Raw genomic sequence first — 72,089 nt, forward strand, 5'->3', positions numbered from 1 at the left:
TAAAAAAACTAAAAACTGCATAGTTTCCTAGGAACGCGAAGCGAGGCGGCCATCTCTGTCGGCACTTAGAGAGGGAATACTAACCTGGCATGCTAAAGGTGCTCCAGCAGCCACTTAGAGAGGGAATACTAACCTGGCATGCTAAAGGTGCTCCAGCAGCCACTTAGAGAGGGAATACTAACCTGGCATGCTAAAGGTGCACCAGCAGCCACTTAGAGAGGGAATATTAACCTGGCATGCTAAAGGTGCTCCAGCAGCCACTTAGAGAGGGAATACTAACCTGGCATGCTAAAGGTGCTCCAGCAGCCACTTAGAGAGGGAATACTAACCTGGCATGCTAAAGGTGCTCCAGCAGCCACTTAGAGAGGGAATACTAACCTGGCATGCTAAAGGTGCTCCAGCAGCCACTTAGAGAGGGAATACTAACCTGGCATGCTAAAGGTGCTCCAGCAGCCACTTAGAGAGGGAATACTAACCTGGCATGCTAAAGGTGCTCCAGCAGCCACTTAGAGAGGGAATACTAACCTGGCATGCTAAAGGTGCTCCAGCAGCCACTTAGAGAGGGAATACTAACCTGGCATGCTAAAGGTGCTCCAGCAGCCACTTAGAGAGGGAATACTAACCTGGCATGCTAAAGGTGCTCCAGCAGCCACTTAGAGAGGGAATACTAACATGGCATGCTAAAGCTGCTGCAGAAGTCATGTTTTCCTCCTTTCTTGGCTCCCGTCCCAGTGGTGTTCATACACCCACACACCAGCGGTGTTCCCCTACAGTAACACCATTTATTATGAATAATGAGACAGGGCCCCATGCATTAATGTAGGAGCGATGTGGCACCTAAAGGTGTGTGCGTATGTATGGCCCCAGAAGGCGCCTAAAGGAGCCTGTTAAATGTAGCAGCACTGTACCCCCAAGAGCCCCTGATGGAGCCTGTGGTCTCTGAGGTAGCAGGTGATTGTGGAACTGTCAGTAAACATGTGCCCATTGTAGCATGAGGGAACTTTTAGAATGTATTACACACAAACACGCCCCCTCCGTTTCCCCTATACACCATAGGAAATGTATGGATGAGTCCCTTCTCTCTCCCCTCATCCCTGAGCAGCATGTTAGCGTTAGAACATATTCCAGTCACACAGTGGCTTAAAATGTGGAAAAGGTCTTTGTGATGTTGGTTAAAGAACCACAATGATGTGAAAAGGACAATGAGAAAAATATATCTTCCTTTTTTGTACTGCTCATTAGGACTTTTCTGTTCAAGGGATTTGAAATATTAACTACAGTACATGATAAGATATATAACCCATAATTTTAATACAGTATGCCCATACATATCCCATACATACCTCAAATATATCCCATACATCAAAATGTATTTGTCACATTTGCAAATCCAACAGGTATAGACAAATACAACAGGGAAAAGCTTACTTATACAAGCCCTTAACCAACAATGCTTTAGAAGTTTTAAGAAACAATTGTTAAGAAAAAAAAATAGATAAGTAGAAAATAAAAGTTCCCAACAGGCCTACCTGGTTAAATACAGGTGAAATATATATTTTTTTTAATTGCCTCAGGCTGCACATGTTCTCTCATCAAGTGATCATATTTTCACCCATCAGACTTTTCTCAATTTAATCTTGACTTTACTAATATGTACAAATGTTTTTGACTTAGAAATGCCCGTTATCAAGATAAAGATAAAAAATACTTGTCATTCTTATGGAGTAGCAAATGGAGGCCACTTTCCCGCCAGCAAGTTTTCCACTCATGTCTGATAGGCTACTCCGGATATTGTGTTGCAAAACAGGTGATAATCTGCCCAAACCCTATGCCATGGGCTGTCCAACCTTGTTCCTGCAGCAACCCAGTGCTTCATTTGGGAAACCAAGTGAAATCTGTTTGGGGACATTGATAGTAACATTTCACAAGGAAACATATTTCATTAAACTGTTGATAAACCTTCTCTCTGTGCGCTGGAGAAAGAAATGAAGGCGAGAGGAGGAGATGGAAACGCATGGTGGTGAGATGTTCTGTAGCTAAAGGTACTGTGTCAGCCTATTAAGTATGAACATTTAAAAATGCCCCACTACTAGGCTATTCAAAATCAATTAGGCTACGGAATGCACTGTAATTGTAGGTTAACTCTGAATTGGTTTAATTTTGGGTAGACCATGTACTGTACCAAAGACATCTTAAATCAGTATTTTTTAAATGTTTTTTTTCTGCCATGTGTAAGATGCGGTAGGCTATGTATTGTATAACAGCACAATCATTATTTTAATTCTGTTTTTTTTTGTGCTTGGGCTCATATATAGGCCTATGCTTATGCATAAGCTCTAATATGCATATGGGTGTTTTTGAATTAATCATCACCTTAGAATGCGGTGTCCATTTCATTTAGTTGTGTTATACTATCTTGATGATAAGTGTTTGTGATTTTCCATTGTATTTGCATTGATGTCAAAGTAGTTAGAGGAACAATAGAACTATGAGTACCAGGCCATTATGACCTGATGGTAGTTAGCAAGTTGGGTACTACTAATACATGTCCAGAGTGCATAAAAGGAGATTACTGTGACTCAACAGTCACATAGAATTTTACGACGGTAATATGTCACTGCAACAGTCCTAGCCACGTTTACTACCATCATCTCTGATAAAGTCTAACTATTTAATTGCATGTCCCATTAAATTAAAGATGTACAGACAGATGGACGGAGGGACAGACAGACGGACGGAGGGCACGACAAACAGACAGATGGAAGGACAGACCCACAGACGGAGGGAGGGAGGGAGGGACACACAGATTTACAGACAGATGGATGGAGGGACAAACAGACAGATGGACAGACAGATATAGATGGATATAGATAGATATATATTAAAGTAATGAGTTGACTGAAATTAAAGCAAATAGCTTTAACCTTTCTGAAGTATTACCATGTACTGAGCCAGTGTACCCAACTTTCCAGGAGAGAACAGCATGAACCACACTGTTATTTAAATAGATGGACATTTATGACAACCTCAACACTGTAATAACAGGCAGATCAAAAGCCTCCAGAAAATCATTATGCAATTTAATATTTGTGGCTATTCAAGCTTTTATAGGCTGCGACCAACGTAAGGTAATGTTCAGGCCCATTTACAGGGGGCTGGAGACTGTTGTTCCCGAGGGGCCTTTTTGGCCAGGCTGGTTCTCTGTGATTGAGGCAGTCAAAGCTATATCCTTTCAATACATGGAGAGTTTAGAGTTGAGGTTAAGAGGGAAAGGCTTTCATGATAGCTAGATCACTCTGATTCATCACTCTATAGTTTACAACAATCAACTTTGTAAACTATATCACACAAGCACACCACCATTATGTATGGGATATACATGGGGTAGACATGGGGTACACATGGGTTATATATGGGTTATTTCTGAGGTATATATGGGGTATATGTGAGGTAGATATAGGGTAAATCAGGTACATATGAGGTATAGTATACAGTGGGGCAAAAAGTATTTAGTCAGCCACCAATTGTGCAAGTTCTCCCACTTAAAAATATGAGAGAGGCATGTAACTTTCTTCATAGGTACACTACAGGTGGGTGTTGCTATGGTGACCAGTGAGCTGAGACAAGGTGGGGCTTTACCTATCAAAGGAACAAAGCCCAAGCTTTTTTTTGCAACTTTTCAAATCATCAATATCCTATAGTTGCATCGAGCATCCCATATATCATTTGATTTCTAAAGCATTAGAAGATTTGTATCATTCACAACTAACTTTTCCAAATAACTCGAAATATAGCACATAGGAACTGTTTCATATTAGCGCTTTTACGCTCAACATAGCCACTTCATATGCACACTCTCTTCTGCCTTCTATTCTTTTGGTCAAGCGTCTTTTGATTTAGTGCCATCCAGTGTTTTGTGTAGCTGCAGCTAGCGTGTACTATGCTGTGCTACTTCGTTGTTGGTGGTAAAACAGGCAATAGAAATATATACAGTTCAGCATTATTGTTGGAAAAGAGTGACATAATACTGCTGTTTATCTTTTACCATCCTACTTGTTAAGCCTTTGTTAAGCATTGCCTGTAAGTACAAATCATTTCTAAGATGTTAATCTTTTATTATTGTAATTATTTTCTGCAGGTCATGTTTTAGTTCTGAGTTTTTAAGTAAATCGATTACATGTGTACCCTCGCTAGCCTAGCCTGCCTGTTAAGTGCTGTTTTGAAGCTAGTTTCTCTCTACATGTGATTTCTCTTCACACTTAAATTAGCTGATGTTATTTAGATACTAATCCTGTTTAGAATGGTGGTCAAGCATGTATGTTTTCTATGTACAGTGTTGGTCAAGCATGTATGTTTTCTATGTACAGTGTTGGTCAAGCATGTATGTTTTCTATGTACAGTGTTGTTCAAGCATGTATGTTTTCTATGTACAGTGTTGGTCAAGCATGTATGTTTTCTATGTACAGTGGTGTTCAAGCATGTATGTTTTCTATGTACAGTGTTGGTCAAGCATGTATGTTTTCTATGTACAGTGGTGTTCAAGCATGTATGTTTTCTATGTACAGTGTTGGTCAAGCATGTATGTTTTCTATGTACAGTGTTGGTCAAGCATGTATGTTTTCTATGTACAGTGTTGGTCAAGCATGTATGTTTTCTATGTACAGTGTTGGTCAAGCATGTATGTTTTCTATGTACAGTGTTGGTCAAGCATGTATGTTTTCTATGTACAGTGTTGGTCAAGCATGTATGTTTTCTATGTACAGTGTTGGTCAAGCATGTATGTTTTCTATGTACAGTGTTGGTCAAGCATGTATGTTTTCTATGTACAGTGGTGGTCAAGCATGTATGTTTTCTATGTACAGTGTTGGTCAAGCATGTATGTTTTTTACAGTGGTGTCAAGCATGTATGTTTTCTATGTACAGTGGTGTCAAGCATGTATGTTTTCTATGTACAGTGGTGTTCAAGCATGTATGTTTTCTATGTACAGTGGTGTTCAAGCATGTATGTTTTCTATGCATGTATGTTTTCTATGTACAGTGGTGGTCAAGCATGTATGTTTTCTATGTACAGTGGTGGTCAACAGTGGTGGTCAAGCATGTATGTTTTCTATGTACAGTGGTGGTCAAGCATGTATGTTTTCTATGTACAGTGGTGGTCAAGCATGTATGTTTTCTATGTACAGTGGTGGTCATGTATGTTTTCTATGTACAGTGTTGGTCAAGCATGTATGTTTTCTATGTACAGTGTTGGTCAAGCATGTATGTTTTCTATGTTTTCTATGTGTTTTCTAGTACAGTGTTGGTCAAGCATGTATGTTTTCTATGTACAGTGTTGGTCAAGCATGTATGTTTTCTATGTACAGTGTTGGTCAAGCATGTATGTTTTCTATGTACAGTGTTGGTCAAGCATGTATGTTTTCTATGTACAGTGTTGGTCAAGCATGTATGTTTTCTATGTACAGTGTTGGTCAAGCATGTATGTTTTCTATGTACAGTGTTGGTCAAGCATGTATGTTTTCTATGTACAGTGTTGGTCAAGCATGTATGTTTTCTATGTACAGTGTTGGTCAAGCATGTATGTTTTCTATGTACAGTGTTGGTCAAGCATGTATGTTTTCTATGTACAGTGTTGGTCAAGCATGTATGTTTTCTATGTACAGTGTTGGTCAAGCATGTATGTTTTCTATGTACAGTGTTGGTCAAGCATGTATGTTTTCTATGTACAGTGTTGGTCAAGCATGTATGTTTTCTATGTACAGTGTTGTCAAGCATGTATGTTTTCTATGTACAGTGTTGGTCAAGCATGTATGTTTTCTATGTACAGTGTTGGTCAAGCATGTATGTTTTCTATGTACAGTGTTGGTCAAGCATGTATGTTTTCTATGTACAGTGTTGGTCAAGCATGTATGTTTTCTATGTACAGTGTTGGTCAAGCATGTATGTTTTCTATGTACAGTGTTGGTCAAGCATGTATGTTTTCTATGTACAGTGTTGGTCAAGTATTGTATTGTTTACTATGTACAGTGTTGGTCAAGTATTGTATTGTTTACTATGCGACTATAAAACATTGATCAGACACTGTTGTGTATTTATATTTCCTTTTAGCTGCTCCAATAATTTCATTTTTCTGTATTGTTAGTTTTACACCATTTCAACTATAAAACTGGAGGTTTATGGAAAGCCAATCCCTGACTCTGGTTCAGTTCTTGATTGGAGTTTGGCTGGCTGTCAAATTATTGTTGCATATACCTTATAGAGGACAGTACACTCTTGCAGGTGTAGACCTTACGGTGAAATGCTTACTTACAGGCTCTAACCAATAGTGCAAAAAAGGTGTTAGGTGAACAATAGGTAAGTAAAGAAATAAAAACAACAGTGAAAGGACAGGCTAAAAAGACATTTGAAATATATATACAGACATCAGTTAGTCAGGCTGATTGAGGTAGTATGTACATGTAGTTAAAGTGACTATGCATATATGATGAACAGAGCGTAGCAGTAAAGTAAAAGAGGGGTTGGCGGGTGGTGGGTGGTGGGACACAATGCTGATAGCCCGGTTAGCCAATGTCCGGGAGCACTGGTTGGTCGGCCCAATTGAGGTAGTATGTACATGAATGTATAGTTAAAGTGACTATGCATATATGATAAACAGAGTAGCATCAGCTTTTAAAGAGGGGTGGGGGGTCACACAATGCAAATAGTCCGGGTAGCCATTTGATTACCTGTTCAGGAGTCTTATTCTTCTTCTTACTTTAACATTATATAATATAAAATAATGGCACTTATAATCCTATCTTGTCCGCTAAATGAACAAGCCTACAGCCCATGGCATGGAGCTGTCACGACTCCGACCGAAGGTGGCTCCCCTTCCCGTTCGGGTGGCGCTCGGCGGTCGTCGTCGCCGGCCTACTAGCTGCCACTGATTATTTTCTCCCCCTCCTTATGTGTTTATTGAGTACACCTGTTTTGAGTTGGTTATAATTAGTGAGGCTTTATTAGTCAGCCGGCCCGCCTGGTTCTTTGATTATTGTAACCCTGACCATAGTTTGCTTTGTATGTTTCCTGTCTTTCTGTTTGTTGCACCAGATAGGGCTGTTTCGGTTTTGCTACGTTTATTGTTTTGTATTATGTTCATGTTTAAGTTACCTTATTAAAAGAACATGAACTATAAACACGCTGCATTTTGGTCCGCCTCTCCTTCCCAGGAGGAAAGCCGGTACAGGAGCATAGCCAGTTAACATATAGTAGGCCAACTCATATTCTGTTCTTCTGAAATACATTTCTGTTCTTAAATTTCATGTTTCTTTAGACCTGCCTAAAATAAATAATGGATTATTGTAATGGTGTACATTCAATTGGAGATGCTAAACGTGTTTACGTTAATTTATTGTCAATTACCGTGAGACTGGCAGTCTTATGCATGACAATGACCGGCTGACAAGATGTAATGACAGCCACAGCCCTAAATGTGGCACATGATATTCTTTCGAAGATAGATTATAATCAGTGGTGTAGTGGAGGATAAATGCACGTAAGAGATGCTAAAGTACATTTTTTTTGTTCTGTGCCAGCATATACCCACAAAACACATTGAAAAAATGCATTGAGAATAAAGGGAGTATTACTTTATTCACCACTAATGACCATTAGCATTTACTCACCTATTTTTTTCACCACTACATCGCATATTTTTATAGTCGTGTATTTAGCTGTCTGGGTGACTAATCTAATAATCAATTTCATATCATTAAAATAAGTGCGTTTGGAGAGTGTGAATGTCACTTTTGGTGATAATGTTCATGTTTTTTCCTGATTCACGTATTCTATTCACAATTGCAGAAAATGGAAGGAAGAGTTTACAACACAAGACAGATATTATTCAAATTGGTCCCACTTTAAATGAAGTACAATTATTTGATAAATGCTTTTTATAGCATACATACATGTTTAGTAAATTAATCACAAATCAGATATATGTGTATTTCATACTCTATAAATGATGTATAAAGGGTGACACAACAATTCCCACTGAAGGGTGAATTGCCAGATTTGACAGTGCACTATGTCTGTTTAAACACCAATTATGTAGTATGTAACACACTTATGATTTGTGAAGCATTTATGTGCTTATGAAACTTTTATGTATTTGATAAAAAGCATTTATAATTGAACTTCATTCAAAGTGGGATTATTTTTTTTTGGGGGGGACTTAAAATGAATTCATAATGTGACCATTATTCATGCTGTACTGTAGGCATAATTATTAATTATATAACAGAGGAATTAAAGATTTTAAAGTTTTGTTTTTAAATAATCTCTCTCTCCCCTCTCTCTCCCTGTCCCGCTCACTCACTCACTCACACACTCAAACACACCAGTATGAAGACCAAGTCTGGGTACTTGACTCCACGATCTGAAAAATTCAGTGAACGTTGTGCCTCATCAACCAACCTCCCAGGCATTCCGTTAGCTCGGCCCCCCATGAAGAAAGACACAGAGAGAGAGAGACACCGAGAGGGAGAGAATGTCAATGTTCTCATTCCCTCAGCGCTTCCAGCTGTTTAACAACCAACACTCTACTTAACAAACGAGAGGTCTCTTTCTCTACACCTACAGCCCCAGGTAATGATCCCTACTCCCAACGGGATGTGCTTACTAAGGGGGAATGGGGAATAGATGGATGAATATGAACCTCCGGGAGACTGAAGTGATGGTGGTGGAAGAAGTAGGAGTCAGCAACATAATTCTATGTCATTAGGTTAGAAAAAAAGATATGGGGATTTTTGTGGATCTATGCACAATGAAGCGTAGAAAGGGATATCCATTGCAGAGTTAACCTTTATAGTCAGTGTATGGAGAGTGCCTAGGGACACAGGGTCATTCATGGTGTATGAGGGACTAACAATCAAGTTTGAACTTCATCATCTCCCAGAAGACGTCTTAGAGGTGCCTACATGGCTTTTTGGGTCAACTTTCCGAAGAACCTTGAGGACACCATGCAAAGTCTCATCTGAAAGACAGCACTATTTGAGGAGTGAATATACACATCCAATGATTCCACTATGCCCCACCTAGTTTGGTGCATTCAAGACAAAACATTTCATAACGGTTAAAAAGAAAAATCTAAATATATATATTATTTTTCTTTAACTGTAAGTTAGATTCAATAATACGATTCACAAAGCTTTACTGTGCTGTGCTCAGGACTATTTATTTTCTACCTCACCCTTTGACTTCAAGAGATAAATAATGCAAGATTCTCATTCTTCCTTTGTTATCCCCCACCCACCAGAGTAGCTATGTTTTTCTTATATCCTCCTTTTCCATCAGTATTTCATCTGCATAACAAAAAGAACAGTATAAGATATTCCAAATATATGTTTCCATCCATTTAGAGAGACAAGTTCATGTCATTTTGATTATGTGCTTTGAATCTATAAAGGCACCATGGCAGTGCCCATCAAACCCCATCAACCCCCACCACCCCTTCAACCCCCACCACCAATTCAAACCCCATCAACCACCCCACCCCATCAAACCCTACCACCCCTTCAAACTCCATCAAACCCCACCACCTCTTCAAACCTCATCAACCCCCACCACCCCATCAAACCACCCATTCAAACCCCACTACCGTTTCAAACTCCACCACCCCTTCAAAACACCAGCACCCCATCAAACCCCACCATCCCATCAAACCCCACCACCCCTTAGACATAGACAGTCACTGAAAGAACTGAAATAATATAAGAATCCTATCAGCTGCCTACACCCCACATGCTGTGACTGTTACATTCATAATTCACTGAGCGTAGCTCCCAGGAGCTTCCATTTCACACCAACTGTTTCATTTTTTTTCTTCCATGTGCCAAATGATATGGAAAGGCCGTCTAGGGCTAGTAGGATTGATCTGTTAGTACTGTAAGGCTGTAACCTAACGAGGTAAAGATCCCCTAATTATTACGCCCTGGGACCTTTAATTTGTGTGTGTGTTGTGTGTGTAGAGGGCTAGTTGTTTGTCTTGACTCTTGTGTGCTTGGCATTGAGCCAGAGCTCTTTAAGTAGAGGCTTGTCGAGCGGGGGGAGGGAGGGAGAGAAGGCCGAGTATTGAGGAGGAAATTATCCTGCAAGGGATTGTAGCAATTAGATTGATACATGATCAACGCTTTTAATTAGAACACTGCTACACATTCCCCTTCATTATTCAAAAGAAACAACTCATTCTGCAGCCCAGCGGCAGTGGTGAGACCAGCAACAGCTCAATAAACACATTGCTTTAGTTTGGTGAGACCAGCAACAGCTCAATAAGCACATTGCTTTAGTTTGGTGAGACCAGCAACTGCTCAATAAGCACATTGCTTTAGTTTGGAGAGACCAGCAACTGCTCAATAAGCACATTGCTTTAGTTTGGAGAGACCAGCAACTGCTCAATAAGCACATTGCTTTAGTTTGGAGAGACCAGCAACTGCTCAATAAGCACAATGCTTTAGTTTGGTGAGACCAGCAACAGCTCAATAAGCACATTGCTTTAGTTTGGTAAGACCATCAACTGCTCAATAAGCACATTGCTTTAGTTTGGAGAGACCAGCAACTGCTCAATAAGCACATTGCTTTAGTTTGGAGAGACCAGCAACTACTCAATAAGCACATTGCTTTAGTTTGGAGAGACCAGCAACTGCTCAATAAGCACATTGCTTTAGTTTGGAGAGACCCGCAACTGCTCAATAAGCACATTGCTTTAGTTTGGAGAGACCAGCTAGCAGCTCAATCAAATCAAATCAAATTGTATTTGTCACATGCGCCAAATACAACAGCTGTAGAACTTACTGTGAAATGCTTAATTACAAGCCCTTAACTAACAATGCAGTTTTAAGAAAATAGAGATAAGAAAATATTTACAAAAAAATAAATTAGTCGAGGTAATTTGTACATGTAGGTAGGGGGAAAGTGACTATGCATAGATAATGAACAATGAGTAGCAGCAGTGTAAAAACAAAGGGCGGGGGGGGGGGTCAAAGCAAATAGTCCGGGTGACCATTTGATTAATTGTTCAGCAGTCTTATGGCTTCAAGGTAGAAGTTATTAACTTCACTAGGATAGGGGGCAGCATACGGAATTTTGGATGAAAAGCGTGCCCAAATTAGACTGCCTGCTACTCAGGCCCAGAAGATAGGATATGCATATAATTAGTACACTCTAAAGTTTCCAAAACTGTTAAGATAATGTCTGAGAGTATAACAGAACTGATATGGCAGGCGAAAACCTGAGGAAAATACAACCAGGAAGTACTATTATTTTGAAAGGAAATTTTCAGACATCAGCCATGCGCCTGATCGGGAACGTGCCTTTCTTGTTTCCCCTTTCCTATTGACGAAGCTTTTGTCCGGTTGAAATATTATTATTTATGACAAAAACAACCGGAGGGTTGATTTTAAACATCGTTTGGCATGTTTCTAATAACTTTTATTGTACTTTTTAAGAACTTTTCAACTGGACTTTTTATTTATTTATTTTATTTCACCTTTATTTAACCAGGTAGGCAAGTTGAGAACAAGTTCTCATTTACAATTGCGACCTGGCCAAGATAAAGCAAAGCAGTTTGACAGGTACAACAACACAGAGTTACACATGGAGTAAAACAAACATACAGTCAATAATACAGTAGAAAAATAAGTCTATATACAATGTGAGCAAATGAGGTGAGATAAGGGAGGTAAAGGCAAAAAAGGCCATGGTGCCGAAGTAAATACAATATAGCAAGTAAAAAAATAAATAAAAAATAAACACTGGAATGGTAGATGTGCAGTGGAAGAATGTGCAAAGTAGAGATAGAAATAATGGGGGTGCAAAGGAGCAAAATAAAAAAAATAATAGAGTAGTGGAAGAGGTAGTTGTTTGGGCTAAATTATAGATGGGCTATGTACAGGTGCAGTAATCTGTGAGCTGCTCTGACAGCTGGTGCTTAAAGCTAGTGAGGGGGATAAGTGTTTCCAGTTTCAGAGATTTTGCAGTTCGTTCCAGTCATTGGCAGCAGAGAACTGGAAGGAGAGGCGGCCAAAGTAAGAATTGGTTATGGGGGTGACCAGAGAGATATACCTGCTGGAGCGCGTGCTACAGTTGGGTGCTGCTATGGTGCCCAGCGAGGTGAGATTAAGGGGGACTTTACCTAGCAGGGTCTTGTAGATGACCTGGAGCCAGTGGGTTTGGCGACGAGTATGAAGCGAGGGCCAGCCAATGAGAGCGTACAGGTCGCAGTGGTGGGTAGTATATGGGGCTTTGGTGACAAAACGGATGGCACTGTGATAGACTGCATCCAATTTATTGAGTAGGGTATTGGAGGCTATTTTGTAAATGACGTCGCCGAAGTCGAGGATCGGTAGGATGGTCAGTTTTACAAGGGTATGTTCGGCAGCATGAGTGAAGGAGGCTTTGTTTTGCGAAATAGGAAGCCAATTCTAGATTTAACTTTGGATTGGAGATGTTTGATGTGAGTCTGGAAGGAGAGTTTACAGTCTAACCAGACACCTAGTTATTTGTAGTTGTCCACATATTCTAAGTCAGAACCGTCCAGAGTAGTGATGTTGGATTGGCGGGCAGGTGCAGGCAGCGATCGGTGGAAGAGCATGCATTTAGTTTTACTTGTATTTAAGAGCAATTGGAGGCCACGAAAGGAGAGTTGTATGGCATTGAAGCTCACCTGGAACCACTTAAGCCTACCCCCTACTTTTTCGAACATTCTGTTAAAAATCGCGCAACATTTCAGCGTCCTGCTACTCATGCCAGGAATATAGTATATGCGTGTGGATAGAAAACACTCTGACGTTTCTAAAACTGGTTAAATCACGGCTGTGACTGTAACAGAACGTGTGTCTCATCGAAAAGCGTAAGAAAAACTGATCACCAAAATCTGGGAAAAATATCAATCCGCCACTTGCATGTATTGTCTATGGGAAAGCAAATTACATGGGGCTGAGATTGCAAGTCCTACAGCTTCCACACGATGTCGCCAGTCTTGTCAATTGCCTGGGCTTTGTTTCTTGGTCAAACGAGTAAGAGAGAGCCCATTCCTTCCGGTCTCCGACAGGATGTTTTGGCAGAGAAATTTCCGACCATGATTTTAAGACATGGAGCTATTGAATACACATCGCCCCGAGATCAATTTGATAGATTATTAACGTTTGCTAATACCTAAAGTTGGATTACAAAAGTATTTCGAAGTGTTTTGTGAAAGTTTATCGTCAACTTTTTTAAATAAAAAAAATCTGACTTGTTGGCTGGATTCACGAGTGTAGCTTTAATTCAGTACCCTGCATGTGTGTTTTAATGAACGTTTGAGTTTTAACGAGTTCTATTAGCATTTAGCCTAGCGCATTTGCATTTCCAGATGGCTAGATTGGACGCATGCGTGTCGGGTGGGCTTAACAGGTTAACAAAGAGTCCAAAGAAGGGACAGATGTATACAGAATGGTGTCGTCTGCGTAGAGGTGTATCAGAGACTCACCAGCAGCAAAAGCAACATTATTGATGTATACAGAGAAGAGAGTCGGCCCAAGAATTGAACCTTGTGGCACCCCCATAGAAACTGCCAGAGGCCCGGACAACAGGACCTCCGATTTGACACACTGAACTCTATCAGAGAAATAGTTGGTGAACCAGGCGAGGCAATCATTTGAGAAACCAAGGCTATCAAGTCTGCCGATGAGGATGTGGTGATTGACAGTCGAAAGCCTTGGCCAGGTCAATGAATACGGCTGCACAGTATTGTTTCTTATCGATGGCGGTTAAGATATCGTTTAGGACCTTGAGCGTGGCTGAGGTGCATCCATGACTATCTCTGAAACCAGATTGCATATTCGGAGAAGGTATGGTGGGATTCAAAATGGTCAGTAATCTGTTTGTTGACTTGGCTTTCGAAGACCTTAGAAAGGCAGGGTAGGATAGATATAGGTCTGTAGCAGTTTGGATCAAGAGTGTCCCCCCTCTTTGAAGAGGGGAATGACCGCAGCTGCTTTCCAATCTTTGTGCACGCGCCTTAAGCATTCGGATTACTGGACAAAACACGCAAACAAAAAGGAGGTTTTTGGTCATAAAGAGGTACATTGTCCAACAACACAAACATTTATTGTCTAACATGGCGACCTGGGAGTGCCACCAGATGAAGATCATCAAAGGTAAGTGATCAATTTTAATGGTATTTCTGACTTTTGTGACACTCTCCTTGGCTGGAAAATGGCTCTATGGGTTTCTATGACTAGGTGCTGACCTAACATAATCGTAAAGTGTGCTTTCTCCGTAAAGCCTTTTTGAAATCTGACACAGCGGTTGCATTAAGGAGGCATTTATCTGTATTTCTATGTTTAACACTTGTATTGTTTATCAATGTTCATGATGAGTATTTCTGTAATTTAACTTCTTGGATATAGGGGGCGCTATTTTAATTTTTGGATGAAAAACGTTCCCGTTTTAAACAAGATATTTAGTCACGAAAAGATGCTCGACTATGCATATAATTGACAGCTTTGGAAGAAAACACTGACGTTTCCAAAACTGCAAAGATATTGTCTGTGAACTGAACTGATGTTACAGAAAAAACCCAGATAAAAATTAAATCAGGAAGTGCCGCATTTTTTGAAACCACCTCATGCCAATGACTCCTTATATGGCTGTGAATGGGCCACGAATGAGCTTAGGCTTTCTGTTGTTTCCCCAAGGTGTCGACAGCATTGTGACGTATTTGTAGGCATATCATTCGAAGATTGACCATAAGAGACTACATCTACCAGGTGGTCGCTTGGTGTCCTCCGTCGCAATTATTGCGTAATCTCCCGCTGCCGTATTTTTCCGTTTGCTTCTGATGAGAAGCCAACTGCCACCACTGATAGATTATCGAATAGATATGTGAAAAACACCTTGAGGATTGATTCTAAACAACGTTTGCCATGTTTCTGTCGATATTATGGAGCTAATTTGGAAAAAAGTTCGGCATTGCAAGTGACTGCATTTTCCGGTCTTTTTCTTAGCCAAACGTGATGAACAAAACGGAGCTATTTCGTCTACACAAATAATATTTTTGGAAAAAATTAACATTTGCTATTTAACTAAGAGTCTCGTCATTGAAAACATCCGAAGTTCTTCAAAGGTAAATGATTTTATTTGAATGCTTTTCTTGTTTTTGTGAAAATGTTGCCTGCTGAATGCTAGGCTTAATGCTATGCTATGCTATCAATACTCTTACACAAATGCTTGTGTAGCTTTGGTTGAAAAGCATATATTGAAAATCTGAGAAGACAGTGTTGTTAACAAAAGGCTAAGCTTGAGTTTGAATATATTTATTTCATTTCATTTGCGATTTTCATGAATAGGAAACGTTGCGTTATGGTAATGAGCTTGAGGGTATGATTACGCTCCCGGATACGGGATTGCTCATCGCTAGAGGTTAATGTGGCTGTCTGCACTTTGACCGGATGTTTGTTTGAGACAATGCATTTCTGAACTTAATGCGCCAATGTAAACTGAGATTTTTGGATATAAATATGAACTTTATCAAATAAACATACATGTGTATTGTGAAACATGAAGTCCTATGAGTGCCATCTGATGAAGATCATCAAAGGTTAGTGATGAATTTAATCGCTATTTCTGACTTGTGAGCCCTCTCCTTGGCTGGAAAATGGCTGCATGGTTTTCTGTGACTAGGTGCTGACCTAACATAATCGCATGGTGTGCTTTCGCAGTAAAGCCTTTTTGAAATCGGACACTGTGGTTGGATTTACAAGAAGTTTATCTTTAAAATGGTGGATAATACTTGTATGTTTGAGGAATTTTAATTATGGGATTTCTGTTGTTTGAATTTGGCGCCCTGCAATTTCACTGGCTGTTGTCTTGTACCAGAGAGGTTAAGGAGCCTTTTGGTCCTAGACTTGGCGCCCTGGTACCGCTTGCCGTGCGGTAGCAGAGGGAACAGTCTATGACTAGGATGACTGGAGTCTTTGACAATTTTTTGGACCTTCCTCTGACACCACCTAGTATATAGGTCCTGGATGGCAAGAAGCTTGGCTCCAGTGATTTACTGGACCGTATGCACTACCCTCTGTTGCACCTTACGGTCGGATGCCGAGCAGTTGTCATACCAGGCGGTGACGCAACTGGTCAGGATGCTGTTGATGGTGCAGTAGTATACATTTTTGAGGATCTGGGGACCCATGCCAAATATTTTCAGTCTCCTGAGGAGGAAAAGGCATTGTCGTGCCCTCTTCAAGACTTTCTTGATGTCTTTGGACCATGATAGTTTGTTGGTGATGTGGACAACAAGGAACTTGAAACTCGCTACCCGCTCCCCTACAGCCCCGTCGATGTGATTGGGGGTGTGTTCGGCCCTCCTTTTCCTGTATTCCACAATTGTCTCCTTATTGAGGGAGAGGGCGTTGTCCTGGCATCCCACTGCCAGGTCTCTGACCTCCTCCCTATAGGCTGTCTCATCGTTGTTCAGGATCAGGCCTACTACAATTGTGTTGTCAGCAAACTTAATGATGGTGTGGGAGTCGTGCTTGGCCACGCAGTAGCAGGAGTACAGGAGAGGACTAAGCACACACCCCTGAGGGCCCCAATCAGCACATTGCTTTAGTTAGGAGAAACTATAGTGCTGCTACTGTTTAAAAGGTGGTAAGGATGAGAGATGGGACACTAGGACATTTTAGCAAAGGGAGACAGTATGAATGACTCAAAGGTAAAAAAATAAGTTCTATAGTACGTGAAATTTCAAAAATTTAGTATACTTTAATTGCTTGGATGTCATACTGATTTCGGTTTTTCATTAGTATAATTCGCTGCACACTAATGAGGAAGTGAATCGTCTTTTCATTGTGTGTTTGACAAAAGCTGATAATCAGAGTAGTTGACTTGATCTACAAAAACCTAAGAATGTCGGAAGAAGCACAATTGGGCATTTGATGACGCATTCTCAGTGTGGATAATTAATATATTGAAGAAAGCAAGAAATAAAAAAAGAAAGAAAATGCAGAAAGAAAGACAGGGACATAAAGAGTTTTGAAAAGTGTGTGGAAAAAGAGACAAACTGAAATGGATATTAGGGCCGGATACGAAACCAGTATTGCGATACTTTAAAAACATGCTGTATGTAACATATTGTGTGCTTTAGCTTGGAAAATAAATGAATGTGACTATGGATGTCAATGGCTGACTTTGACGGCTGACTTTTGCTCCTAACCAACTGTGCTATTTTGTTAGTGTTTTTACGTTGTTTGTAACTTATTTTGTGCATAATGTTGCTGCTACCGTCTCTTAAAACCAAAAATAACTTCTGGACATTTGAAGAGTAATTACTCACCACAAACTGAAAGAAGATTTTTCCTTTAAAATACACATGCAGGGTACTGAATTAAAGCTACACTCGTTGTGAATCCAGCCAACAAGTCAGATTTTTAAAATGCTTTTCGGCGAAAGCATGAGAAGCTATTATCTGATAGCATGTAACACCCCAAAAGACCCGCAGGGGACGTAAACAAAATAATTAGCATAGTCGGCGCTACACAAAACGCACAAATAAAATATAAAACATTCATTACCTTTGACAATCTTCTTTGTTGGCACTCCTAGATGTCCCATAAACATCACTATTGGGTCTTTTTTCCGTTTAAATCAGTCCATATATAGCCTAAATATCGATCTATGAAAAGTGTGTGATCCAGGAAAAAACGCTGTTTTAAAACGCAACGTCATTTTTTTAAATTAAAAAAGTCGACGATAAACTTTCACAAAACACTTCGAAATACTTTTGTAATGCAACTTTAGGTATTAGTAAACGTTAATAATCGATCAAATTGATCACGAGGCGATGTATATTCTATAGCTGTACATCTTGAAATAATGTCCGGGTAAATCTCAAACAAAATATCCGGTCGGAGACCGGAAGAAATGCGCTGCCTCGTGTCCGTTTGACCAAGAAACAAATCGTAGGCAAATGACAAGACTGTTGACATCATGTGGAAGCTGTAGGTATTGCAACCTCGGCCCCATTTATTGTGGTTCACATTCAACAATGGGTTCTAGTGGCGCATGGATATATTTTCCCATTTTCAGTGATCAGATTTTCCTACGCTTTTCGATGAAACGCACGTTCTGTTATTGTCACAGCCGTGAATTTAACCAGTTTTGTAAACGTCTGAGTGTTTTCTATCCACACATACTAATCATATGCATATACTATATTCCTAGCATGAGTAGCAGGGCGCTGAAATGTTGCGCAATTTTTAACAGAATGTTCGAAAAAGTAGGGGGTAGGAGTAACAGGTTAATTAACCAGTTGAGCCTAGGGCTGAATACTGCCCCCTTTGGAGGAAGTGCGTGCCCATAGTAAACTGAAAATATTTTTTCCCAAAATTGCTAATATATGCATATAATAATTATTATTGAATAGAAAACACTCTAAAGTTTCTAAAACCGTTTAAATTATGTCTGTATGTAAAGCAGGAGTCTCAGGGCAGCCTTTCTCCCAAACTCTCTCTTGTCAAGAGAAAAGTTGGGTCAACTTTGACGTCATCGCCCCCACCCTTCCCAGGCAGCTACCGATCTGGGAACAGTATGTATTTGTTCAGCACGATGCCTGCTTTCAAATGGCGCGTTCATTGCGAGAATCCCGCGAGCCCTCGTCCTTTGGCGGGCGAAAATGCTCGGGTCACTCTCAAATACATGCACTCTATTGCGCGCAGCCGATTTGGGGAACGTTCTTTTCCAAGATACACCGATTGAAGCCGGTTTGTCTGTTCGCACTGATCATTGATTTACATGTTAAAAACATCATAAAGCTTGATTCTGCACATAGTTTGACCAGTTTAGTCGACATATAATATGTAAATTTGAAGTTTTGATGCGCAAGAGTGCGGGACCAGAAGTCATTTTGGGTGCATTTCAGCTGAAGCTGTTAGCATATGCTAATACAGAGACACACAACGTGAAACCAAACGATGTATTGGGTAAGTATGACTCCTTCTACGTCTTCTGATCGAAGAACATCAAAGGTAAGGGAATATTTATGTGGTTATTTTGGGTTTCTGTGGACTCCAAACGTAGAGGAGACATACTGCTAATATCTGAGCGCCGTCTCATTGTATAGCCCAGTGAACGATTTCTGTAACGTTAAAAATAAATGTAATACAGCTGTTGCATTAAGAAGAAGTGTATCTTTGTAACTATATGTAGAACATGTATATTTAGTCATGTTTATTGCTTGTTATCTGACGTTATCTGTCGGAGCTATCATCATTTCTCCGGACATTTGAGTAGCATTTTTTGAAATGTCGTCATTGTAAACAGAGATTTATGGATATAAATGGCATATTATTGAAAAAAAATTAAATGTACTGTGTAACATGTTATATTACTGTCATCTGATGAAGATTTTCAAAAGGTTAGTGAATTATTTATTTTTTAATCCTACTTTTAAATTTTATATTTTCTGGGACAAAATGGCTGCCGCTTGTCTTTTGTTTCGGTGGTGATCTAATATAAATATGTGCTATGTTTTCGCCGTAAAACATTTTAGAAATCTGACTTGCTGGGTAGATGAACAAGGTGTTTATCTTTCATTTGAGCTATTGGAGTTGTTAATGTGTGGAGATTAAATATTTCTAAGAATATTTTTTTGCATTTTGCGTTATGGTAATGAGCTTGAGCCATAGTCACGATCCCGGATCCGGGATGGGTAGCATCAAGAGGTTTCAATGAACGTTTGAGTTTTAACGAGTGCAATTAGCATTTAGCGTAGCGCATTTGCATTTCCAGATGTCTAGATGGGACGCCTGCGTGTCGGGTAGGAGCAAGAGGTTAACGAGTCCGACGAGAAGGCTATACTGTTTCCCAGGAACATGCCAAAATTCATAATTTGCGTGAAGAAAATGAGGAAAAGGGGGCGCAGGTCGGGCTGCCTTCTGAGAATCCGTAGGCAACGAGTCAACTCCCACTGCCATCCGTTCTACTGGCTAACATACAATCATTGGAAAATAAAATGTATGACCTATGAATACGATTATCCTTCCAACGGGACATTAAAAACTGTTATATCTTATGTTTCACCGAGTCATGGCTGAACAGCGACACGGATAATATAGAGCTGGCGGTATTTTCCATGCACTGGCAGAACAGAGAAGAAGCTACGTCTGGTAAGATGAGGGGTGGGGGTGTGTGTCTTTTTGTCAATAACAGCTGGTGCGCAATGTCTAATATTAAAGAAGTCTTGAGGTATTGCTCGCCTGAAGTAGAGTACCTTATGATAAGCTGTAGAACACACTATCTACCAAGAGAGTACTCATCTATATTATTCGAAGCCGCCTATTTACTAACACAAACTGATGCTGGCACTAAGACACACTCAACCAACTCTATAAGGCCAAAAGCAAACATGAAAATGCTCATCCAAAAGCGGGACTTTAATGCAGGCAAATTTAAATACATTTGACCAAACTTTTACCACCATGTGTAACTTTATGTAACATGAAAAACTCTAGACCACCTTCACTCCACACACCGAGATCCATACAAAGCTTTCCACCTCCCTCCATTTGGAAAATCTGACCATAATTATATCCTTCTGACTCCTGCTTACAAGCAAAAACTAAAGCAGGAAGTACCAATAACTCGCTCAATATGGAAGCGGTCAGATGACACGGATGCTACACTACAGGACTGTTTTGAAAGCACAGACAGGAATATGTTCCGGGAATCATCCAATGGCATAGAGGACTATTCCTCCTCAGTCATCGGCATCATCAATTAGTGCATCGATGATGTCATTCCTACAGTTACCGTACGTACATAACCCAACCAGAAGCCATGGGTTGAAAGCAACATCCGCATAATGCCCTCAGACGAACCAACAAACAAGCAAAGCATCAATAGAAGATTGAATCCTACTACACTGGCTCTGATGCTCGTCAGATGTGGCAGGGCTTGAAAAAATATTATGGACTACAAAGGTAAAACAAATACAGACTAAAAAGGGAAAGCTAAATGTATTTTATGCTCGCTTCGAAGCAAGCAACACTGAACCATGCATGAGAGCACCAGCTGTTCTGCATGACTGTGTGATAACACTCTCGGGAGCTAGACCTTTTAAACAGGTCAACATTCACAAAGACTCGGGACCAGACAGATTACCAGGACGTGTACTCAAGGCATGTGCGGACCAACTGGCAAGTGTCTTCATTGAAATTTTCAACCTCTCCCTAACCGAGTCTGTAATACCTAGAGTTGAGTCGGAAGTTTACATATACTTAGGATGGAGTCATTAAAACTTTTCAACCACTCCACAAATGTATTGTAAACAAACTATAGTTTAAACAAGCCGGTTAGGACATCTACTTTGTACATGACACAAGTAATTTTTCCAACAATTGCTTACAGGCAGATTATTTCACTTATAATTCACTGTATCACAATTCCAGTGGGTCAGAAGTTTACTTACACTAAGTTGACTGTGCCTTTAAACAGCTTGGGAAATTATGTCAAGGCTTTAGAAGCTTCTGATAGGCTAATTGACATCATTTGACTCAATTGGAGGTGTACAGTTGTGGCCAAAAGTTATGAGAATGACACAAATATTAATTTTCACAAAGTCTGCTGCCTCAGTTTGTATGATGGCAATTTGCATATACTCCAGAATGTTATGAAGAGTGATCAGATTAATTGCAATTAATTGCAAAGTCCCTCTTTGCCATGCAAATGAACTGAATCACTCAAATAAATTCCAATGCATTTCAGCCCTGCCACAAAAGGACCAGCTGACGACATGTCAGTGATTCTCTCGTTAACACAGGTGTGAGTGTTGACGAGGACAAGGCTGGAGATCACTCTGTCATGCTGATTGAGTTTGAATAACAGACAGGAAGCTTGAAAATGGAGGGTGGTGCTTGAAATCATTGTTCTTCCTCTGTCAAACATGGTTACCTGCAAGGAAACACGTGCCGTCAACATTGCTTTGCACAAAACGGGCTTCACAGGCAAGGATATTGCTGCCAGTAAGACTGCACCTAAATCAACCATTTATCGGATCACCAAGAACTTCAAGGAGAGCGGTTCAATTGTTGTAAAGAAGGCTTCAGGGCACCCAAGAAAGTCCAGCAAGCGCCAGGACCGTCTCCTGAAGCTGATTCAGCTGCAGGATCGGGACACCACCAGTACAGACCTTGCTCAGGAATGGCAGCAGGCAGGTGTGAGTGCATCTGCACGCACAGTGAGGCGAAGACTTTTGGAGGATGGCCTGGTGTCAAGAAGGGCAGCAAAGAAGCCACTTCTCTCCAGGAAAAACATCAGGAACCGACTGATATTCTGCAAAAGGTACAGGGATTGGACTGCTGAGGACTGGGTTAAAGTCATTTTCTCTGATGAATCCCCTTTCCGATTGTTTGGGGCATCCGGAAAAAAGCTTGTCCGGAGAAGACCAGGTGAGCGCTACCATCAGTCCAGTGTAATGCCAACAGTAAAACATCCTGAGACCATTCATGTGTGGAGTTGCTTCTCAGCCAAGGGAGTAGGCTCAAACATTATTTTGCCTAAGAACACAGCCATGAATAAAGAATGTTACCAATACATCCTCGAGAGCAACTTCTCCCAACCATCCAGGAACAGTTTGGTGACGAACAATGTGTTTTCCAGCATGATGGAGTGCCTTGCCATAAGGCAAAAGTGATAACTAAGTGGCTCAGGGAACAAAACATTGATATTTTGGGTCCATGGCCAGGAAACTCCCCAGACCTTAATCCCATTGAGAACTTGTGGTCAATCCTCAAGAGGCAGTTGGACAAACAAAAACCCACAAATTCTGACAAACTCCAAGCATTGATTATGCAATTGTTAGAGGAAATTATAGTTTAGATGATTAATTATGTATACATTATTGATTAGAACCATTTATTCTAATACTATTATGTTATGATATGAAAAGTATGAGTTTTTGATTGAGCTGTTACTGAAAATGTAAGCAGAACGAATTAATTGTCTGTGCCTCCTGGGTAGTTTAAGGAGGAGGAATAAGATAGTTTTTCAAACAGATAAGAATGTTTTGGTTGGATTCCATTAGTGGAGAGAAGTATATCTTTTAGACAGGTTGGAATGTAGTTTATGAGGGGAGTAAAAAAATCTCTAGGACTGAATACTACGCCATTGTAAGGCTGGGAGAGGTTGTGAAACTGATGACGTCATTTTATGTTCTCTTTCTTTAAAATGTAATGTTCTTTGTATTTTGGGTTAGTACTCTCTTGTAATAAACGCTGTTACTTTTGGCTTTTAAGACTGGTCTCATTCTACTTCATGCATAATTAATGAACTTACAATTCATTAATGAATTAGAAATGAGTGCGAATTGGTTTTGGCAATTAAAGCATAAAGGAATTTAGAATTCCTCTATCAATTTGGTCCTTCGAGTGCCGGATCTAAATATCTCTACCTGTTATCTGAAGGTAATACGCTGAAAATCGTGCACGGACGAGTTTTCGACTCGTTTTACTAAAGACCTGACCTCTGAATTGAGGTTCAAATTGAAACAGGCCTGCGTATTATCACAGAGGACAGAGAGAGTGACTAGATTCAAACGAACAGTGCTTCCCAGCCGGCAGCCAGGTAAAGTAGCCTTTATTCTTGATTTTGGGGGAATTGAGTTTTTTAATTGATGTTGTGAGAATTCATCAATAGTGAGAACTTTGCTATCCCCACAAGGATGTATGATCATCATACAATGGGTTTTGTAGAACCGATATACACGGAAGCAGGTTCGAAAATAACCTGTGGTAATGTGCACTACCGTAAATAAACTAAAACTTAGTCATGAGTGGCACACCAGCCCGAGATTAAGAAGGGATATTAAATAGGTACTGGGAGATAGGACGGTGATCTTGTACAAATACTGGGCGTAGAGAGACGGCAAGAATGCGCAAGATAACTGGATGGGTCATTTAAATAGTGGCAGTATTGATCACCGTCCCGATTCAACTAATACTACGGAAAATATCCAAATGAGGAGGAGAGGGAAACTTAAATCTAAAGAAATTAGATAAAAGACATATTGTTTAGACATGACAGTTCCATGCGAGAGGGAAGTTTAACAATTAGTGGCGTGAGATAACGATTATTAGAGTTCTTTACTGACACAACCGGAAAATAAGATTTTAACTAGGGCCTTACAAACCCTGGGCTTATAGTTGTTAGGTTAGACCTAAAAATCTGATTAAAAAGTCAAAACTATTGGTAAGATTTCCATAAAAGAGCTAAACTTAATCATGAGAGATTAAGACAGAAAAGGAAGGATTGTTTAGCCGAATAAGGAGGAGAGGGTAACTTAAATCTAATGCGAGAGGGAAATCTAACAATTAGAGGCGTGAGATAACGATTATTAGAGTTCTTTACTGACACAACCGGAAAATAAGATTTTAACTAGGGCCTTACAAACCCTGGGCTTATAGTTGTTAGGTTAGACCTAAAAATCTGATTCAAAAGTCAAAACTATTGGTAAGATTTCCATAAAAGAGCTAAACTTAATCGTGAGAAACGCACCCGCCCGAGATTAAGACGGGATATTAAATAAGGTACCGGGAAATAGGACGGTAATCTTGTAAAAAAATTGATCATCGTTCCTATTGAACTAATACTACTGAAATATCCAAATAAAAATACACATAGCCAGACAGAAAAACTAAGCAATTGAGTAACGGTAAATTGTTAATTCGTAGAAAGCCACACATATATAATTTAAAAATTATATAGAAAGGCATAGATAAGTGATTAGATACCATAGCTACAAGAGAACGGCAAGGATTTAGAATGGGTGGGAAGGCTTCAAAGAAAGCCCCGGAACTAACGGGAGACGAGCGATACATGGAACAGAGAGACAGGAGAAACATCGATTTCGGTCTAAGATGGAGAAAAAAATACGATTTTGATGGCCGTCTAAATGTAGAAAAGCTGGAATCGCTTATAAAACAAATACATAAGGAATGTGGTAATAATGTGAAAAAGCAGGATAAACAAGGGTTATACACAGCCGGAGTTTGGCTTTCGGAAGCAAAAAAGAGAATGGGACGCGCCGAAAAAGACAAGGTTCGAGAGACACTACCCACCGTTCCCGCAGATAGAGAAGTTAACCAATTGGGTGGGCGTGAGGGTAACAAACTATATCTTCCTCGATTATACCAACAATGCAGAGATAATCCAGTCGACGAATTTGTGATTATAAGAATACGGCTGCTGGAGCAACCCAAGTCGAGAAAAATGAACAAGGTGAGTCAAAAGAAAAATACAAGATGTTTTAATTGTAACAAAATTGGACATTTCGCCCGGGAGTGTAACACCCCACGAAAAAATCGTCAACAGGTTGTAATTTAACTGTGGGGAATTCAGAGGTGACAATCGAGTAAAGAAAGGGAACTGAGGGATACTTTGGGCGTTTAAATTTGGGCTATTTTCTGTTGTCTAGATGTCGGAGTAACAAATACAGATAACTGTGAAAATGGGTATATTTGCGGAGAGTCTCAGTCAATTCCATTGTACTAGTAGGGGAGTGGTGAGCGCAACAGTCTCACCAACGGTAATCCACGGTTCGGTTCCCGGCCGAGGTTTTTAACTAAAATTGATTTTAGATCGTAATTGACCTATTTGCATGTTTTGCCTGAAAAATACGGTCGCCAGTGTTTGCAAAAGATATAACTGAACGGATATTATGTGTTCTAGATAAGAATTGATAAAAGAAGTCATTAAAAATAATGGCGAGACAATTTCGATGTAAAACGCTATTTCGCCCAAAATGATCTGGTGGAATAATGTATTGAGATGGGAGTCGTAATTAAATAGATGTATCATAGAAGAGAGAAAGTTACATAAAGTTAAATGGAGGGGATAACGGAGAGATACAATACAATTCCAGTCTGCCTGGACGTTATGGCTATTTATGAATCAATTGACATGAGGAGTTTAACACAAAAACATGGTACGTTTAATGTTAGGGTATAGTAAATTGAGAAGTTCGGTTGGGTTTACTCTGATGATTAGAATTTAAAACTGAACTCAATCTGAATAGGGAATATATATTTTACAAAGGCGGGCAGATTTGTGTCTATAGCCAAGCAACGGAATTGCTAGACACTCAAATGGGGCTATATAGTGTAACGCTTTGGACTATAAAATAGGTAAGAATAGTTTAATCGTAAAAAGTTGTGATTGTTTTTCCGAGTATTGATTTTTGGTTAAGGTAACGCCAGTGAATTTGAACAAAAAGTAACGTATTCTAAAAATGATCTGATTTCCGATCTCGTTGCGGGGAACAAATGAAAAGTCTTATCTTAAAGGGACAGTGCACGGTAATCACAGTGGTTTGAGTGCATGACAGTGGAAAAAATATTGTGGGACGACAATTCGAAGATGGAAAAATAAGTTACATGATACATCAAGAGATTTAAAACGAACGATGTGAGGGGATCATCAGAATTATTGGGTGTCGTTGTAGGAGTGAAATTTTGGGTTAAGGGGATTTCCCTGTTCCCAGAGACAAGGCATTTTTGAGGCGTGCACTCACTAAGGCTGGTCTGAGTTTGTAATTAGACAAGTGAATAACGTATTGGGAATAGAGTTGTAATTAAAATACTAAGTCAAAGACGAGACAGGTATTTAGAGCAAAATGGATTCTAAATGATAACAAAGAGACAATTATGATTTATGCCCATCGAAAAGCTTTTATAAAATTGGCGAATTTAGAGATGTTGATTGGGGTGGTAAATTATAATTCAGGATTTGAACAGATGTGATAAATTAGGTTTGGTTAATCGAACAAGAATTATTTACAATCCATTTGAAGTCGCTACGAATTGGCAGGTTGAGCGCTTGATGATGACGTCACTAGTGAGACACTTTTGTCACCAGGGACTGGGGATAACGGAGCAAACTGTATGGCTGTTAGTGTGTGTATCGAGGCTTCGAGTAACCTTTCAGAAGTTGAGATAAAAGTGTTTTGTTTATTTGTTTATTGGTTATAGTCAAATTTAGGGTTTGATTTAACTTAGTTGAACAGTGTGTTCTGGCGGGTTTTAGATAGAACTCTTTGTTCCGGAACGGATGAGAGTTACCCAAAATAAGTAAATTAAAGGAGCCATGAGAGAATGCGAATGCATATTTATTAAATACCGGGGATTAAATTACGGATTCCTTACACTGCGAAATGTACGACATTTGCGGCAGAGAGAAAAAGTAATGCATTGAATAATAATGTTATCGGGTTAATTGTATCTAAAGGTAGCATGGTCATTTAAACATATCCGTAGACGATGTTTAAAACTTATGATTATTGATTTGAGTCAAAGGGGAATTATCATTAGGTTTTAGAGGCACGCTCACACAGGTGACTATTTCTATTGTAAGGATAAAAGGGATCTTTATGTCTAATATGGTATGACCTTTTGACCTTATCATGACTGGCTTCTGAGGTCTGATCAGCCTCAGGGGAGAGTCATTTGTATAATGAATGGGGTCATATTGAGTTACTAGTTTTAAGGTAAATTCATTAGAAATTAAGCAGTTTTGGTTGAGAGTTTAGAATAACTGTTTGAACCGCAAATGAGAAAGTGGTTCAGGATTCCGTCTTATAACAATTAGCTGTGAAGTTTTTGAATGGGCTATTAGGGAGTTGGTATTGTAACAGAGAGAAAGTCATATTCATCATTGAGAATAAATAGGGGAAGATAACATATTTTGAGCCAACAGGGCAGGGAAGAAATTGAGGTATTTTTGTTTGATTTTAACACCCGTGTACAGGAGTGACAAAAGACGGGGGACATTACCTGTGTAATGGGGGAGGGTGTCCGTATGGGGATTACATGATAACCAACTTGGGACAGTTCTGGGACTGGAGAAGAGGATATCCTTATAGCATAGGGAATCCCACAAAGGTGGATAGGTTTTCCATGATATGGGGGAAACCTGGGAGCACTGTTGAACTTTGTAAAGGTGATGAAATCCTACTAACCATCAAAACTATTAAGCTCTCTGATGCAGGCACTTACACCCCCGGACTACAAAGGACCGGGACAGACACGGTGGGTGTGTTTTCTATTGAGGTACTGCCAAAACCAGAGGTCCCAGACGAACCAGGGCCAGACACACTCCTCTACCACCCCTGGACCGAACCTGCCACCACTGTGTTAAAAATCTCATTCAGGTAATTAATGTTAGACTATTCAGCTATTGATCAATTAGGCACGGAGACTGGTTTTGATGGTAGGGACAATTTGTGGCTGTCTTATACAGAATTGACTTGCTTAGGATATACTTCTTGCTAGTCAGGGGGGCGCCTGCAAGATGTTCGGTGAACAATGTTGCACATATATTCCTAATAACACCAGTCCAGATGGTAGTATATCTAAGGGACTTAATGGGCTTGATGCACTATCTGCTGAGATGAGGACCATGGCGGGGTGGAGGAGTCTGACTGTTCAAATGAGTTGGGAGCCTGGTTAGGTAAGTACACTGGTATGGTGGTTACTGGATTTCTGACCCTAATTCTTGTATTATTTGTTATTGATGTGATGTGCTGCTTGCATCATACCGTGTTTTAAGAAGTCTGTTACAGATGTGGTGAAGGCTTCAGGCATGATGCCTTTGCTTGAGGCTCCAGTTGGAGAGGCTGAGGTGAAGCATGCTTTCAGGGGAGGATAAGACTGACTGAGGATGACCCATGTATGTTTGTTCTCCCTGTCGTGAAGGGTGGCATGGTGCCCACCTGGTGCTGGATAAGAATAGCTGAGAGGACCAGATGGGTTATAAGAATGCTTTGTTCTGCTTTACTCTGTTTTCCAGGACCAAAGTTTTATTCCACACTTTGCAACACATTAAATCCATGTTATTGTCAGATAGAATACTGAGGGTCTCCAAGGAGAGGGCTTGTTAGTGTAGGAAGGATTTTTAATATGGTTAGCATTTATTAGATTATAACTTTTTAAATAGTATTATATTTAACAGGAATATAGGACATCTATGATGATTTAGGATTATTGTTAGGATTAAGATAGATTGATTAAGGACTTTAGAGAAAAGCCGCTCATAGACATATTCTTTCTAAAAGAAAATCCATGAGTTTAGAAAGACAAACAGTGAGGCATGTAGTTCAAATTTGGGAATGTGAAAAACAGCCACGGGCAGGCAGAAGAGCCCTCCCCCGCACTGCAGAGACCTTGAAGGTTGGAGAGCAGAGAAGTTTTAGAAGGGGGGCCAGGACGAGCAAAGATAACACAGTGTGTAGATAAGTTAAAATCTTATCTAAGTCATTGTATAAGAATAAGGCAAGGTTGTTACCTGGGCAGAGCCAGGTAACAAAAGGGGGATGGGTAAATAGTGTTCTAGAATAGGATGTGACCTACGGGATAATTAACTAATACATTTTTTTTAGCTAATTGGTTTGATGAATAAGAAACTGTTTTATTAACCAAAATTGTATGTCCAAGAGTTTATGCACTACAGGTGAACTACAGGTGAAGACACTCAATCCAGTCCCGTGGGCCACCCGGATTCATATCGCACTGCGGGGGGGTAAGATACATATTTTTCCGTCGAACAAATAAACAGTGTTCGAGAGGAGAACTGGAATTAACAGAATTCTGGGGGCCATCTCTCGAATGAAGTAACCCTCCCTGTCCTGTCACCCCTGTTTTTGTTCATAGAAGTGAAGATGTGTCTGGCTCTTGCTAAGTGATGTGTTCTCTGGGAAAGGGTGGGGTTTCACATGGAAGCTGTTCGTCTGAGCTGTCTTATCGTGGGTGACATATTCCTGATACAGCACGTCCTACTAGATATGAGGAGAGTGGTAATTTGACCCATGGTTTAGACGGTGAGGATTTTGTTCCAAAATAGAAGAGATATCAGTGCAGGTTCCCATATTGATCGTGGACACAGGTCATAGCTCACACTGAAAGGGATGGCTACGTAAACCCATACACTCAATTTGGGACCAGGTGGAGTATAGTAAGGGTTGGCGTTTTGGACTGTGTTCCCGAGCAAAGGAAGTATTGTATAAAGGTGCGAATTAACATTAAGGCGGTCAATACTCAGGACCTCGGGTTATGGTATGTGGGCTTCGACCAGTTTTCAACTGATACTATGGTACCGTTCCAGGTGGCGGAAGTTAGAGTCGATAAGGAGAATATGATTGGCCGAAGTTCAACCAATCCCTCTAAAACAACGGCTATTCCTAGTGTAATCATCCAGGGTAAAGGACCAGTACGTATAGTTCAGACCAAAGACCTTAAAGAAGTTATAGAGGTGGAGACTGGGTTTGGGGAGTCCAAATTATGGTTGGAATGGATTCAATATATGGCCAGATCTGTGGCTAAAGAAGAATGTTATGCCTGTGCGAACGCTAAACCCCAGTTAACAACTATCCTTTTCCCACTGAACGGAATTAATTCCCTTAAGGGAATGGCATGTATGGTAAAGCTGTTCATGAAAGCAGGAATGTCAGATAATGACAGTTGTATTGATTTGCACTATTTATATCCCCAGGAACCAAGTTAGTACAGAGAATATGACCACTGACGAGACCATGTCTGAATTGACAGGCTGGTTGAACTCTGGGGATTTCAATAAAATAAAATGGGCCAGTGTCACCATCTGGTGGTTGTGCGGGGGAATGAGTTTGTGGTCAGTATTGCCGACTGATTGGACTGGTTACGAATGCGTTTTACACTCATACAACACCAAGACATGAAGTTAGCCAAACGAGAGAGAAGAGATGCTCCATCTGGGTCTTTTGACGACAGAGTATATATTGATAACATTGGGGTTCCACGAGGTGTGCCGGATGAGTTCAAGGCAAGAAATCAGATCCTATCAGGATTAGAGTTAAGCATTTCCGGGGGTCTACTCTCAATAAGAGCGTGGACTGGATTAATTATAGTTATGGTAATCAACAGCGCTTTAGCAGGAATACCAAAGGTGTTATTAAAGGTTTTGTAGAACAGACTGAAGCAACCAGCTGGAAGACCTGACAGAATAGAATTGCATTAGATAAAAGGGGAAAGTGGGCGTGATAATCAGGACCATGTCTTACATCCCGGGGTAGCACAGCTCCGGACGAATCAGTGCCCGAAGCCTCAGCTGTTTTGACCACCCTGGCTCACGGGTTGGCAGAAACTCTGGGGTGGATACTTCTCTGAACTAAATTGGCTTGACAGTATTTATGGAAAAATGTGGTGTTATGGGCCACCTTAACCGGTGTGACTGTGTTAGTCTTGTACGTACGTGGTTGATTGCGTGTATGTATGAAAGTTATTGTTTCCAGGACTCTGGAGAGATCAATGACACTACAGATGGTGCGTTATGGGCCGATTCCAGGTTCTGACCCATGGAGGACTGAAGGCATGTCTACAGAGGAAGTGGACGAATCTGGATCTGTCATTTGTGGGGAATTTATGTTTGATGAGAATAGTGTTGAGATGAAGGGGAATTAGATTGTAATTTGTTTCAATGATTAAACTGTTTAAGATTGTAAAAAGAAAAAAAAATCCTGAAAGAGGAGTTATGATTCTGATGTAGGTTTAAAAACAGTTGGAGTTAAGGTTAGAATTGATTAATGAAATGTGAAGAGTTGGATAAACATTTATAATTGATTCGTTGATTATGTGTCTACTCATATGATAATCTGATAAACCTCTATAAAAAGGTTAGTTAAGTTCGTTTATACTTTCATTTTTTATGATTAAATAAAACTAGATGTAGAATTGAATGTATAATATTTGATCAAAGGGAGGATTGTTAGAGGAAATTATAGTTTAGATGATTAATTATGTATACATTATTGATTAGAACCATTTATTCTAATACTATTATGTTATGATATGAAAAGTATGAGTTTTTGGTTGAGCTGTTACTGAAAATGTAAGCAGAACAAATTAATTGTCTGTGCCTCCTGGGTAGTTTAAGGAGGAGGGCTAAGATAGTTTTTCAAACAGATAAGAATGTTTTGGTTGGATTCCATTAGTGGAGAGAAGTATATCTTTTAGACAGGTTGGAATGTAGTTTATGAGGGGAGTAAAAAAATCTCTAGGACTGAATACTACGCCATTGTAAGGCTGGGAGAGGGTGTGAAACTGATGACGTCATTTTATGTTCTCTTTCTTTAAAATGTAATGTTCTTTGTATTTTGGGTTAGTACTCTCTTGTAATAAACGCTGTTACTTTTGGCTTTTAAGACTGGTCTCGTTCTACTTCATGCATAATTAATGAACTTACAATTCATTAATGAATTAGAAATGAGTGCGAATTGGTTTTGGCAATTAAAGCATAAAGGAATTTAGAATTCCTCTATCAGCAATAAAGGCCTGCCATCAGTCAGGATTTGGCCCGGATGTTAATTGACAGGATACCACGGCGGATTGCAGAGGTCTTGAAAAAGAAGGGTCAACACTGCAAAAATTGTCTCTTTGCATCAACTTCATGTAATTGTTAATAAAAGCCTTTGACACTTATGAAATGCTTGTAATTATATTTCAGTATTCCATAATAATATCTGACAAAAATATATAAAGACACTGAAGCAGCAAACTTTGTGAAAATTAATATTTGTGTCATTCTCAAAACTTTCGGCCACGGCTGTACCTGTGGATGTATTTCAAGGCCTACCTTCAAACTCAGTGCCTCTTTGCTTGACATCATGGGAAAATCAAAAAATCAAAAACCCCCCAAAAATTGTAGACCTCACCAAGTCTGGTTTATCCTTGGGAGCAATTTCCAAACACCTGAAGGTACCACATTCATCTGTACAAACAATAGTTTGCAAGTATAAACACCATGGGGCCACACAGCCGTCATACCACTCAGCAAGGAGACGCGTTCTTTCTCCTAGAGATGAACGTACTATAGGTGTGCAAAGTGCAAATCAATCCCAGAACAACAGCAAAGGACCTTGTGAAGAAATGCTGGAGGGAACAGGTACAAAAGTATCTATATCCACAGTAAAACGATTCCTATATTGACATAACCTGAAAGGCTGCTCAGGAAGAAGCCACTGCTCCAAAACCGCCATAAAAATGCCAGACTACGGTTTGCAACTGCACATGGGGACAAAGATCGGGCTTTTTGGAGAAGGCTCCTCTGGTCTGATGAAACAAAAATATAGATATAGAGGGGTCATAATGGCCATCGTTATGCTTGGAGGAAAAAGGGGGAAGCTTGCAAGCTGAAGAACACCATCACAACCATGATGGCATAATGATGGAAATATATGGATAGCAACATCGCAAGACATCAGACATCAGGAAGTTGGTCACAAAGGGGTCTTCCAAATGAACAATGAACCCAGGCATACTTCCAAAGTTGTGGCAAAATGGCTTAAGGACAACAAAGTCAAGGTACTGGAATAGCCATCACAAAGCCCTGACCTCAATCCTATAGACAATTTGAGGGCAGAACTGAAAGAGAATGGAGGCCTGCAAACCTGACTCAGTTACACCCTATCTGTCAGGTGGAATGGGCCAAAATTCACCCAACTTATTGTGGGAGTCTTGTGGAAGTTTACCAAAAACATTTGACCCAAGTTAAACAATTTATAGGCAATGCTACTTATTGAGTGTGTGTAAACTTTTGACCCACTGGGAATGTGGTGAAAGAAATCAAATCTGAAATAAATCATTCTCTCTACTTTTATTCTGACATTTCACATTCTTAAAATAAAGTGGTGATCCTAACTTTTCTAAGACAGGTAATTTTTACTCAGACTAAATGTCAGGAATTGTGAAAAACTGAGATGAAATGTATTTGTCAAGGTTTATGTAAACTTCCGACTTCAACTGTACACGTTTCAAGCAGACCATCATAGTCCCTCTGCCCAAGGAAGAGAAGGTAGCCTGCCTAAATGATTACCGCCCGTAGCACTCACATTGGTAGCCATCAAGTGCTTTGAAGTCTTGTCATGGCTCACATCAACAGCATCCTCCCAGATATCCAAATCCACTCCAATTCGCATACCGCCATGACAGACCACAGATGAGTCAATCTCAATCGCACTCCACATTGCCCTTTCCCACCTGGACAAAAGGAACACCTACGTCAGAATGCTGTTCATTGACTACAGCTCAGTGTTCAACACCATAGTGCCCACGAAGCTCATCGCTAAGCTAAGGACCCTGGGACTAAACATCTCCCTCTACAACTGGATCCTGGATTTCCTGAAGGGCCAGTCCCAGGTGGTAAGTGTAGGCAACAACACGTCTGCCACAGTGATCCTCAACACTGGTTCAACTCAGAGGTGTGTACTTAGACCCCTCCTGTACTCCCTGTTCACCTATGACTGCGTGACCAAACACGACTCCAACACCATCATTGAGTTTGCTGAAGACACAACAGTGGTAGGCCTGATCAGCGGCAATGATGAGACAGCCTATAAGGTGGAGGTCAGAGAACTGGCAGTGTGGGTCCAGGACAACATCTGCCTCAATGTGAGCAAGAAAAAGGAGCTGATCGTGGACTACAGGAAAAGGAGGACTGAACAGGCCCCCATTAACATCGACGGGGTGTCCACATCACCAACGAACTATCATGGTCCAAACACACCAAGACAGTTGTGAAGAGGGCACAACCAAGTCTTTCCCCTCAGTATCCTGAAAAGATTTGGCATGGGTCTCCAGATCCTCAAAGTTCTACAGCTGGAACATTGAGCGCATCATGACCAGTTGCATCACCGCCTGGTATGGCAACTGCCCTGGATCGGGCCGTAAGGCACTACAGAGGTTAGTGCGTATGGCCTAGTACATCACTTGGGCCAAGCTTCTTGCCATCCAGGACCCCTACATGTATATAATAGCGGTCTCAGAGGAATGCCCATAAAATCGTAGGAGACTCCAGTCATCCAAGTCATAGACTGTTTTCTCTGCTACCACACGGCAAGCGGTACCGGAGTGCCAAGTCTAGGACCAAAAGGCTAAAAGGCTCTTTAACAGCTTCTACCCCCAAGCCATAAGGCTGCTGAACAATTAATCAGATGGCCACAGGACTATTTACATTTACACCCCCCCTCCATTTGTTTTGTACACTGCTGATTCACGCTGTTTATTATCTATGCATAGTTACTTCACTCCTACCTACATGTACAAATTACCTCAACAAACCTGTACCCCGGCACACTTATTCGGTACCGGTACCCCCTGTATATAACCTTGTTATTGTTATTTTATTGTGTTACTTTTTACAGTTTTTTACTTTAGTTTATTGGTAAATATTTTCTTAACTCTTGAACTCTTGAACTGCACTGGTTAAGGGCTTGTAAGTCAGCATTTCACGGTAAAGTCTATACTTGTTGTATTTGGCGCATGTGACAAAGTTTGATTTGATTTGAAATGCTTCGTGTACAACAGGTGTAGACTAACAATTAAATGCTTTCTTACGTGTCCTTTTACAACAATGCAGAGTTAAAGATAAAATGTTTAAAAAAATTGAAATGGTGACAGTGAATAACTAATAAAAATAATAACATTACAGATTACCAGGTAATAACCTGACTATATATAGAGATTACCAGTACTAAATTGATGTGCAGAGGTACCAGATAATAACATGACTACATACAGAGATGACCAGTACAGAGTTGATGTGCAGTGGTATATTCTAATATCCATTCATCCAGTTCAAAGTAAAATCAATCGTTTTAGGCTACTACATGATACACACATTTTCCCTATACCCATCATGAGGTTGCTACAACCTAGCCTATGAATTCAAGTTTACAACGTAGGTGCACAGGTCAAGATTTTTGTTGTTGTTGAAGTGACGGACAGTGACACATGAACAGACAGTGACACAATGACAGACATTCAATACTGCCTTGCACACTCTTGCCTGCACCTAGCTAATCTAAATCAAATCAATTTGTATTTTTCACATACACATGGTTAGCAGATGTTAACAGTCTGATGGCCTTGAGATAGAAGCTGTTTAACAGTCTGATGGCCTTGAAATAGAAGCTGTTTAACAGTCTCTCGGTCCCTGCTTGGATGCACCTGTACTGACCTCGCCTTCTGGATGATAGCGGGGTGAACAGGCAGTGGCTTGGGTGGTTGTTGTCCTTGATGATCTTTATGGCCTTCCTGTGACATCGGATGGTGTAGTTGCTATACCAGGCGGTGATACAGCCCGACAGGATGCTCTCAATTGTGCATCTGTAAAAGTTTGTGAGTGCTTTTGGTGATTACGGCGTAGTCATTAGTCCAATAGTTACAAACAAGTTTCTATTGGACGAATTCAGGTATGTTTATCCCCGTTTTGTTCCATTTGCTACCTTATAAGAAAAGTTTTTCAACAGAATCGGCGGAATGAATACACCCCTGATCAGACACACACACAGTTCACTTTCATAGCAGCCACATTGTATTCCTTATTGCATCTATGCGCTCTCCTCCTCTCACCTTTTTCCTTTGCTTGTGGACTTCAATGCACAACACATCACTTGTTCGTGACCAGGAGAAAAAAAAGTTCCAAGTCTAACCATTTCATAACTGCTACACACACAGCCTAAATCATTGTCACCATGTTAGCTAATGTAACATCATAGTCAACATAGCTAATAGAACTAATGCATTAGTAAACCCGCTACAATCATGCAATAACGTCAGTTTACCAGTTACACCAGCGGGCGAGAGTCACAATACATTTGTAAAACCAAAAGCTTACCTTGACTTGGAAGAGTTCCAGTGTTGTTTTGGAAAGTCATAGCCAGCTAGCTAACATAGCATCCCTATCTTTGAGCCAAGTATTCGAGTAGGCTACATTTGCTAGCTGCATTTGCTAGCTACAGGAAGTAACTGAAAATAAAAAAAATCACAATATGCCTCTCTATCTCTCTGTTGCATCTCCTTCATTTTAGAAGAAATACATTTGTCTTTCTCTCTTTGAGTCAACTACTCACCACATTTTATGCACTGCAGGGCTAGCTAGCTGTAGCTTATGCTTTCAGAACTTGATTAATTCTCTGATCCTATTATTGGGTGGACAATGTCAGTTCATGCTGCAAGAGCTCTGATAGGTTGGAGGAAGTTGTCATAATTACTTTGTAAGTCTTTGGAAGGGGGTGATCTAGCGTCCTAGATTTAGTATTGAAGTCGATGTACCCCGAGGAGGATAGAAGCTAGCTGTCCTTTGGCTATACCATGGTGCTACCCTACAGAGTGCTGCTGAGGTTACTGTAGACCTTCATTGCAAAACATTGTACTATTAATCAATTATTTGGTGACGGTAATATATTTAGCATAGTTTAATCCAAAAATAATAACCTTTTTAGAATAATAGGGCCGTGGGGCCAGAAGGATTACCAGGATGTGTACTCCAAGTATGCGCTGACCAACTGGCAAGTGTCTTCACTGACATTTTCAACCTCTCCCTGTCTGAGTCCTTAATGCCAACATGTTTCAAGCAGACCACCATAGTCCCTGTGCCCAAGAACACTAAGGTAAACTGCCTAAATTACTACCGACCCATAGCACTCATGCCTGTAGCCATGAAGTGCTTTGAAAGGCTGGTCATGGTTCACATCAACACCATTGTCCCATAATACCTAGACCCACTCCAATCTGCATGCCGCCCTAACATATCCACAGATGATGAATATCTTTTGCACTCCACACTGCCCTTTCCCACCTGGACAAAAAAAGTTAAAAAGTTGAGGCACACCCTGCGTGCAGCTGCAGCATTCTGTGACACGTAATTGAATTCTCATCCATTTCTTCTGTTACTACAAGTTATTGCTAGTTTGACCAAAGGACATCTTTGAGAAGCATTTAAAACCTTTTTTGTAATGACATAGTATACAGGTTTGATTTTAAGAAATTTGGCTTAATTGATTTTATTAATATTACGGTATTTGTAAATTCAGACCGTTTCGCTCTCGGAGCGCACACTGGACGTTCGGGCCGAGGAGTAGGGTTGATTTGAGCGTTCTGGCCTTACAACGGCAGTCAAGCACCAAAGCTAACATTGGCTAGTTACTTCCAGACACAAATGAGACCACTCTGACCATTTTACTCGCCCTAGCAGAGCTAGTAAGGTCGTTTGTGTTAACCAGAGCGTTGGGGACTGTAAATGTGCTGCTGGAAACAATTTAATTATGTTTTTTTCCCCGACGTTTACTGACACTGGCCATATTCAACCGGTGTTGAGCGCTCGTAAAGTAATTATTCTGACAAGAGTGCTCTGAAATCTGTGTAGATAATAGGCTGGACACACTTTTCTGTTAAAAAGTTATTCATTGCATCCGCCGTGGAGCCCACTTTCATAATAAGATCATATTTCCCAGCTACTTGCCGTTGTTTTGAAGTAATTGCGAAAAAACAGGCCTTAGTGCATTTTTCACCCTGCCAGCTCCTATTAGTTCTATTGAGCACCGTGGCACCAACTCGCCTTCCGAACGTTCTATTCCCAGCTTATTGTTCAATGTCACAATGCCTGCTTCGCTATTGTTGGCAATGAGATCTGCTGATGTTGTTTTATAATGAAAATATAAACAACAAGAATATCGGAACTCTGCATTCTTCCCATTGTTTCTTATGGGGGAAATATAGGCATGTCTGTCTATTTCGACAAATTTCTCGCAATGTGTACATTTAGATTTTTTTCATGTTGGGTCTAACCGGTGTGAAATGCCTAGCTAGTTAGCGGGTGCGCGCAAATAGCGTTTCAATTGGTGACGTCACTCGCTCTGAGATCTTGAAGAAGTTGTTCCCCTTGCTCTGCAAGGGCCGCGACTTTTGTGGAGCGATGAGTAATGATGCTTCGAGGGTGGCTGTTGTCTATGTGTGCAGAGGGTCCCTGGTTCGAGCCCTGGTAAGGGCGAGGAGAGGGATGGAAGCAAAACTGTTACACGAGCACAATTTTAATCAGGAGAATCTCCTCTTTGTAATTATGTAAGTCTGGGCAGCGAGATTGCTTGTCATCGATCGCTAGACCAGAAATATACGTTTCTACTTTTCATTACGCAGACATAGAGGTGCGGATGTTTACTTTCTACACAAGTTGTTTTTTTCCAGTTTCGTCCGACGAACAGATTGTGGTGGTCAAATAAAAAGGGATACGTTTTTTAATGGAATTCTAAGCGTCATTCCAGTCAAAACAGGCTCTGCGAACGTTCGATTCCATTAATTTGCTATGGGCTTGCGCTATTGTTCCAGTTTAGCCAACTTTCTTAAGCCGTTTTTCAGCCTTGGGTGAATTTTGACTCATTCTATTGTCCAGCCTATAGATAGCCAGAGCGAAGCACCCGAATGTCCATTGAGAATGGACAACGACTATACCATTTAGCTAAGCTAAGAATGACGAGAATAATCAAGTCACTAAAAGTTGGGTATTTAGATAGCCTATAGTTAATATACTGTCAGGTGTGATATTTAAATACTAACGTTAGGTAGCTTGCTAACATACATACTGCTGTAATGATATGCTATGTGGTTCGTAAGGACAGTATAGCTAACAAATTGTCAGCCAACATAACGTGTAAGGTAACTTATTTGAAAAGTCATTACTTTATTAGATTGAGTAGCAAGCTACCCCTTGGTCGTTAGGGCAAATCTGGTCTGTGATAGGAGGGGGGGGTTTCACACCTAGCTCGGCTATTAGACTATTCTTTAGAAAACGTTGAATAGTCTATTGTTCAGCTATTAGCCCTCCTCCCCAACTTGCAACAAATTTTTTATTTTCAATCAAAAACAATAGTTCTAAAAGCAACTTTTTTCCGACACAAAGGAAGTGAAAGCGGACACCTACAAAGAAGGCATCTCAGGGAGGCAGCACTGGTCTGTATTGACATATCCTAAAAATGACATCTGCTGCTTCAGACTGAACGGTCATATCTCAGTTATTGTTTTCATGTCTATAAAAAATAAGCTGTTTTCTGTAGATATTGCCAGATGTTCACTGTCTAAGGAACAGGCCGTGGAAGCTTTATTGCTGGCAAAAGTGTCCTTAACCAGAGGTAATTAAACTGTTCTGTGTTCTTTTCTCCATCTCTGCCTGTCTTGTTGCACATGGAACCTGTCTCACATGCATTAATAAAAAAAACTTCAAATGTCAGTTGCTAATTTCCAGATTTACACCACATAAACACAGCCATTTTCACTGGACTATTTGTTGCTATCTGTTGCTGCCAAGTCATGATTTCCCTAGGGGTTAGCCTTGTAATAACCATGTGGTGAAACACATAGTCATCTATATTTAAATGTTTCAGGTACACTCCGATAGGTACAGTATATGCGTCACATACAGTATCTTCTATTGACATTATCGTCTATTGTTTGTCCTCGTGTCTGTTTTTCAGCATAAAGTACTCTGTAGTCACTTAGTGTGGACACCAGGTGAGACCACACACACACAATAACAGTCTATCTTCTTCACTTCATCCCTCTCTCCCTTCTCCCTAAATCCTCTAAGTTATATCAGCTGTTTTGGTGAACCCATCCCACATCTGAACTGACTGACACAGAGGGCACAGCATGATCAGAGGTGAGATGTCACTTGGTCCGGTCAACAAGTATTATTAAAGATATGCTTTACATTGAAATACAGACAGAGATGTAGTAGTCCCAGTGTTAATGATCCAAGGTCAGTTTTACATTTCACCTCCTGATTTAAGACGACTGACTGTGTTAGAATGAAAAGGGAGGCATAATCATGCTCTCTCTCTCTCCATCTGTCTCTCATCTGCAGGTATGTTTTGATGTGAGAGAGGAAGCCAGTCCCGTCAGCCACCTCACCCGCTCATAAGATAACCTTCGGGCCAACTGGGGGCCCAAGGCTGGTTAGGAGGCACCGCAATTGTGATGAACTGAGAGAATATTAGGGTAGCACTGTAATTCATGAATCATATGCTGTCTGCCGCTGTTCTTACCTCTTACCCTTTCTGTCTTCTACACCTCTCTCACCACCTGGTCTTTCCTCCTCGTTTTATAATAAACCATATGTGAAGTACAGACTGAACTTATATGTTTTATTTAATATTACAATTATTATAATTATAATGCATTTATGTATTTATAACACATTGATAATGAACTTCTTTCAATAAAGCGTTTCACATTCTCCACTGGTTGAATTTAAGTATCTCATTGAAATACTATCCTGTGTCCTCAGATTAATACAGATGAAGGGAGTTAGAAATGCATATTTTTTTCTGGATGTATGAGTTACAATAGTTACAATGTGTAATCATTGATGTCCCAGGAGCAGGAGTGGTAAACATTGTTGAACTGTATAATTGTAATACATACATGCAGACACAGCATCAATCAAATAATGGCATTTGATATGACTGAAAAAGAATGTCTCAGAGATTCATACCTGAACCACACCTTTATTTGCCAAGGAAGAGTATATGATCAGTGAATATATTCAATGTACAGGCTACGATGTGGGGCTCTCATGCGTGGTAATAACTACAGTACATGTGTATATAGGACTTGCATCCTTGGCACAATAAACGTATTATATTATACTTTATCCATAGGCTTCATTAATGCCATTCAGACTTGAAGTTGATACAACAACTATGATAGCTGAGGTTCATAGATTGGTATAAATATTAGTTCAGAATCTAACATTTTAGGGTCCATACACAGATCGGCTACATACTTTAGCTAGCTATAGATTCATAGGCATACAGTTATTTTTATCCTCCACTACACAATAAGAAAGTAAATAGTTAGCTAGCTATGTTACTTCAGCTGCATTGCAAGGCAAGCTTACACAATTGTACATTCAATTTGCAGTAAATGTTTTAGCTAGCTAGTTTCTTTACATCCAATGTTTCACAAGACGACAGCCTGGTTTGCTGGTTTCTCGGGAGTCCCTAAAACATTAAACACAACTTACAAATGCATTCTCCTAACACTAGCTAATTGGCTAATGTTAGCTAGTCAGATAACGATTTTTGTAAATTAACTTAATGACAAAAAATGATGCACAAACGTTTGCAGAGGATAAAATCATAAAAGTTACCAGCCACATAAATTGCAACCAAAATAAATGCTTCACAGAGTTCAAGTAACAGACACATCTCAACATCAACTCTTCAGGCCTTCATGGTCGATTTTGCTGCAAAGAAACCACTACTAAAGCACTACGAAGAGAATTGCTTGGGCCCAGAAACACAAGCAATGGACATTACATTGGTGGAAATCTGTCCTTTGGTCTGATAAATCCAAATGTGATATTTGTGGTTCCAACCGCCATGTCTTTGGGAGACACAGAGTAGGTGAAAGGACAATCTCCACATGTGTTGTTCCCACCGTGAAGCATGGAGGAGGAGGTGTGATGGTTTGTGAGTGCTTTGCTGGTGACACTGTCAGTGGTTTATTTAGAAATCAAGGCACCATTTATTCATTTTTTTTACCTTTATTTAACTAGGCAAGTCAGTTAACCTGTTGCTACGAGCAATCCTGTATCCGGGAGCGTAATTATAGCCTCAAGCTCATTACCATAACGCAACTATTCATGAAAATCGCAAATGAAATTAAATAAATATATTGGCTCACAAGCTTAGCCTTTTGTTAACAACACTGTCATCTCAGATTTTCAAAAAATGCTTTTCAACCATAGCTACACAAGCATTTGTGTAAGAGTATTCAAATCAAATCAAATCAAATGTGATTTGTCACATACACATGGTTAGCAGATGTTAATGCGAGTTTAGCGAAATGCTTGTGCTTCTAGTTCCGACAATGCAGTAATAACCAACAAGTAATCTAACTAACAATTCCAAAACTACTGTCTTATACACAGTGTAAGGGGATAAAGAATATGTACATAAGGATATATGAATGAGTGATGGTACAGAGCAGCATAGGCAAGATACAGTAGATGGTATCGAATACAGTATATACATATAAGATGAGTATGTAAACAAAGTGGCATAGTTAAAGTGGCTAGTGATACATGTATTACATAAGGATGCAGTCGATGATGTAGAGTACAGGATATACGTATGCATATGAGATGAATAATGTAGGGTAAGTAACATTATATAAGGTAGCATTGTTTAAAGTGGCTAGTGATATATTTACATAATTTCCCATCAATTCCCATTATTAAAGTGGCTGGGGTTGAGTCAGTGTCAGTGTCAGTGTGTTGGCAGCGGCCACTCAATGTTAGTGGTGGCTGTTTAACAGTCTGATGGCCTTGAGATAGAAGCTGTTTTTCGGGCCCAGCTTTGATGCATCTGTACTGACCTCGCCTTCTAGATGATAGCGGGGTGAACAGGCAGTGGCTCGGGTGGTTGATGTCCTTGATGATCTTTATGGCCTTCCTGTAACATCGGGTGATGTAGGTGTCCTGGAGGGCAGGTAGTTTGCCCCCGGTGATGCTTTGTGCAGACCTCACTACCCTCTGGAGAGCCTTACGGTTGAGGGCGGAGCAGTTGCCGTACCAGGCGGTGATACAGCCCGCCAGGATGCTCTCGATTGTGCATCTGTAGAAGTTTGTGAGTGCTTTTGGTGACAAGCCGAATTTCTTCAGCCTCCTGAGGTTGAAGAGGCGCTGCTGCGCCTTCTTCACGATGCTGTCTGTGTGAGTGGACCAGTTCAGTTTGTCTGTGATGTGTATGCCGAGGAACTTAAAACTTGCTACCCTCTCCACTACTGTTCCATCGATGTGGATAGGGGGGGTGTTCCCTCTGCTGTTTCCTGAAGTCCACAATCATCTCCTTAGTTTTGTTGACATTGAGTGTGAGGTTATTTTCCTGACACCACACTCCGAGGGCCCTCACCTCCTCCCTGTAGGCCGTCTCGTCGTTGTTGGTAATCAAGCCTACCACTGTTGTGTCGTCCGCAAACTTGATGATTGAGTTGGAGGCGTGCGTGGCCACGCAGTCGTGGGTGAACAGGGAGTACAGGAGAGGGCTCAGAACGCACCCTTGTGGGGCCCCAGTGTTGAAGATCAGCGGGGAGGAGATGTTGTTGCCTACCCTCACCACCTGGGGGCGGCCCGTCAGGAAGTCCAGTACCCAGTTGCACAGGGCGGGGTCGAGACCCAGGGTCTCGAGCTTGATGACGAGCTTGGAGGGAACTATGGTGTTGAACGCCGAGCTGTAGTCGATGAACAGCATTCTCACATAGGTATTCCTCTTGTCCAGATGGGTTAGGGCAGTGTTCAGTGTGGTTGAGATTGCATCGTCTGTGGACCTATTTGGGCGGTAAGCAAATTGGAGTGGGTCTAGGGTGTCAGGTAGGGTGGAGGTGATATGGTCCTTGACTAGTCTCTCAAAGCACTTCATGATGACGGAAATGAGTGCTACGGGGCGGTAGTCGTTTAGCTCAGTTACCTTAGCTTTCTTGGGAACAGGAACAATGGTGGCCCTCTTGAAGCATGTGGGAACAGCAGACTGGTATAGGGATTGATTGAATATGTCCGTAAACACACCGGCCAGCTGGTCTGCGCATGCTCTGAGGGCGCGGCTGGGGATGCAGCCTTGCGAGGGTTAACACGTTTAAATGTCTTACTCACCTCGGCTGCAGTGAAGGAGAGACCGCATGTTTTCGTTGCAGGCTGTGTCAGTGGCACTGTATTGTCCTCAAAGCGGGCAAAAAAGTTATTTAGTCTGCCTGGGAGCAAGACATCTTGGTCCGTGACTGGGCTGGATTTCGTCTTGTAGTCCGTGATTGACTGTAGGCCCTGCCACATGCCTCTTGTGTCTGAGCCGTTGCATATTGTGTATTGATAGCTAGCATAGCATTAAGCCTAGCATTCAGCAGGCAACATTTTCACAAAAACAAGAAAAGCATTCAAATAAAATCATTTACCTGTGTAGAACTTCGGATGTTTTCAATGAGGAGACTCTCAGTTAGATAATAGCAAATGTTCAGTTTTTCCCAAAATTGTATTTGTGTAGGAGAAATCGCTCCGTTTTGTTCATCACGTTTGGCAAAAAAAAAAAACGAAAATTCAGTCATTACAACTGCGAACTTTTTTCCAAATTAACTCCATAATATCGACAGAAACATGGCAAACGTTGTTTAGAATCAATCCTCAAGGTGTTTTTCACATATCTATTCGATGATAATCACTCGTGGCAGTTTGGTTTCTCCTCTGAACAAAATGGAAAAATGCACGCACCTGGAGATTACGCAATAGTTTTGACGGAGGACACCGAGCGGACACCTGGTAAATGTAGTCTCTTATGGTCAATTTTCCAATGATATGCCTACAAATACGTCACAATGCTGCAGACACCTTGGGGAAACGACAGAAAGTGTAGGCTCATTCCTTGCGCATTCACAGCCATATAAGGAGACATTGGAACACAGCGCATTCAAAATCTGGCTCACTTCCTGTATAAAATTTCATCTTGGTTTCGCCTGTAGCATTAGTTCTGTGGCACTCACAGACAATATCTTTGCAGTTTTGGAAACGTCAGAGTGTTTTCTTTCCAAAGCTGTCAATTATATGCATAGTCGAGCATCTTTTCCTGACAAAATATCTTGTTTAAAACGGGAACGTTTTTCATCCAAAAATGAAATACTGCCCCCAGAGGTTCAAGAGGTTAATGGTGTTCTAATCTTTAGGTGTTCTGGAACAATGTGTTCCAACTCGGGCTGTTATGGTGAACTTATTACCGCCACACGGCAGTCACGTGTCGAGACCACAGTCAACTTGCTAACTGCCTGGTACTCAAAACTCATTGTCCCTCAAAATACTCTGACATCAATGCAAATGTAAATGAAAATCAAATCAAACCCTTTACAAGAGCCCATGAGCTTATGTTGCACAACATTTCCATAGGCTATGTCTGTAATCTTGGTGGTTCCAAACTTCTTCCATTTAAAAATGATGGAAGCCACTGGGGACCTTCAATGCTGCAGAAATTCTTGGGTACCCTTCCCAGATCTGTGCTCAATTCTTTCAACTTCATGGCTTGGTTTTTGCTCTGACATGCACTATCAACTGTGGAAAGTTTTTTAGACAGGTGTGTACCTTTACAAATCATGGCTAATTATTTGAATTTATCACAGGTGGACTTCAATCAAGTTGTAGAAACATCTCAAGGATGATCAATGGAAACAGGATGCACCTGAGCTCAATTTTGAGTCTCATAGCAAAGGGTCGGAATACTTATGTGAAAAAGGTATTTATGTTGGTTTGTTTGTTATAAATTTGCAAAGATTTCTAAATCTTTCCACGTTGTCATTATGGGGTTTTGTGTGTAGATTGAGGAAAGACATTTATTTAATCAATTTTAGAATAAGGCTGTAACGTAACAACAGGTGGAAAAACTCAAGGCACATTAATCCGCTCTCTACAACTGGCATACATAGGCGGCACGTGAGTTTCAAGTTTGTGAAATATAATTTTCACCATTTGTGGTCACTTTTGAAAATGGTGTTTTCCCACTAACTGATTGCATTTTGGACCATTTGTTCTTAGTTATTATGTGATGAAATAGCCTAATAGTTCTTCAACATTTAAGCTAAACGTTCTGATCTGTTGCACAATGGTATTGCATTATTGCTTTTTTGAGGCGAGTTGTTGTATTAATTTGGGATTTATCGCATCCCACAACTGTACCAGACTCTGTTTGGAATATTTATTCACAGAAGGACAAGTTGACCAATAGTACAAAAAAAATGACATTCTATGTTGGACAGTTAGTGGATTGACAAAGACTAGTGTTTTTGCTGTTCATTAGGCCTACTCAATTTGTTGGCTGTTGAACGTAAATATTGACAGTTCTAACATCTTCAATATATGCTTCGGGAATTCGATAAGCATGTAGCGTGTAGTTGTGTCGCTAATGTGTCTATTTTCACTTGTAACCTACTTCGGAGCTGAGGTAGATGGCTGTGAGAAGAAACTGATCAGGTGACAGGCACTGGCTAATAAGAATTTTGATATCTCAGAGTGTCATTTAAGTGAGAGGTGCTTCGGAACATGTAGCCGGGAGATTGGAATTATAATTATTTCCAGCCTAAGGGCACAACTGCAACTTGGCAGCATGGATTTTTTAGGGGGCATTGTGGCCTCACTAGGAGAATGCTGCAAGGAAATTTGAGGCAATATCAAGTGCTTGTCAAATTGTGAATGGGAGACTGATGAAGTGTGTGCAGCCTGTGCAAGAAACAAAGCAGAGCTCATGCCTTTCATGCAACTTTTTTCAAATCATCATTAAAGTCGCATCATGCAGCCTTAGAATGTATTAACAATCAAAACATATAGTGCAATGTTTGTATCACAACTAAAGTTGCATCAATAACACTAAATTAAGCATATAAAAGGACCTGTTTCTTAACCGCTCAGCTCAGAATAACAGCATGTGAACACTCCATAATTTTTGGGGAGAACACATCCTTTCTATTTTATTCAGCTGTTCAATTGTATTCTTCATACTATAAAACAATATAAATAATGCCACGGAATTCTAAGCAAATCTTCTCCACTAAAGGAACTAGTGTAGCCCATAGTCAGATCAGGGCCTAACGTAAGGACAACTCAGAGTATGCTATTCTGTTAATCTGGAATAGACTATAATGTCTTCCTATCATGTTTCTTTAGACCTGTCTAAAATAAATAATGGATTTATTGTAAATGGTTTAGGCTATATTAAATGGATGTACTTTTTTAAAATGTAGATGTTCATTGTGCACCAATATTGTGTACGAAATTGTGCACCAATATTTAATTGTATAAGCCTGTTATTCACTGAAGTGCCCTTTAATTAATATAGACCACAAGGAGAATGCAATAAATTTGTAATATGAATAAAGATTCAGCATTTTGTCATGTCCCTCAGTGCACCCCTTGTCTTCCAGGAAGATTTTAACCCATTTTAGACAAAAATGTTTCTGAAGGTCAACCCTGTTACGTGAACTGAACTTTCGTTTTAATATGGTGAAACTATTCCTTTAAAAACTAAATACAAATCTAATTTAAAATTGAAATCTAATTGTCAAATCATAGTGTAAAGATAGGTGAGCTGGTTCAACTCTTTTTGGACATTTTGTGGTGGAAAACTGAGTGGGTCTAGCATAACACGTCAAGCCTGTTACCCCCTGTTCATTTAGTTTGTGAAGCTTTCATTCAATTGCCCCTCTCTGTTGCACACAACACGTTTCCATTCCCCCTATCACAAGGACATTTGGGGCAAATTTATCAAGGTGAAATTGTCAACCCGGTTACAGTCAACAATGTTACTTAAATTTGGGACTCAATAGGCACTTACTATAGAATGTTTTGTCATTTAAACTCTTGTGATGGGAAAACATGTTTCTTGTTCAGTTGAACATGTGCTCTTCATGACAGAAAGTTAAAATTAGGTGAAATCTAAAGGTTTTTTTTCTCACCAAGTTATACTTCTCAAAAGGCACAAAATTGTTGGAGTGACCCCGCCCCCCCATATAAAATGTGACGGGCTGCATAGTGAAAGCCCTGGTCAAAGGTAGGGAGTAAGGCGCATTTTCACATGTACAGCCAGGGACTTCACTGTTTACTATGCACCTGACACTGTCAGATATACATGGAGTATTGCAACATACTTGCACTTGTGACTCATGTTCCCCTCATACTGTCAGATATACATGGAGTATTGCAACATGCTTCTACTCATGTTTCCCTCAGATATACACTGTCAGATACTTCCACTTCTGACCCATATTCCCCTCACTCGATCAGATATACATGGAGTATTGCAACATGCTTCTACTCATGTTCCCCTCAGATATACACTGTCAGATACTTCCACTTCTGACCCATATTCCCCTCACTCGATCAGATATACATGGAGTATTGCAACATATTTCCACTTCTGACTCATATTCCTATCACACTGTCAAATATACATGGTGTATTGCAACATGCTTCCACTTCTGACTCGTATTCACCTCACACTGTTTTGTCAAAGTTGAGGTGTTGACACCTTGCTCTCTGTGTTTCTGTCAGGCTAAAAACAACAACATAACAACAATGAACACATGCTGAGACGAACCTTCTCACCTTGGATTTCCTTCTTCTTGTTTTATACCAAGGATCCGTGACTCTGGGGCACCAGTCGATGCTGCACTACAGTAAATTGCCTCCCCAGTACAACCCCAATTGAATCCTCAGTTCCCACATCCCCAAATTGTGAAAAAGGCCAGAGCCAATTTTCTCCCCCTCTATAGGTTGGTTATCCCCTCTGAAGGTCAAACTAAGGGCCTTCTAGATGACCTGCAGCCAATCAAGGGTGAGTAAGATGAGGACTATATAACAGGGGGCCAGGTGGAGGGCAGACAGAAAATGCTGATGTAAAAATAAGAGGGATGACTTAAGGCCATGTTGCCAGGCAATGTTGCTGGCAACAAGATGGGGGATGAGATACTGGAGCAAGGATGGGCAACAGGCAAAATGGACATGAAGAATGTATTTCATATAAACATAGATACATTTTAAGCATAAAAGTCCCATTTTTTTCCATTTATCTCCTATAGCTTGTTAATACAGTTGTCACGTTTAACTGCCAAAAAGATCTACTGATGTACAAATGCTAATTGGTTAGCATGTAATTGCCTTAACATCGGCATCAACCGGACAAACTGGCTAAATTGGCTAGCTAGCTAGCAAGGTAGAATTGTTAGTTAACTAGCTAGCTACATTGGATTACACAATTGGTTTTAGGTTGTTTTTTTGCATGATTAACTGTCTGGATAACTGGGTAGCTAGATTACCCATTTGGAAAAGTAATGTATTGGAATATATTTCAATTAAATATAAATATGTAAATATATTGGGGAAATGTATTTATTCATTCAGAGTTTTCAGTAAAGATAGCTTCACACCTAGCTAACACAACTTGACACACAGCCAGCTAGCCCCTTCTTTATTTTGGCAACAAGCTGCAGTGTGACTGAGCAAAGTAAGAATTGTTTTGAATTAGTAAGTCATGTATGTATTAATATAATTTAATTGTTCTGGGCTAGATAGCTTGTCAAGCAATGTGTTGGGGCTGCTTTTCTGCCTGAGGTCCTGGCCAACTTGGCAACATTGAGTCACCCATGAATTCCATATTGTACCAGAGAATTATTGATGAGAATGTGAGGCCATCTGTCAAAGGTGACCAGAAACATGAACGAATACAAACAGTGCAGCTATTCCCTCCGCAAGGCAATCAAACAAGCAACGCGTCAGTATAGAAACAAAGTAGAGTCGCAATTCAACAGCTCAAACACGAGACACCAGCTGGCTGGTGTGTTTACGGACATATTCAACCAATCTCTATCCCAGTCTGTTGTCCCCACATGCTTCAAGATGGCCACCATTGTTCCTGTTCCCAAACTGAAATGGTCCAACCACACAGACAGCGTGGTGAAGGCGCAACAACGCCTCTTCAACCTCAGGAGGCTGAAGAAATGTGGCTTGTCATCTAAAACAATCACACACTTTTACAGATGCACAATTGAGAGCATCCTGTCAAGCTGTATCACCTGCCTGTCAAGCTGTATCAATTGCCTGGTACGGCAATTACATACACCGCCCTCAACCGCAATGCTCTCCAGATGGTAGTGCCGTCTGTACAACGCATCACCGGGGGCAAACTACCTGCCCTCCAGGACACCTACAGCACCCAATGTCACAAGAAGGCCAAAAAGACCATCAAGGACAAAATCCACAAGAGCCACTGCCTGTTCACCCAGCTATCATCCAGATGGCGAGGTCAGTACAGGTGCATCAAAGCTAGGACTGAGAGACTGAAAAACAGCTTCAATCTCGAGGCCATCATTAACGTAGAGAGGCTGCTGCCAACATATAGACTCAAATCACCGGCCACTTAAATAAATGGACTTAATAAAGTTCTCACGAGTCACTTTAAATAATGCCACTTTAATAATGTTCACATATCCTACATTACTCATCTCATATGTATACACTGTACTCTATACCATCTACTGCATCTTGCCTATGCCGCACGCCATTGCTCAACCATATATTTATATGTACATATTCTTATTCATCCCTTTACATTTGTGTGTATAAGGTAGTTGTTGTGAATTTGTTAGATATTACTGCATAGTCGGAACTAGAAGCACAAGCATTTCGCTACACTCGCAATAACATCTGCTAACCATGTGTATGTGACCAATAAAATGTGATTTGATTTTAAGGCTCAGTATCACTAAATGTTTCTGCAGCATAACCTCCCCTAAGGCTTTGAGAGAAGACAAGACTCAATACATTACATCAAAGCTGTGATTATAGCCAGCACTATAACATACTATACTTACTTTGAAATTGATTACTCTGGTGAAAGTATAATCCTATAGCATTCTTCTGTTGTGCTCTGTCATCTTAAAGCCCGTTAACCTCTAGAAAAGGATGCCCAGGCAAGTTGTCAGTGTGAAATGAAGCATGTCTTGTTCCTCAGCAAGTGGAGGGTGAGAGAGGACCCAGGGATAGGGGAGGGGGCGATAGAGGTGGCAGTGGTGGCAGGATTTAATCCTTTCTAAATGAAGAAAACACACACAAACTCACACACAAACATTTACTCACTCACTCACTCACACACATACACACACTCACTCACGCACACACAATGGTTAATTGACTGTGAAGTCTTGTCCCTGTGGGTGGGAAGACATGGCCCATGTCTATAGACTCTGTTTTAGAGACATCTGCTATACAGGATGTAATTATGAATAAGGATTCAGGTGTAGGGAGAGAGGGGAACTTTAACTCTAACACTATGATACACGTCTGCTGCCTAACCAGAAGGTCAGATCACTGCACTAGGCCTGCTGCCTGACCAGAGGTTCAGATCACTGCACTAGGTCTGCTGCCTGACCAGAGGTTCAGATCACTGCACTAGGCCTGCTGCCTGACCAGAGGTTCAGATCACTGCACTAGGTCTGCTGCCTGACCAGAGGTTCAGATCACTGCACTAGGCCTGCTGCCTGACCAGAGGTTCAGATCACTGCACTAGGCCTGCTGCCTGACCGGATCACTGCCAGAAGGACAACGGTCTCCACAGCATTTCACCAATCTGGGCTTTTTGGGAGAGTGGCCAGACGCAAGCCACTCCTGACAAAAAGGCACATGACAGCACGCCTGGAGTTTGTAAAAAGGCAAAATATTCTGTGGTCTGATGAGACAAAGTTAAATCTTTGGCCTGAATATAAGACACTGGAGAAAACCAGGCACAGCCCACCACCCGTCTAACACCATCCCTACCATGAAGCATTGTGGTGGCAGCATCATGCTATGGGGATAAGTTTTAGAGGCAGAGACTGGAAGACTGGAAAGGATAGAGGGAGCAATGAATGGAGACAAAAACAGGCAAGTCCTTTATGAGAACCTGGTTCAGAGTGCAAACAAACTTAGACTGGGGCAAAGATTTAGTTTCCAATCGGATGGGATTTTGCCATCAATAACACAGAGAGACTGCTGTCTACAGTTGAAGTCGGAAGTTTACATACACCTTAGCCAAATACATTTAAACTCAGTTTTTCACAATTCCTGACATTTAATCCTAGTAAAAAGGCCCTGTTTTAGGTCATTTAGGATCACCACTTTATTTTAAGAATGTGAAATGTCAGAATAATAGTAGAGAGAAACATTTATTTCAGCTTTTATTTCTGACATCACATTCCCAGTGGGTCAAAAGTTTACATATACTCAATTAGTATTTGGTAACATTGCTTTTAAATTGTTTAACTTTGGTCAAACGTTTCGGATAGCCTTCCACAAGCTTCCCACAATAATTTCGGTGAATTTTTGCCCATTCCTCCTGACAGAGCTGGTGCAACTGAGTCAGGTTTGTAGAACCCCGTGCTTCACAGTTGGGATGGTGACCTTCGGCTTGCCTCCCCCTTTTTCCTTCAAACATAACAGTGGTCATTATGGCCAAACAGTTTTATTTTTCTTTCATCAGACTAGAGGACCTTTCTCCAAAAAGTACGATCTTTGTCCCCATGTGCGGTTGCAAACCGTAGTCTGGCTTTTTATGGTGGTTCTGGAGCAGTGACTTCTTCCTTGCTGAGCAGCATTTCAGGTTATGTCAACACAGGACTCGTTTTGCTGTGGATATAGATACATTTGTACCTGTTTCTTCCAGCATCTTCATAAGGTCCTTTGCTGATGTTCTGTGATTGGTTTGCACTTTTCGCACCGAAGTACGTTCATCTCTAGGAGACAGAATGCGTCTCCTTTCTGAGTGGTATGACGGCTGCGTGGTCCCATGGTGTTTATTATTGCATACTATTGTTTGTACAGATGAACGTGGTACCTTCAGGCATTTGGGAATTGCTCCCAAGGATGAACCAGACGTGTGGAGGTATACAATATTTTTTCTGAGGTCTTGGCTGATTTCTTTTGATTTTCCCATGATGTCAAGCAAAGAGGCACTGAGTTTGAAGGTAGGCCTTGAAATAAATCTACAGGTACACCTCAAATTGACTCAAATGATGTCAATTAGCCTATCAGAAGCATTTAAAGCCGCCATGACATCATTTTATGGAATATTCCAAGCTGTTTAAAAGCACAGTCAACTTAGTGTGTGTAAACTTCTGACCCACTGGAATTGTGATACAGTGAAATAATCTGTCTGTAAACAATTTTTGGAAAAATTACTTGTGTCATGCACAAAGTGGATGTCCTAACCGACTTGCCAAAACTATAGTTTGTTAACAAGAAATTTGTGGAGTGGTTGAAAAACGAGTTTTAATGACTCCAACCTAAGTGTATGTAAACTTCCGACTTCAACTGTACATACAGACTGGAAATCAATAGCCACTTTAATAAATGGATCACTAGTCACTTTTTTATTTTTATTTTTATTTCACCTTTATTTAACCAGGTAGGCTAGTTGAGAACAAGTTCTCATTTACAACTGCGACCTGGCCAAGATAAAGCATAGGAGTGTGAACAGACAACACAGAGTTACACATGGAGTAAACAATTAACAAGTCAATAACACAGTAGAAAAAAAGAAAGAAAAAAAATAGTCTATATACATTATGTGCAAAAGGCATGAGGAGGTAGGCGAATAATTACAATTTAGCAGATTAACACTGGAGTGATAAATGATCAGATGATCATGTACAGGTAGAGATACTGGTGTGCAAAAGAGCAGAAAAGTAAATAAATAAAAACAGTATGGGGATGAGGTAGGTAAATTGGGTGGGCTATTTACCGATAGGCTATGTACTGTTGCAGCGATCGGTTAGCTGCTCAGATAGCAGATGTTTAAAGTTGGTGAGGGAGATAAAAGTCTCCAACTTCAGCAATTTTTGCAATTCGTTCCAGTCACAGGCAGCAGAGAACTGTAAGGAAAGGCGGCCAAATGAGGTGTTGGCTTTAGGGATGACCAGTGAGATACACCTGCTGGAGCGCGTGCTACGGGTGGGTGTTGCCATCGTGACCAGTGAACTGAGATAAGGCGGAGCTTTACCTAGCATGCACTTGTAGATGACCTGGAGCCAGTGGGTTAATAATGTTTACATATCTTGCATTACTCATCTCATATGTATATACTCTATTTTATACCATCTATTGCATTTTGCCTATGCCGCTTGGGTCATTGCTCATCCATATATTTATATGTATATATTCTTATTCCTTTACTTAGATTTGTGTGTATTAGGTAGTTGTTGTGGAATTGTTAGATTACATGTTAGATACTGCTGCACTGTTGGAACTAGAAGCACAAGCATTAACATCTGCGCAACGTGTATGTGACCAATAAAAAGTGAGCATACAGTCAAAGCAACTCTGGAATGGCTTCAGATCAAGAATGTGAAAGTCTTTGAGTGGCCCAGCCAATGCCCATACTTGAATCCCATTGAAAATATTTGGACAGCCGCTCCCCATCTAATTTAACAGAGCTTGAAAAAATCTGCAAAGAAGAATGGGAGAAAATCCCCAAATCCAGATGTGCAAAGCTGATACAGACATACCCAAGACGACTCGAAGCTGTAATCACTGTGAATTTAGGGTGTAACAACCAAATGTGGAATAAGTCAAGGGCTTTGAAGACTTTCTGAAGGCACTGTAAGGTGATGTATTTCATTTAAATGCCCAACACAGATAACACACACTAAATAGTTTTTTTCTGTAAAATGTTTTTTTATGTCTCTCACATGCTGGTAGGCTGCCTTGCCTTCTTCCTCTTTGGCTCTCTCCCTCTATCTCCACTGTTTCTCTGCACGCTGTGATTGTTTATAGAAGAGGCTGAATACACAGTGATAATGTGCTGTGCTCTACCTGGTGGCTGTCGCTCTGAGCCAGACCTGAGGAGGAGAGGTGAGGAGAGGATAGGATGGGAGAGGTGAGGAGAGGAGAAGTGAAGAGAGGAGAGGAGAGGGAGTCCCCTCCTTCACTCACCCTCACTTTTAAAACACACACATGTGCGCACACACACACACACACACACACACACACACACACACACACACACACCCCTCAATGTCACTATAACAACCAGCCTCTCAACAGGACTGGTTGATGATACTTGGGGGCGGAGGTCCTGTATAAACACAAACTCACTTCCTTGACAACTTCCTTCACAACAGCTCTGCTCTGTGAAGCAATAAATGCTGTATGCCACTGCAGATGTCAGCTTGACCATGCAGAGCCTTGTAGACATGCTGTATGCTCTGCACTAAAGGTTTTTGTTGTTTTAACAACATTTTAGCATGGTCTGTATTTGACCTCTTTTGAAACCCATGTGTTCTATAGCCTAATAAATATTTATTGAATTAGATTTTTCTCTCTCTCTCTCTCTCAGTCTCTCTTTTGTGTAAATGTACAGTATATGACCTAATACAACTCACACTCCTGTCAGGTACTAAGGATATACAGTGGGGCAAAAAAGTATTTAGTCAGCCACCAATTGTGCAAGTTCTTCCACTTAAAAAGATGTGAGAGGCCTGTAAATTTCATCATAGGTACACTTCAACTATGACAGACAAAATGTGAAAAAAATCCAGAAAATCACATTACAGGATTTTTTATGAATTTCTTTTCAAATTATGGTGGAAAATAAGTATTTGGTCACCTACAAACAAGCAAGATTTCTGGCTCTCACAGACCTGTAACTTCTTCTTTAAGAGGCTCCTCTGTCCTCCACTCGTTACCTGTATTAATGGCACCTGTTTGAAATTGTTATCAGTATAAAAGACACCTGTCCATAACCTCAAACAGTCACACTCCGAACTCCACTATGGCCAAGACCAAAGAGCTGTCAAAGGACACCAGAAACAAAATTGTAGACCTGCACCAGGCTGGGAAGACTGAATATGCAATAGGTAAGCTGCTTGGTTTGAAGAAATCAACTGTGGGAGCAATTATTAGGAAATGGAAGACATACAAGACCACTGATAATCTCCCTCGATCTGGGGCTCCACGCAAGGTCTCACCCCGTGGGGTCAAAATGATCCCCCTGCTTAAACCAGTTCATGTCCAGGCCCATCTGAAGTTTGTTAGAGAGCATTTGGATGATCCAGAAGAAGATTGGGAGAATGTCATATGGTCAGATGAAACCAAATGATAACTTTTTGGTAAAAACTCAACTCGTCGTGTTTGGAGGACAAAGAATGCTGAGTTGCATCCAAAGAACACCATACCTACTGTGAAGCATGGGGGTGGAAACATCATGCTTTGGGGCTGTTTTTCTGCAAAGGGACCAGGACGACTGATCCGTGTAAAGGAAAGAATGAATGGGGCCATATATCGTGAGATTTTTAGTGAAAACCTCCTTCCATCAGCAAGGGCATTGAAGATGAAACGTGGCTGGATCTTTCAGCATGACAATGATCCCAAACACACCGCCCGGGCAATGAATGAGTGGCTTCGTAAGAAACATTTCAAGGTCCTGGAGTGGCCTAGCCAGTCTCCAGATCTCAACCCCATAGAAAATCTTTGGAGGGAGTTGAAAGTCCATGTTACCCAGCAACAGCCCCAAAACATCACTGCTCTAGAGGAGATCTGCATGGAGGAATGGGTCAAAATACAAGCAACAGTGTGTGAAAACCTTGTGAAGACTTACAGAAAATATTTGACCTCTGTCATTGCCAACAAAGGGTATATAACAAAGTATTGAGATAAACTTTTGTTATTGACCAAATACTTATTTCCACCATAATTTGCAAATAAATTCATTAAAAATCCTACAATGTGATTTTCTGGATTTTTTTTCCTCATTTTGTCTGTCATAGTTGAAGTGTACCTATGATGAAAATTACAGACCTCTTTCGTCTTTTTAAGTGGGAGAACTTGCACAATTGGTGGCTGACTAAATACTTTTTTGCCCCACTGAAAGGTGAGGTATTAAATCCAAATGTCAGACACAAAACACACAGAAACACATGTGGAGGCAAACACATGTGGAGGCAAACACACGTGGAGGCAGACACACGGACAGGCAGACACACGGACAGGCAGACACACGGACAGGCAGACACACGGGCAGGCAGACACACGTACAGGAGGACACACGTACAGGCGGACACACGTACAGGCAGACACACGTACAGGCGGACACACGTACAGGCGGACACACGTACAGGCAGACACACGGACACATACACGTACAGGCAGACACACGTACAGGCAGACACATGTACAGGCAGACACACGTACAGGCAGACACAAGTACAGGCAGACACACGTACAGGCAGACGCACGGAAACATACACGTACAGGCAGACACACGTACAGGCGGACACACGTACAGGCAAACATACGTACAGGCAGAAACACGTACAGGCAGACACACGTACAGGCAAACATAAGTACAGGCAAACACACGTACAGGCGGACACACGTACAGGCAGACACGCGTACAGGCAGACACGCGTACAGGCAGACACACGTACAGGCACACACATATACAGGCAGACACACGTACATGCAAACACACGTACAGGCAGACACACGTACAGGCAGACACACGTACAGGCAGACACGTACAGGCGGACACACGTACAGGCGGACACGCGTACAGGCGGACACAGGTACAGGCAGACACACGTACAGGCAGACACATGTACAGGCAGACACACGTACAGGCAGACACAGGGACACATACACATACAGGAAAACACACGTACAGGCACACACACGTACAGGCAGACACACGTACAGGCAGACACACGAGCAGACACACGACACATACACATACAGGCAGGCAGACACGTACAGGCAGACACACGTACAGGCAGACACACGCACACACACGTACATGCAGACACACGTACAGGCGGAGACACGTACAGGCAGACACACGGACACATACACATACAGGCAAACACACGTACAGGCAGACACACGTACAGGCAGACACACGTACAGGCAAACACACGTACAGGCAGACAAACGTACAGGCAGACACACGTACAGGCACACACATATACAGGCAGACACACGTACATGCAAACACACGTACAGGCAGACACACGTACAGGCAGACACACGTACAGGCACACACACGTACAGGCAGACACACGTACAAGCAGACACACGTACAGACACATACACATACAGGCAGACACACGTACAGGCAGACACAGGGACACATACACATACAGGCAAACACACATACAGGCAGACACATGGACACACATAGGCAGGCAGGCAGACACACATACAGGCAGACACACGTACAGGCAGACACAGGGACACATACACATACAGGCACACACATACAGGCAAACACACATACAGGCAGACACATGGACACATACACAGTACAGGCAGACACACGTACAGGCAGACACAGACACATGGACAGGCACACACGATACAGGCAGACACACAAGCAGACACACGTACAGGCAGACACACGTACAAGCAGACACACGTACAGACACATACACATACAGGCAAACACACATACAGGCAGACACACGTACAGGCAGACACAGGGACACATACACATACAGGCAAACACACATACAGGCAGACACATGGACACATACACGTACATGCAGACACACGTACAGGCAGACACACGTACAGGCAGACACACGTACAGGCAGACACACGTACAGGCAGACACACGTACAGGCAGACACAGGGACACATACACATACAGGCAAACACACATACAGGCAAACACACATACAGGCAGACACATGGACACATACACGTACAGGCAGACACACGTACAGGCAGACACAGGCAGACACACGTACAGGGCAGACACACACACGGACACACGTACAGGCAGACACACGTACAGGCAGGCAGGCACACACGTACAGGCAGACACAGGGACACATACACATACAGGCAAACACACATACAGGCAAACACACATACAGGCAGACACATGGACACATACACGTACAGGCAGACACACGTACAGGCAGACACACGTACAGGCACACACACGTACAGGCAGACACACGTACAAGCAGACACACGTACAGACACATACACATACAGGCAAACACACATACAGGCAGACACACGTACAGGCAGACACACTTCAACATACACATACAGGCAAACACACATACAGGCAGACACACGTACAGGCAGACACAGGGACACATACACATACAGGCAAACACACATACATACAGACAGACACATGGACACATACACGTACAGGCAGACACACGTACAGGCAGACACACGTACAGGCAGACACACGTACAGGCAGACACACGTACAGGCAAACACACGTACAGGCAGACACACGTACAGGCAGACACACGTACAGGCAGACACACGTACAGGCAGACACACGTACAGGCAGACACACGTACAGGCAGACACACGTACAGGCAGACACAGGGACACATACACATACAGGCAAACACACATACAGGCAGACACATGGACACATACACGTACAGGCAGACACACGTACAGGCAGACACACGTACAGGCAGACACACGTACAGGCAGACACAGGGACACATACACATACAGGCAAACACACATACAGGCAAACACACATACAGGCAGACACATGGACACATACACGTACAGGCAGACACACGTACAGGCAGACACACGTACAGGCAGACACACGTACAGGCAGACACACGTACAGGCAGACACACGTACAGGCAGACACACGTACAGGCAGACACACGTACAGGCAGACACACGAACAGGCAGACACACGTACAGGCAGACACACGTACAGGCAGACACACAGGCAAACACACATACAGGCAGACACACAGGTACACATACAGGCAAACACACATACAGGCAGACACACGACACAGGGACACATACACATACAGGCAAACACACATACAGGCAAACACACACGTACAGGCAGACACATGGTACACACACACGTACAGGCAGACACATGGACAGGCACACACACGTACAGGCAGACACACGTACAGGCAGACACACGTACAGGCAGCAGACAGGCACATACAGGCAGACACACGTACAGCAGCAGACACGTACAGGTACACAGACAGACACACGTACAGGCAGACACACACAGGCAGACACACGACAGGCAGACACACACAGGCAGACAGGACACATACACATACAGGACACACAGGTACAGGCAGACACAGACACACAGGCAGACACACACAGGCAGACACACATACAGGCAGACACATACATACAGGCAGACACACGTACAGTACAGGCAGACACACGTACAGGCAGACACACGTACAGGCAGACACACGTACAGGCAGACACACGTACAGGCAGACACACGTACAGGCAAACACACGTACAGGCAGACACACGTACAGGCAGACACACGTACAGGCAGACACACGTACAGGCAAACACACGTACAGGCAGACACGCGTACAGGCAGACACACGTACAGGCAGACACACGTACAGGCAGACACACGTACAGGCAGACACACACACGTACAGGCAAACACACGTACATGCAGACACACGTACAGGCAGACACACGCAGACACAACGTACAGGCAGACACAGGCAGACACACGTACAGGCAAACACAGGCAAACACACACGTACAGGCAGACACACGTAACGTACAGGCAAACACACGTACAGACACGTTCACACTGTCTCTCTCTCTCCCTCTTTCTCTCTCTCTCGCCACTGTTTCTCTGCACGTGTTTGTGTTGAGAAAAGGCTGAATGCACAGTGACAATGTGCTGTGCTCTACCAGGTGGCTGTCGCTCTGAACCAGGCCTGAGGAGGAAAGAGAGGAAAGGAGAGGTCAGGGAGTCACATACAAGTTTGTTTTAAAATCCTGTCTCTCTAAACACTTATCCTAACTCTAACTTAAGCCTAACCATAAACCCTAACTGCTAAAATGTCCTAACTTGTACAAATGTTCCTTGTTTAACTATCCTTATGAGGACTTCTAGTCTACACGTATGCTATAAGACTTCTTTTGTTGTAAAAGTGATTTTACTGAATCTAGGTTGCCTAGTTTTCGCAATCAAAAACACAGAAAATTACAGTGACAAGGACAACCATACAGCAAAAATATATTCCGTAGCCTCAAAACAGTTGGATTGTTTTTCACTCTCTGAACATGCCTGTCATACGCAAGGCTCAGAGGAAGGTGATACCCTTGTTGCTAAGGCACAGGTATTGACAGGTGTAAAATAGAACAGACGTGTGGGCTGGCTTGGTTATCACTGCCGCACTGTGTTTAGTCTGGTGGGTAAGCATCTGCTTCCTGCACCGACAGTAAAACAACCGGGCAAAAGGACAAAACTGGTTGAAGTAATATCAATACGAAATTACAAAACTGCCAAAACAAAGGACACACCAAAATAACGGGCCTGATTAAATCAGATCCGCATTATCCGATATCCGCACAGCTCATGTTTTGATGGTGTCGGACGAGGAACTGCGTTAGAGCTGTCAAACCCACAACAGCTCCCGGAAATAAACCTCAAGCGGACATTACCATTGGCTGCAAGGAGTTGCTTGCTTCTTGCTTCTACCTGAGACGCTTGCGTCCCAACTAGAGCTCTGGAAATGCAAATGCACTACGCTAAATGCTAATAGTATTAGTTAAAACTCAAACGTTCATTAAAATACACATGCAGGGTATCGAATTAAAGCTACACTCGTTGTGAATCCAGGCAAAATGGATAAAATGCTTTTCGGCGAAAGCATGAGAAGCTATTATCTGATAGCATGCACCAATACACTACAACACAAAAGCCACGCAGGGGACATAAACAAAATAATTAGCATTTCGGCGTTACACAAACTGCACAATAAAATAGAAAACAGTCCTTACCTTTCACCATCTTCTTTGTTGGCACTCCTAGATGTCCCATAAACACTATTGGGTCTTTATTTCGATTAAATCGGTCCATATAAAGCCAAGATATCGTTATATGTAGACTGTGTGATAAACGAAAAAAACAGCGTTTTCAAAACGTAACGTCATTTTTTAAAATTCAAAAAGTCGACGATAAACTTTCACAAAACACTTCGAAATACGTTTGTAATGCAACTTTAGGTATTAGTAAACGTTAATAAGCGATAAAATTCATCAGGAGGCGATGTAAAGATCATTAGCTGTCCGTCTGGAAAAATGTCCGGCTAGAAACTCAACGAAAATATCCGGTCCTAGACCTGAAGAAATACGGTGCCCTGCATGTGTTTGACCAAGAAAAAACTCGAAGGGAAATGACAAGACTCTAGACACCGTGTGGAAGCTGTAGGTACTGCAACCTCAGTCAATTAATTGTGGTTCACCTTTATCAATGGGTTCAAGTAGCGCATGGATATATTTTCCCATTTTCAGTGATCAGTTTTTCCTGTGCTTTTCGATGTAAATGCCGTTCTGGTAAAGCCACAGCAGTGATTTAACCAGTTTTATAAACGTCTGAGTGTTTTCTATCCACACAGACTAAGCAAATGCATATACTATATTCCTGGCATGAGTAGCAGGGCGCTGAAATGTTGCGCGATTTTTAACAGAATGTTCAAAAAAGTAGAGGGTAGAAGGAAGAGGTTAACAGAAATCCCATGCAGCCTTGTTTTCAAGTTCTAACACTGGAACATGACATGTGATCTACATCCATTAGGAACACTGGAACATGAGATGGAATCCACACCTCCATTAGGAACACTGGAACAAAATATGCAATCTACACCTCCATTAGGAACACTGGAATGTGAGGTGTCATCTACACCTCCATTAGGAACACTGGAATGTGAGGTGTGATCTACACCTCCATTAGGAACACTGGAATGTGAGATGTGATCTACACCTCCATTAGGAACACTGGAATGTGAGATGTGATCTACACCTCCATTAGGAACACTGGAATGTGAGGTGTCATCTACACCTTCTTCAGGAACACTGGTACATGAGATGTAATCTACAACTCCATTAGGAACACTGGAATGTGAGATGTAATCTACACCTTCTTTAGGACACTGGAAAATGCGATGTGATCTACACCTTCTTTAGGAACACTGGAACATGAGATGTAATCTACAACTCCATTAGGAACACTGGAACGTGATATATAAATTACACCTCCATTAGGAGCACTGGAATGTGAGATGTAATCTACACCTTCTTTAGGACACTGGAAAATACGAAGTGATCTACACCTTCTTTAGGAACACTGGTACATGAGATGTGATCTACACCTCCTTTAGGAACACTGGATTGTGAGATGTGATCTACACCTCCATTAGGAACACTGGAATGTGAGATGTGATCTACACCTCCATTAGGAACACTGGATTGTGAGATGTGATCTACACCTCCATTAGGAACACTGGAAGGTGAGATATGATATCCACCTCCATTAGGAACACTGGAACATAAAATGTAATCTACACCTCCATTAGCAACACTGGAATGTTTGATGTGATATCCACCTCCATTAGGAACCCTATAACATGAGATGTAATCTACACATCCATTAGGAACACTGGAACATGAGATGTAATACACACCTTTATTTGCAACACTGGATTGTTAGATATGATCTACACCTCCATTAGGAACACTGGAATGTGAGATGTGATCTACACCTCCATTAGGAACACTGGAATGTGAGATGTGATCTACACCTCCACTAGGAACACTGGAACATGAGATGTAATCCACACCTTTATAAGCAACACTGGAAAGTGAGATGTGATCTACACCTCCATTAGGAACACTGGAATGTGAGAATTAGGAACACTGGAACATGAGATGTCATCTACACCTCCATTAACAACACTGGAATTGCAAGATGTGATCTACACCTCCATAAGGAACACTGGAACATGAGATGTCATCTACACCTCCATTAACAACACTGGAATTGCAAGATGTGATCTACACCCCCATTAGGAACACTGGAATGTGAGATGTGATCTACACCTCCATTAGGAACACTGGAATGTGAGATATGATCTACACCTCCATTAGGAACACTGGAATGTGAGATGTGATCTACACCTCCATTAGGAACACTGGGAATGTGAGATGTAATCTACTCCTCCATTTGGAACACTGGATTGTGAGATGTAATCTACACCTCCAATAGGAACACTGGAATGTGAGATGTGATCTACACCTCCACTAGGAACACTGGAACATGAGATGTAATCCACACCTTCATAAGCAACACTGGAAAGTGAGATGTGATCTACACCTCCATTAGGAACACTGGAATGTGAGAATTAGGAACACTGGAACATGAGATGTCATCTACACCTCCATTAACAACACTGGAATTGCAAGATGTGATCTACACCTCCATAAGGAACAATGGAACATGAGATATGATCTACACCCCCATTAGGAACACTGGAATGTGAGATGTGATCTACACCTCCATCAGGAACACTGGAATGTGAGATGTAATCTACTCCTCCATTTGGAACACTGGAATGTGAGATATGATCTACACCTCCATTAGGAACACTGGAATGTGAGATGTAATCTACACCTCCATTAGGAACACGTTGAATGTGAGATGTAATCTACTCCTCCATTTGGAACACTGGAATGTGAGATGTAATCTACACCTCCTTTAGGAACACTGTAACATGATATATAAATTACACCTCCATTAGGAGCACTGGAATGTAAGATGTGATCTACACCTCCATTGGTTACACTGGTATGTTTGATGTGATCTACATCTTCTATAGGAACACTGGAATGTTTGATGTGATATCCACCTCCATTAGGAACACTGGAATTTGAAATGTGATATCCACCTCCATTAGGAACACTGGAACATAAAATGTAATCTACACCTCCATTAGCAACACTGGAATTTGAGGTGTGATATCCACCTCCATCAGGAACACTGGAATGTTTGATGTGATATCCACCTCCATTAGGAACCCTATAACATGAGATGTAATCTACACATCCATTAGGAACACTGGAACATGATATGTAATACACACCTTTATTTGAAACACTGGATTGTTAGATATGATCTACACCTCCATTAGGAACCCTATAACATGAGATGTAATCTACACCTCCATTAGGAATACTGGAACATGAGATGTAATCTACAACTCCGTTAGGAACACTGGGAATGTGAGATGTAATCTACTCCTCCATTTGGAACACTGGAATGTGAGATGTAATCTACACCTCCAATAGGAACACTGGAATGTGAGATGTAATCTACACCTCCTTTAGGAACACTGGAACATGATATATAAATTACACCTCCATTAGGAGCACTGGAATGTAAGATGTGATCTACACCTCCATTGGTTACACTGGTATGCTTGATGTGATCTACATCTTCTATAGGAACACTGGAATGTGAGATGTGATCTACACCTCCATTAGGAACACTGGAATGTGAGATGTGATCTACACCTCCATTAGTAACACTGGAATGTGAGATGTGATCTACACCTCCATTAGTAACACTGGAATGTGAGATGTAATCTACACCTCCATTAGGAACACTGGAATGTGAGATGTAATCTACACCTCGATTAAGAAACTGGAATGTGAGATGTGATCTATACCTCCATTAGGAACACTGGAATTTGAGATGTGATCAACTCCACCACTAGAAACGCTGGATAATGAGATGTAATCTACTCCTCCATTAGGAACACTGCGATGTGAGATGTAATCTACACCTTCTTTAGGAACACTGGAAAATGTGATGTGATCTACACCTTCTTTAGGAACACTGGAACGTGATATATAAATTACACCTCCGTTAGGAGCACTGGAATGTGAGATGTAATCTACACCTTCTTTAGGACACTGGAAAATACGATGTGATCTACACCTTCTTTAGGAACACTGGTACATGAGATGTGATCTACACCTCCTTTAGGAACACTGGATTGTGAGATGTGATCTACACCTCCATTAGGAACACTGGAATGTGAGATGTGATCTACACCTCCATTAGGAACACTGGATTGTGAGATGTGATCTACACCTCCATTAGGAACACTGGAATGTGAGAATTAGGAACACTGGAACATGAGATGTCATCTACACCTCCATTAACAACACTGGAATTGCAAGATGTGATCTACACCTCCAAAAGGAACACTGGATTGTGAGATGTGATCTACACCCCCATTAGGAACACTGGAATGTGAGATGTGATCTACACCTCCATTAGGAACACTGGAATGTGAGATGTAATCTACTCCTCCATTTGGAACACTGGAATGTGAGATATGATCTACACCTCCATTAGGAACACTGGAATGTGAGATGTGATCTACACCTCCATTAGGAACACGTTGAATGTGAGATGTAATCTACTCCTCCATTTGGAACACTGGAATGTGAATGTAATCTACACCTCCAATAGGAACACTGGAATGTGAGATGTAATCTACACCTCCTTTAGGAACACTGTAACATGATATATAAATTACACCTCCATTAGGAGCACTGGAATGTAAGATGTGATCTACACCTCCATTGGTTACACTGGTATGTTTGATGTGATCTACATCTTCTATAGGAACACTGGAATGTTTGATGTGATATCCACCTCCATTAGGAACACTGGGATTTGAAATGTGATATTCACCTCAATGCGGAACACTGGAACATGAGATGTAATCCACACCTCCATTAGGAACACTGGAATTTGAAATGTGATATTCACCTCAATTCGGAACACTGGAACATGAGATGTAATCCACACCTCCATTAGCAACACTGGAATATGAGATATTATCTATGCCTCCATTAGGAACCCTATAACATGAGATGTGATCTACACCTGCACTAGGAACACTGGAACATGAGATGTAATCCACACCTTTATTAGCAACACCGGAATGTGAGATATGATCTACACCTCCATTAGGAACACTAGAATTTGAGATATGTTCTCCGTCCTCCATTAGGAACACTGGAACATGATATATAAATTACACCTCCACCAGGAACACTGGAATATGAGATATGATCTACACCTCCATTAGGAACACTGGAATGTGAGATGTAATCTACTCCTCCATTTGGAACACTGGAATGTGAGATGTAATCTACACCTCCAATAGGAACACTGGAATGTGAGATGTAATCTACACCTCCTTTAGGAACACTGGAACATGATATATAAATTACACCTCCATTAGGAGCACTGGAATGTGAATGGAAGGCCGTTTTGCCCAACAGAATCCTTTGTCCTTTGAAGAATGTATATGCTGGTAAATTAGATACGTTGTAGTAACATCGTTGTGTGGTAGTGTGTCCTTGCCCAGGTTTGCAGCTGCTGTTGCTAACTCAACGGCTACGAGTTATCACTTCTGTAGTGAACAAGAGTTCAAAGTTCATACCATTCACAACCAAAAGTCACGCTGAGGTTGGCTTTTTTCTGTAGTTATTATCTGAACCATTCTGACATCGGATTGTTATCCTAATGTACCCGGAACAGTTGACATGTTAGTCCTTTTAACGTATGGACCGCCGTCCTCACATCCTCGGAACAGATGGTTACTTTTCTCTTCAAGGCTTTATATCGTGGAGGGAGAAGGATGTGTTTTCACAGGGCCGGGTCACTGATTGAGCAGAGCCCTAACCTTATGAAAAACCAAATCTCTCATTTGGAAGCTAAGATTACATTTAATCTTTTCACCAATAATTTTATATTCAAACATTTAAATTGAACAACAATTCCATGTGAATCCGATAACTACAATGTGCAGACTTTCCACTGTAGAGTTTATGTCATCCTGTCATCTCAGATGACAACCGAACTGACATCATATTCATTAAGTACCACCGCATATCAAATCAAATCAAATCAAATTTTTATTCGTCACATACACATGGTTAGCAGATGTTAACCTCTTAGTCCGCCCCATCCCGCATGCGGTATCGTTACTACAGCCTCAAGCTCATTAGCATAACGCAACGTTAGCGATTTTTAAAAATCGCAAATGAAACGAAATAAATATGCCTGTTCTCAAGCTTATCCTTTTCTTAACCTCTTAAGTCGACCCTCTACTTTTTTGAACATTCTGTTAACCTCTTCAGTCGACCCTCTACTTTTTTGAACATTTTGTTAAAAATCGCGCAACATTTCAGCGCCCTGCTACTCATGCCAGGAATATAGTACGTTCATATGGTTAGAATGTGTGGATAGGAAACCCTCGGACGTTTTTAAAACTGGTTAAATCACGACTGTGGCTATTACATAACGTGCGTTACATCGGAAAGCGCAGGAAATCCTGATCACAGAAAATGGAAATAAATAACCTTGCGCCACTTCCAGCAATTGTTAACAGTGAGTCGAATTAGATAAGACCGAGCATTCAACTCCCACAGAATCCCCATGTTGTCTAGAGTCTTGTGAATTGAATCCTCTTTGATTCTTGGTTGAACCGAAAGAGGGGCACGACTTACCTCCGGTCTCCGCCCAGATCATTCCGGAAGAGCTCTCTCCTGAAATTTTTTCCAAGACGACAGCTAATGATATTTACATCGCCTACGGATGATTTTTATCGCTTATTAACGTTTACTAATACCTAAAGTAGCATTACAAACGTATTTCGAAGTGTTTTGTGAAAGTTTATCGTCTACTTTTTGAATTTTAAAAAATGACGTTACGTTGTGAAATCGCTGTTTTTTTCGTTTATCACACAGTCTACATATAACGATATCTTGGCTTTATATGGCCCGATTTAATCGAAATAAAGACCCAATAGTGTTTATGGGACATCTAGGAGTGCCAACAAAGAAGATGGTGAAAGGTAATGACTGTTTTCTATTTTATTGTGCGGTTTGTGTAACGCCGAAATGCTAATTATTTTGTTTACGTCCCCTGCTGTGCTTTTCTGTTGTAGTGTATTGGTGCATGCTATCAGATAATAGCTTCTCATGCTGTCGCCGAAAAGCATTTTAAAAATCGGACTTGTTGCCTGGATTCACAACAAGTGTAGCTTTAATTTGATACCCTGCATGTGTATTTTAATGAACTTTTGAGTTTTAACTAATACTATTAGCATTTAGCGTAGCGCATTTGCATTTCCAGAGCTCTAGTTGGGACGCAAGCGTCCCAAGTAGAGGCAACAGGTTAAAAATCGCACAACATTTCAGCGCCCTGCTACTCATGCCAGGAATATAGTATATGCATTTGCTTAGTCTGTGTGGATAGAAAACACTCAGACGTTTAAAAAAACTGATTAAATCACTGCTGTGGCTTTACCAGAACGGCATTTACATCGAAAAGCACAGGAAAAACTGATCACTGAAAATGGGAAAATATATCCATGCGCTACTTGAACCCATTGATAAACGTGAACCACAATTAATTGACTGAGGTTCCAGTACCTACAGCTTCCACACGGTGTCTAGAGTCTTGTCATTTCCCTTCGAGTTTTTTCTTGGTCAAACACATGCAGGGCACCGTATCTCCTATGGTCTAGGACCGGATATTTTCGTTGAGTTTCTAGCCGGACATTTTTCCAGACGGACAGCTAATGATCTTTACATCGCCTCCTGATGAATTTTATCGCTTATTAACGTTTACTAATACCTAAAGTTGCATTACAAACGTATTTGAAGTGTTTTGTGAAAGTTTATCGTCGACTTTTTGAATTTTTAAAAATGACGTTACGTTTTGAAACGATGTTTTTTCGTTTATCACACAGTCTACATATAACGATATCTAGGCTTTATATGGACCGATTTAATCGAAATAAAGACCCAAATAGTGTTTATGGGACATCTAGGAGTGCCAACAAAGAAGATGGTGAAAGGTAATGAATGTTTTCTATTTTATTGTGCGGTTTGTGTAACGCCGAAATGCTAATTATTTTGTTTACGTCCCCTGTGGGTCTTTTGGGGTGTTGCATGCTATCAGATAATAGCTTCTCATGCTTTCGCCGAAAAGCATTTTAAAAATCTGACTTGTTGCCTGGATTCACAACGAGTGTAGCTTTAATTCGATACCCTGCATGTGTATTTTAATGAACTTTTGAGTTTTAACTAATACTATTAGCATTTAGCGTAGCGCATTTGCATTTCCAGAGCTCTAGTTGGGACGCAAGCGTCCCGAGTAGAAGCAACAGGTTAACAATCCTGTCGTCTCAGATTTTCAAAATATGCTTTAGAACCAGAGAAAATCACTAATTTGTGTAAGAGTGGTGATAGCTAGCTTAGCGTTAGCATTAGCATTTAGCACGCAACATATTCACAAAAACCAGCCAAGGAATCAAATAAAATAATTTACCTTTGAAGAACTTCAGATGTTTCAATGAGGAGACTCTCAGTTACATAGCAGATGTCCAGTTTTTCCTGAAAGATTCTTGTGTAGGACACATCGTTCCCTTTTGTTACTATGCATATGGCTACCGAAACTAACCGAAAATTCAGTCACCTACATGTCGAACTTTTTTCCGAATTAACTCCATAATATCGACTGAAACATGGAAAACGTTGTTTGAATCAATCCTGAAGGTGGTTTGTCATATTTCTCTCCATTGAAAGCACCGTCCTTGTAGCCTGGTTTGTTCTGAGATTTGAATGGAAAAATACCGGGACCTGACTTTTGCGCACCAATTGCCATGCAGACACCTAGCGGGACACCTGGTAAATGTAGTCTCTTATGGTCAATCTTCCAATGATATGCCTACAAATACGTCACAATGCTGCAGAGACCTTGGGGAAACAAGAGAAAGAGTCTGTTCATTCCTGTCGCATTCACAGCCATATAAGGCGATCATGGAAAACGTAGCCTCAGAAATCCTGTGCATTTCCTGGTCGGTCATACATCTTGGTTTTGCCCGAAACATTTGTTCTAAGGGACTCACAGTGAAAATCTTTGCATTTCTGGAATCGTAAGACTGTCTTCTTTCCAAAGCTATCAATTCCAAGCATATTCGAGCATCTTTTCGTGACAAAATATTGCGCTTAAATCGGGCACGTCTTTTTATCCAAAAATGAAATACTGCCCCTATAGGACTAACAGGTTAATGCGAGTGTAGCGAAATGCTTGTGCTTCTAGTTCCGACAATGCAGTAATAACCAACACGTAATCTAACAAACAATTCCAAAACTACTGCCTTATACACACAAGTGTAGGGGGATAAAGAATATGTACTTAAAAATATATGAATGAGTGATGGTACAGAGCGGCATAGGCAAGATACAGTAGATGGTATCGAGTACAGTATATACATATGAGATGAGTATGTAAACAAAGTGGCATAGTTAAAGTGGCTAGTGATACATGTATTACATAAAGATGCAGTAGATGATATAGAGTACAGTGTATACGTATACATATGAGATGAATAATGTAGGGTATGTAAACATTATATTAGGTAGCATTGTTTAAAGTGGCTAGTGATATATTATTACATCATTTCCCATCAATTCCCATTATTAAAGTGGCTGGAGTTGAGTCAGTGTGTTGGCAGCAGCCCCTCAATGTTAGTGGTGGCTGTTTAACAGTCTGATGGCCTTGAGATAGAAGCTGTTTTTCAGTCTCTCGGTCCCAGCTTTGATGCACCTGTACTGACCTCGCCTTCTGGATGATAGCGGGGTGAACAGGCAGTGGCTCGGGTGGTTGGTGTCCTTGATGGCCTTCCTGTAACATTGGGTGGTGTAGGTGTCCTGGAGGGCAGGTAGTTTGCCCCCAGTGATGCTTTGTGCAGACCTCACTACCCTCTGGAGAGCCTTACGGTTGTGGGCGGAGCAGT

The 72,089-nt window shown here is 41.2% G+C and overlaps 1 long non-coding RNA gene across 1 annotated transcript; it reads left to right on the forward strand.

Moving 5' to 3' along the window:
- Positions 1-25,105: 25,105 nt before the first annotated feature.
- Positions 25,106-31,504, forward strand: LOC135565536 (uncharacterized). Its single transcript, XR_010461648.1, has 3 exons — positions 25,106-25,284; positions 29,493-29,577; positions 31,325-31,504. It is a non-coding gene; the product is annotated as an uncharacterized LOC135565536 (long non-coding RNA).
- Positions 31,505-72,089: the final 40,585 nt, after the last annotated feature.

This window comes from Oncorhynchus nerka, linkage group LG28 (genome assembly GCF_034236695.1).
Source record: "Oncorhynchus nerka isolate Pitt River linkage group LG28, Oner_Uvic_2.0, whole genome shotgun sequence".
NCBI lineage: Eukaryota > Metazoa > Chordata > Actinopteri > Salmoniformes > Salmonidae > Oncorhynchus > Oncorhynchus nerka.